Source organism: Dendrobates tinctorius, unplaced genomic scaffold, assembly GCF_039654945.1.
Source record: "Dendrobates tinctorius isolate UK_male_01 unplaced genomic scaffold, ASM3965494v1 ptg000116l, whole genome shotgun sequence".
NCBI classification, from domain to species: domain Eukaryota; kingdom Metazoa; phylum Chordata; class Amphibia; order Anura; family Dendrobatidae; genus Dendrobates; species Dendrobates tinctorius.
Genome location: NW_027361784.1, coordinates 2,109,663 through 2,181,751, shown reverse-complemented (window position 1 = coordinate 2,181,751; position 72,089 = coordinate 2,109,663). Strand labels below are relative to the sequence as shown.

Sequence of the window (72,089 nt, the reverse complement as noted above, 5' to 3'; positions counted from 1 at the left end):
GACTCAGTCAGAGAGGCTACCCGTCCAGGCTCATCAAACACCTTACGAAAGTTGTCCAAAAAAACAAGAATGTTAGAGACCATGGGATCATCCCTCTCCCAGAGAGGATTTAGCCAGGATAAGGCCTCCCCTTCCAGGTGGGACATGATAAAAGCTACCTTGGCCCTATCGGAGGGATACTGGCGAGGCTAAAGCTCGAAATGCAGGCCACACTGGTTTAAGAACCCTCTACACTGTTTGGGGTCACCACTGTACCGGGGTGGTTTGGCAAGGCGAGAAGAGGGAAATGAAGCGGGACCGGGGATGGTGGCCGAGGCTGCCGCGGCGGACTGGAGGTCCCCAAACGGTTGTCTACCGAAGCCATATATGACAGAATATAGGACTGGGCGTCACGCTGCTGGCCCAGTTCCTGCTGCAGGCTGGCCAGCTGGGCAGCATTCCCGGGGTCGGCAGCCTGAAGAGCAGACAGACGTGACTCCATGGACTTCATTACTGACATGAAGCGCCCCTGGTTCTCCCTCAAAAAGAGCAACTCTTTTTGGCCGGGAATGGAAATACCGGCGGGATCCTTGGCCTGATCATACTGTAAGCAAACACTAGGCAAGGCGGGATTCCCGGAGTGGAACCTCTGGACCGTGGCACCGAGGGGCCCTGGGCGAGCAACCAGGTGGACCCGACCCCTATACAGGGACCGTTAGGAGCAGGTCCAGGGGTTCGCATGCCACGGCAGCCGGAACCAAGAGGGGCGGCTCGGAATGGAATACAGAGATGGACACCGGAAAGCAGGACTGAAGTAGGACTGCCGGAGCAGACACGGGTAAACTGGACTGGAGTCAGATAGCAGGTGCGGACACAGGAGGACAGGACTGGAGTCAGGCAGCAGGTACGGACATGGGTAGGCAGGGCTGGAGTCAGACAGCAGGTGCGGACACAGGAGGGCAGAACTGGAGTAAGGCAGCAGGTACGGACACGGGTAGGCAGGACTGGAGTCAGACAGCTGGTACGGACACGGGTAGGCAGGCATGGAGAAAGATAGCAGGTGCGGACACAGGAAGGCAGGACTGGAAACAAACAGCAGACCTACAAGGAAACGCAAGGCAATAAGTGGCAGGCAGCCTAATGCAAGGCAAGACCGCAGGACCTAGAATGCTGTTAGTACAACAACGATCAGGCGCCTCCATATTGGGAGGGCGGCCTGATATACCCGTGGCTGTGCCCCTATTGGCCCGGCGGTGCTACCGAGTCAGGGCACCACCGGAGATGATATCAGAGACGGAGAGACAGGCGCGGCCTCCTGCGCCTGCGCAGGGCCTGTAATGACGTCACCGGCCGCAGGACGGTCAGAGGAGGACGCCGGGGCTGGAGGGAGTGAGGCTGTGGCGCGAGGTGAGTGTGAGCGCGCGCGACGGGAGGCCTGGGAGGTGCGCATCTGGAGGCACGGGAACCGTGACACTGTGATAGAAGCCTGTTCCAATAATCTGTGATAGAAGCCTGCTGCAATAATCTGTAGTAGAAGCCTGCTCCAATAATCTGTAGTAGAAGCCTGCTCCAATAATCTGTAGTAGAGGCCTGCTCGAATAATCTGTGATAGAAGCCTGCTCCAATATGGTAGAAGACTGCTCCAATAATCTGTGATAGAAGCCTGCTCCAATAATCTGGGTAGAAACCTGCACCAGTAATCTGTGATAGAATTCTGCTCCAATAATCTGTAGTAGAAGCCTGCTGCAATAATCTGTGGTAGAAGCCTGCTTCAATAATCTGTAGTAGAAGCCTGCTTCAATAATCTGTAGTAGAAGCCTGCTCCAATAATCTGTAGTAAAAGCCTGCTCCAATAATCTGTGATAGAAGCCTGCTCCAATAATCTGTGGTAGAAACCTGCGCCAGTAATCTGTGGTAGAAGCCTGGGCCAATAATCTGTGGTAGAAGCCTGGGCTAATAATCTGTGATAGAAGTATCCTCCAATAATCTGTGGTAGAAGTCTGCTCCAATAATCTGTGGTAGAAGCCTGCTCCAATCTGTGGTAGAAGCCAGGCTTGGTATTCATATTTTACACGTTCAGCCACTCAATTCATGTCTTCTGGTCACTAAAGGCCTCTATTGACAATAATCAGCCAACCTTCTGATGGGACCAACCAACTATTCTCGAGAGAAGGTGAAGGTGAAGGACAGGACATGTTGAATGCCAGAGGAGTATGGCAAGGGCTTACTCCACTTTGTCTTTGGAAAACAGATACAAGCTCCACTGAGCTGAACATGTCTATGAGGAGGGAAAATTAATGCTTCAGCAGAAATGTGATATCTTTTAAGCAGCCTTCACATATATGCAAGTATGAAATGGCCACAGGACTCCTGACCAGGACTGGACAGCATTGTATATGCCTGTAAGAGCTCATACTCACGTGCAATAAACTCGGACGAGTCTCGCACGTCAATACCCGGCACTGCCAGCGGCACTCAGGAGTGGAGCGTTCAGCTGCATGTATTTCTATGCAGCCGCACACTCTGCTCCCGAGTGCCGGTGGCAGTGCCGGGTATTGACGTGTGAGACTCGTCCGAGTTTCTCGCATGTATGAGCCCTAAGGCTGCTGAATGCGGTTTAGAAGGCTCACAGCTAGTCTGCAAATCATGGTTTGTAATAGGACTAAAGGACCTGAATTATTGGATATGTGAAGGATCTTTCTTTCACACTTAGCGATCGATGATATACTGTTAAAAGGAACCTGTATACACACTTTGGAATAAATAACTGCAATCAATCGCATCCTCTATTCATCAACAAGCTCCTTAAACCTCTCAACTGGAATTTTGGACCACTCTTCTTTTGCAATCTGCTACAGGTTTCTCATATTTGCAGGCACCTTCTCCCAACAGCAATTTTAAGATCTCTACAAAGGTATTCAATTGGATTTAGATCCAGACTTATTGCTGGCCGCTTAAGAATTCTCCACCTCTGTTTCCATTCATTTGTGGGAGCTTCTTGAATGTTTTGGGGTCATTGTCCTGCTGGAAGATCCATGATCTAGGATGCAAACCCAGCTTTCTGACACTGGGCACTACATTGCGACCCAAAATCCTTTGGTAATCTTCACATTTCATGATGCCTTGCACACAATCAAGACATCCAATGCTAGAGACAGCAAAACAACCCGAAAACATCTTTGAACCTCCACTATATTTGATTGTAGGTACAGTGTTCTTTTTTTGTAGGCCTCATTCCGTTTTCAGTAAAGAGTAGAATGATATGCTTTACCAAAAAGCTCTATCTCGGTTTCATCTGTTCACTAGACACTTTCCCAGAAGGAGTCTGGCTTACTCATGTACATTTTGGCAACCTGCAGTCTAGCTTTTTTATATCTGTGTCAGCAGTAGGGTCCTCCTGGATCTCGTGCCATAGCGTTTCATTTCATTAAAATGTCGATGGACAGATCGCGCTGACACTGATGCACCCTCAGACTACAGGACAGCTTAAATTTATTTGGCACTTGATTGGGGCTGCTTATCCACCATCCAGACTAACCTGCGTTGCAATCTTTCATCAATTTTTCTCTGCCATCCAAGTCCACGGAGATTAGCTACAGTGCCTTGGGTTGTAAAATTCTTGATTACTTGATTAGGTGGCACACAGAGGACAAAAGAACATCAAGATCTCTGGAGAGACCTTGAGATGTTGATATTTTTCAACAATTTTGCTTCTCTTGTCCCCAGACCATTTTCTTATCCTATTTCTGTTCTCCAAGCTTAGCGTGGCACACACAGACACACAAGACAACTTCTCTTTTTATTTGATTTCAGGTGCGATTTTCATATTACCCACACCTGTTACTTGCCACAAGTGAATTTGAATGAACATGATTGTTTGTATGAAACACTCCAGCCTTTTAAAGAAAACTTAGTTTGCAGAGCCAGCCAGGGACCACCTGGTCAAGGGTCACCTCCAGGCAGCGTCTCCCTGGTTTGGGCACCATGAGTCTAGTAACAGGTTCCCTTTACTTTTTCAAACTCTTTACAGTGCTCAGAGCTCCTGCATGGACATGAAGGTAAATTCTGGCTGCCAGTTGGCACCACTAGCTGGCTTCAGAAGGGGCGGTGGTCCTTGCATGAAGCACCATATTATCAACCACACGAGAGATTTTGAGCTTCTTCTGAACTCTACAAGTAGAGACAGCTTTGTAGATGGAACATGTAAAGCCCGAGATTGTCAGGCTTTCTGAGAGCTGTCAATCCCAAATTTCTGCCAAAAGTCTATATAACTTCTTAGAAGATGGTTTATGTCCCCTCCCCCCTTTAATAATAATTTTTGTACTTTGGTGAAGCCTAGGAAAATTCTCCCGGGCGTTAATGGATTTTTTTCGCAAAGCACCTTCCGATAGGTTAAACACCTGCATGTACGTCAAGCTGCTTGTCAGCAAGAAGCAACTTGATAAACCAGTAGAGCTTAACTGCAGTTAGCAAGCCCGGAGTACGTCATTAGTTCAGCTTTTATGGTGCTGTAGTGATTGAAGTGAGAGCAAAAAAAGGGCACGAAACGTCAGCTAGCTCCAGAAAATTAGACAGAGATTAAGAAGCATGGCAGATAAAATGTATTATTTAGCACAAGTATTATCATGCAGGAAAGCTATAAAACACTGCAATAAAATACAAACAAGACTATTTGTTAAAGGGAATCTGGCAGCAGATTTTTTTTTTGCTACGTAATCTGAGAGTAGCATGATGTAGGGGCAGAGACCCTGTTTCCAGTGATGTGTCACTTACTAGGCTGTGTGTTGTTGTTTCAATAAAATCAGTGTTTTATCAGCAGGAGCTTATCACTACAGGGACTGGGTGTCTCCTCCTTGTCAACTGCTGTGTGTAACCCTGCCCCCACCACTGATTGCCAGCTTTCTGCCTATGCACAGTGTACACAGAAAGCTGCTAATCAGTAGTGTGGGTGTGACTATACAGGGCTCAGCATTCTGAGCTCTGCAGCAGTGATTTTATCACAACTGCCGCACCAAGTAAACTAAGTGATCCATCACTGGAATCCAGGGACTCTGTCCGCTTCTGTTAAACTACATAGCAAAAATCTGCTGACAGACTCCCTTTAAGGACCCAAAATAGTTAGGGGATCTACTTCCTGTAGCGTCAATGACATCGCTTCATTGGGACATGTGACAGCTGCAGTCTTCATACAGCAGAAGACCAAGCAGCCCCATTGATTCTGCACCTAAGAATCCTTAAGAAAGGGGTTTGTTATTTTGAAGCTGTAAAATAGCCTCTCTTCTGTTTTGTTTCTCTATATTTTTAATGGTGCCTGACTTCTATCAGAGCTGACAGTCTCAGACAGCTGCACGGCCGTAGAGACGAGAGGAATGGTAGTGATCAATTCATTCATACATTTCCAGGAGGAATAAAGGAGCATCGGCACAACACAGAGTTAAGGAAGGATGCTTCAGAAATATTTCTAGTATTTAGTAAATCAGACATGTCAGTACTGCTGACAGATCCTCCTTAAGCCCTGCGCACACTGTGATCCTATCACACACTCCGGTATTAGGGTTTCCTCAGTAATGTGACATTTGTGTTGTACAGAAGCGTCTAGCATCACTCTGGATAAGTCATGGTCACAGAATGATCTGAACAGAACAATGCGAGCTTAGGTGGCCGAGCGGAACATGTGACTACCATGTGGCTTTAACAATAATACCGGCGACGAGAGAAAGGAACCAGTGACTTGTGCCGCAGCTAAGCCGGTAAGAACTAATTACAGCAGGCCAGAAAGTGCCAACTGTGAAAAAAATATAGTACGTGCGTAATTTTTATCACATCAGTACACCAAGCCGTAATGCAGGCATTCTGTAACTAAGGCCGGGGTCACACTCGCGAGTGCAATGCGAGAAACTTGTGTGAGTCTCTCACATCAATACCCGGCACTGCCGCCGGCACTCGGGACCGGAGTGTGCAGCTACATGTGCAGTGCCGGGAATTGAGGCGAGAGATTTGCGCAAGTTTCTCGCATTGCACTCGCGGGTGTGACCCCGGCCTAATTCTCCAATACTGGTGACCAGGTAATATCTGGTAACCAGCTTTTCCAATCTCTGCTCTGAATCCACTCCTGTGTCTCCATTCAATGTCAGCAAGCAGTTAATCCTGAATGCTATCTATGTGTTTTCAACTCTGCAAGCTTATATCTGGTATATATTTTTTCAACTTACTCTGCTTGTCCCCTTATGTTGTGAGGTCAAGAAACTTTTCAAAGTGCTTTATGATCCATGTAGTGCTGGACATGTGTTTATTTGACCACAACATTTTATTGGGTCCTGGTGTCTCAATTTAGTGTGATTGATTAACGAGCAGAGAGAGCCACAAAACAAAAAAAAATAAAAACTTAGCCTTAACCTCCTATATATTCAGACCTAGCTAGGGGGAGCATTTATGCACATGTAATCTAAGTACATGTATCAAAGTACTTCTGGCAGTTATAACATGGCAGTTAGACAGGGCAGGAGACAGATAAGACATTTATATACATCTACTCTCTGTACATTTGGAGTACAACAAATATATACCATATGCATTTGTGTAATTTTTATCCTGGCCGCTGCATTCACACACATCCACCGCCCTGGCATTAACTCTCCACACTCCATCCATATTGGCCCCTCGCTCCTTTCCTCTCCTATGTATAGCACTCATGCTCTTTTCACATTGTTAAATTGCACAGATCCAGCCAGTCCCACCATTCAACACCAGAGACGCTCTCACAAATCACTTAACCATCTGCTCACTCTTTCTATCCTCCTTCTCCTAGTTGAAGGAGACATTGCTCCCAACCCTGGTCCCCCATGTTATAGAAAGTCAAACCCCCCCACTGCTACACTCAGAAACCCCTCTAATCTTATTAATATTCCCTGCATGCCATCTGTCTCTCTTAATTGTGCACTTTGGAATTCTCGCTCAGTGTGTAACAAACTCTCCTTCATGCATGACTTCTTCCTTTCTAATTCTCTTAACCTTCTGGCTCTTACTGAAACCTGGATCCAGCAGTCAGATACTACCGCTGCTGCTGCTCTTTCATACGGGGGGCTACACTTCTCTCATACCCCAAGATCAGACAATAGAGCTGGTGGAGGCGTTGGTCTGCTCCTATCACCAAAATGTACCTTTCAGGTTATCCCTCAAGTACCCTCACTTGTCTTCCCTTCTTTTGAGGTCCATGCCGTCAGACTCTACACCCCCTTCTCCATGCGAGTGGCGGTGGTGTATCGTCCTCCCGGCCCCTCCCATCAGTTCCTGGATCATTTTGCCACTTGGCTTCCACATTTTCTCTCCTGTGACATCCCTACCCTCATCATGGGAGATTTCAACATCCCCATTGCTCTTCCCCTCTCCCCATCTGCTACTCACCTTTTATCTCTAACCTCCTCATTTGGCCTTTCGCAGCTTACTAATTCTCCAACGCATGAAGACGGAAACTCCCTCGACTTGGTCTTCTCTCGGCTTTGTGCAGTGGATGATTTTGCAAACTCCCCTCTCCCGCTCTCTGACCACAATCTTCTTTCATTCTCTATAAAGAACTGCCAGGCTGCTCAGGTCACCCCCACTGTCCAGACTTATAGAAACACACAGGCCATTAACACCCAGAAACTTCTGAAGAACTTGCAGTCTTCATTGGCCCCTATCTCCTCCCTCTCATGTCCTGATTCTGCATTGAAGCATTACAATGAAACACTTCAAAGTGCCCTGGATGAATTTGCACCCCCTATAAATAGAACACCACAACGCAGACGGCGACAACCCTGGCACACGGTGCAAACACGTTTCCTGCAGCGGTGCTCCAGGTGCGCCGAACGTCTGTGGAGAAAATCCAATCTACACGAAGATTTCATCCATTTTAAGTTTATGCTTAGAACATACAACACTGCCCTTCACCTCTCCAAACAAACCTATTTCAACACCCTCATCATCTCACTGTCCAATAACCCGAAACGTCTCTTTGACACTTTTCATTCTCTACTCAATCCAAGAGTACAGGCCCCAACCACTGAGCTCCGAGCTGACGATCTGGCCAATTACTTCAAAGAAAAAATTGACCAGATCCGACAGGAAATTATCTCCAAATCCCCTCATACCATGCACTGTCCTCCCTCCCCCACTACATCTAACTCACTCTCTGATTTTGAACCAGTCACAGAAGAAGAAGTAAGCAGGCTCCTTGCATCTTCTCGCCCAACTACTTGCACCAGTGACCCATTTCCGTCACATCTCCTCCAGTCCCTTTCCCCTGCTGTCACCCCTCACCTAACTAAAATATTTAACCTCTCTCTCTCTTCTGGTATTTTTCCCTCCTCATTTAAGCATGCCATCATACATCCACTACTTAAAAAACCATCCCTCGACCAAAACTGTGCCGCTAACTATAGACCTGTCTCTAATCTTCCCTTCATCTCTAAACTCCTGGAACGCCTGGTCCACTCCCGTCTTATCCGCTATCTCTCAGAAAACTCTGTTCTCGACCCTCTCCAATCCAGTTTCCGCTCTTTACACTCCACTGAAACTGCCCTCACTAAAGTCTCTAATGATCTGCTAACAGCTAAATCAAATGGTCATTACTCCATGCTAATTCTCTTGGATCTCTCTGCAGCATTCGACACTGTGGATCATCAGCTCCTCCTCACTATGCTCCATTCCATTGGCCTCAAGGACACCGTTCTCTCCTGGTTCTCCTCCTATCTCTCCGACCACTCCTTTACTGTTTCTTTTGCCGGTTCCTCCTCCTCTCACCTTCCCCTTACTGTTGGGGTTCCTCAAGGATCGGTTCTAGGCCCCCTCCTCTTCTCCTTGTACACTGCCCCTATTGGTCAAACAATCAGTAGATTTGGTTTCCAGTACCATCTCTATGCTGATGACACCCAATTATACGCTTCTTCTCCTGACATCACGCCAGCCTTTCTAGAAAACACTGGCGATTGTCTAAACGCTGTGTCTAATATCATGTCCTCACTATATCTGAAACTGAACCTGTCAAAGACTGAACTCCTTGTGTTTCCTCCCGCTACTAATGTACCTACACCCGACATTGCCATTTCCGTCTGTGGTTCCACTATTACTCCCCAGCAACATGCCCGCTGTCTTGGGGTCATACTTGATTCCGAGCTTTCCTTTGCCCCCCACATTCGATCACTGGCTCGCTCTTGTCATCTGCACCTCAAAAACATTTCTAGAATTCGACCTTTTCTTACTTTTGACTCTGCAAAAACTCTTACTGTTTCTCTTATTCATTCTCGTCTCGACTATTGTAACTCTCTTCTAATCGGTCTCCCTCTTACAAAACTCTCCCCTCTCCAATCTGTCTTGAATGCTGCAGCCAGGATCATATTCCTCACCAATCGTTACACCGATGCCTCTACCTTGTGCCAGTCATTACACTGGCTACCCATCCACTCCAGAATTCAGTATAAACTTATTACCCTCACCCACAAAGCCCTCCATGGCTCAGCACCACCCTACATCTCCTCCCTTGTTTCAGTATACCACCCTACCCGCGCCCTCCGTTCTGCTGATGACCTGAGGTTAGTATCCTCAATAGTCAGAACCTCCCACTCCCGTCTCCAAGACTTTACACGTGCCGCACCAATTCTTTGGAATGCACTTCCCAGGTCAATACGATTAGTCCCCAATCCCCACAATTTTAAGCGTGTCCTGAAAACGCATTTATTCAGACTGGCCTATCGCCTCAACACATTAACCTAACCTATCCCTGTGTGGCAGAGCCAAAAATTTTACCATAACCAGGTTCCCAGCATCATGTTCCCACATGCTTTATGCATCCATTAGCCCTCTGTGTCTGTACTGTTACACACTTAACATTATGGCTGGTCCATACAATCAGGGCAATTGTTACCACCCACCTTTCGTGTCTACCTCTTTCCTCATAGACTGTAAGCTTGCGAGCAGGGCCCTCACTCCTCTTGGTATTTGTTATAATCTACTGTATGTGATTATTGTTATGCTGTAATGTCTATTGTCTGTATAAATCCCCTCCGAAATGTAAAGTGCTGCGGAATATGTCGGCGCTATAAAAATAAAATTTATTATTATTATTATTATAATATACAGCGGGTGAAATAACTATTGAATAAGTCATCAATTTCCTAAGTGAATAGATTTCTAAAGATGCTGAAAATCTCCCCAGATGTTGGTAACAACCCAAGCAATCCACACAGGCAAAGGAATCAAACCATAGATGTTCGTAAATTAAGTTATGTGTAATAATGAGAAATTACACATGGAAAAAGTATTAAATATGCTTACTGAAATGTAAGTAATACTTGGTACAAAAGACTTTGTTGGTGATGAGAGATTTAAGACGCTTCCTTTATGGAGAAACTAGTCGCAGGCATTGCTCAGGTGTGATTTTGGCCATTCTTCCGTGGCTCCTGCTATGAATGCTAAGCTTTATTTCCTTCCGCACATTTTCTGACGGACTCAGGTCCAGTGATTGGCTTGGCCATTCTAGCAGCTATATTTTCTTTCTCTGAAACCAATTGAGAGTTTTCTTGGCTGCGTGTTTGGGATCTGTTGGTATGATATGATACTGTTGGTATAGAGTTTATAGCATGATATACAGTGCCTTTTGACCTCCAAACATGGTGTGTATTAAGGCATCCAAAGAGTTCAATTTTGGTCTCATCTGACCAGACTATATATTCCCAAAATTTCACTGGCTTGGCTAAATATTTGTTGACCAAACTTTAAACGAGCTTGAACATGCTTTCTGTTCAGCAATGAAGTCTTGTGTGGTGAGCATGCATAGTGGCCATGGAGGTTCTGTGCATTACTTATTGTTTTCTTTAAAATAATTGTACCTGCCGATTCCAAGTCTATCTATAGCTCACCATAGGTGATCCTTGGCTTGTGGATAATTCTCTTGATAATTCTTTTCACTCCTCTGTCTGGAATCTTGAGGTGAGCACCTGGCCAGTTTATGGTGAAATTATGTTCTTTCCACTTCCAGATTATGGTCTCAGCAGTGCTCATTTGTTTAAAAATGTTTCTGTAACCAATGCCGTCAGTAAGTTTTGCAACAATAAGGTTTCAAAGGTCTTGAAACAGCTCTCTAGTTTTACCCATCATGAGATGTTTCCTGTGAGACACCTTGGTAATTTGAAGCCTTTTTATAGGCCGCCATTTGAACCAGCTGATATTATTTTTCACAAAGTTGCAGGATTGCTTTCTAATTACTGATAGATTTCAGTTGGTGTCATGACTTTCTTTGGCTTTTTTGCACCTCTCGTTCTTCAAGTGTTCAATACTTTTTCCCTTTGACGTTTATCATTATTACACATAACTTAATTTATGGACATTTATGGCTTGATTTATTTTCCTGTGTGGATTGAATGGGTTGTTAGCAACATCTGGTGGGAATGTCATGTCAGTAGCACCTTTAGAAATATATTTACTTAGATAATTGGTGACAATGTGCAATTTACCGGGGACAGAAATAACATTAAACTTGATGAGACTGAAGTTGATCTTTTTTGCTATATATATGTAACAGTAAGTTTCTCTTATTGACGTTCACACTAAGCCAGGTTATATGTTAATTGGGACTTGTGTTTGCAGCATTTTCCTGGGTTGATCCTCCGCTCGCTGTCTGCACTTTGGCGGCTCGCTCACTTTAGCTACTCAAGTGTCGGAGCTGGAGCATTTCTCTGAAGATCCACACGTGACAGGTTATGTAAGTCATTACAACACACGGCTGAGTTTTCCCAATCGCTTGTAAACCAACCACCTGTTTCCTTCCCAGGAGAAAGAAAATTCTCTATTTTTGCATGGCTGCCTGTGGGGGATTCGGCGTCTATGACTTAATGTTCGCTTTGATGTCTTAATAATTGGCAGGATTTTTTATTTTTTTCTATCAACGATGTCAGAATAATCGAGAGGATGGCGTATGACTGAATGCGTAAGAGTGAAACCGCCGGACACCAATGCAATATCTGCATCAGGGACCCCCAAACCGCCAGACACCAATGCAATATCTGCATCAGGGACCCCCCATCTCCAGGGCTAATTTTTAATACTGGTTCCTAATGTTACAGATGAGCTTCCTTACGCAGGGAGAATGAAAACAATGGATAAGTTGCCAAAAGTCCCTTATAGCTGGACATACAGAGTACACCGAAAGCTTGATCTCTCACAACCTCCCATAGACATGCACGCTCAACTCGGACGAGCATGCATATGCCTTGGTAGGAAAAGAGGAGTGAAACGCTGCCAAACCCTCTCGCCAAAAAGAATAGAAATTCAGTAGCCTCTTTTTCTTCTGTCGAGGGTGAACCAGGAGAACGCTCAGATGAAACCATCTCATTCAGCCAATATATATATATATCTAATATGTATAGCCACGTTACGTGTAGACAGGATTGTGGGTATTTCATCTCACCACTTGATAGAGTACCAGTTTATATTGGCCAACCGGCGGCACGACACAACTGCCGATCAGTATGCTTTTACCGATCTGCGCTCGTTTGACCAGCATCATACTTAGTGTTGTCACTCTTCTAGGCTCTTGTCTTTTTGAATGTTTATCCATCGGAGATGTGGAATTTGGGTGTCCATGTTCCCCCATTGTCCATCCCACCATACACAATATGGACCATATTGGGAAACCTCCGCGTTACACCTCCAGGAGCTTCTATGACATCCGATTGAACATCCATAGGCATTTATATGGAGTCAGCCCTTTTGCAGCTATAACATGTTCCACTCCTCTGGAAAGATTTTCTACGAGATTTTGGAGGTGTCTGTGAGAATTTTGCCCCTTCATCCAGAAGACCATTAGTGAGGTAAGACGGGTTCACGATCTCCGTTCATTGAAAGTGTTCGAGGTCAGGACTCCAAGGGACCGATCATGTTCTTCCACACCAAACGTACCCAACCACGTCTTTATGGACCTTGCGCACTGGAAGCAGAAAAGAGCCTTCCCCAAACTGTTCCTACAAAGTTAGAAGCTACAATTGTCCAAAATGTATTTATGCTCAATCGTTAAGATTTCCCTTAACCAGAACTAAGAAACCGAGGCCAAACACTAAGAAACAAGCCCATAGCACTATTCCTCCTCCACCGAACCATACAACTGGCACAATGCAGTCAGACAAGTAACGGTCTCCTGGCAATCACCAAATCCACACTCGACCATTAGTCGCCAGATAGAGAAGTGTGATTCATCATTGCATCTGCTTTACACCACTGCATCTGATGCTTGGCATTGTGCTTGGTGCTGTATGGCTGCATGCAGCTGCTCGGTCACGAATCTCCCAGCAGGGATGCAGTTATTGTGCTGATGTTAATACCAGAGGTGGCTTGGAGTCTGCAGTTATGGAGACAGCAGGGTGTTGGCGACTTTTCAGCCCTCTGATCCTCACCACTCGGTCCCCCACTCTGTAATGTTATGGGGTCTTGACTTTGTGGCTGAGTTGATGCGGTTCCTTCAACTTACTAAATAATATCACTCTCAGGTTATGGGGGAAGATTTAGAAGGATAGAAATCTCATGACCTGACTTGTTTCACCGGTGGCTATTATAGGCTGTTATAAGCCAGGGGCGAGGGGCCGAATGCTGTACATCAAGGGGGGGGGGGGAGGGGCCGGATTTTATACACCGGGGAGCAAGATGTTATACACCGTGGGCGAGGGGCCGGATGTTATACACGGGGGGGGAGACTGAAGGTTATATTATACACCAGGGGTGCGAGGGGTCGGCCGGATGTTCTACATGGGGGGGCAAGGGCCCGGATGTTATACACTGAGAGCGCAATGGGCTGGATGTAATACACCGGGAGGGTGAGGGGCCAGATGTTATACACCAGGGGGGCGAAAGGCCAGATGTTGTACACCGGGGGGGGGGACTGGATGTTATACACCAGGGGTGCGAGGGGTCGGCTGGGTGTTATACAGCCAGATGTTATACACTGGGGGAGTGAGGCGTCAGAAGTTATACACTGGGGGAGTGAGGAGTCGGATGTAATACACCGGGAGGGTGAAGGGCCTGATGTTATACACTGGAGGGGTGAGGGGCTGGATGTTATACACTGGGGGGCCGGATGTAATACACCGGGAGGGTGAAGGGCTTGATGTTATCCACTGGGGAGTGAGGCGTCGGATGTTATACACTGGGGGAGTGAGGCGTTGGATGTTATACACTGGGGGGTGAGGCGTCGGATGTTATACAGAGGGGCCGGATGTAATACACCGGGAGGGTGAAGGGCCTGATGTTATACACTGGGGGGTGAGGGGCTGGATGTTATACACTGGGGGCGAGATGTTATACACTGGGGGGGTGAGGGGCCGGATGTTATACACTGGGGGGGTGAGGGGCCGGATGTTATACACTGGGGGGGTGAGGGGCCGGATGTTATACCCTGGGGGGGTGAGGGGCCGGATGTTATACCCTGGGGAGTGAGGGGCTGGATGTTATACACTGGGGAGTGAGGGGCTGGATGTTATACACTGGGGGCCGGATGTTATACACTGGGGAGTGAGGGGCTGGATGTTATACACTGGGGGCCGGATGTTATACACTGGGGAGGGGCTGGATGTTATACACTGGGGGCCGGATGTTATACACTGGGGAGTGAGGGGCTGGATGTTATACACTGGGGAGTGAGGGGCTGGATGTTATACACTGGGGGGGGTGAGGGGCCGGATGTTATACCCTGGGGAGTGAGGGGCTGGATGTTATACACTGGGGAGTGAGGGGCTGGATGTTATACACTGGGGGCCGGATGTTATACACTGGGGAGGGGCTGGATGTTATACACTGGGGGCCGGATGTTATACACTGGGGAGGGGCTGGATGTTATACACTGGGGGGTGAGGGGCCGGATGTTATACACTGGGGAGTGAGGGGCTGGATGTTATACACTGGGGAGTGAGGGGCTGGATGTTATACACTGGGGGCCGGATGTTATACACTGGGGAGTGAGGGGCTGGATGTTATACACTGGGGGCCGGATGTTATACACTGGGGAGTGAGGGGCTGGATGTTATACACTGGGGGCAGGATGTTATACACTGGGGGCCGGATGTTATACACTGGGGAGTGAGGGGCTGGATGTTATACACTGGGGGCCGGATGTTATACACTGGGGAGTGAGGGGCTGGATGTTATACACTGGGGGCCGGATGTTATACACTGGGGAGGGGCTGGATGTTATACACTGGGGAGTGAGGGGCTGGATGTTATACACTGGGGGGTGAGGGGCTGGATGTTATACACTGGGGGGTGAGGGGCTGGATGTTATACACTGGGGGGTGAGGGGCTGGATGTTATGCACTGGGGACATTTCACTGATGGTCGCACCCCTCCACCTCTTTTCATTCTCTACGCCTCTATAGCCCCATTTATTCATGTTTGAAACTGCATGCTCTAACACAAACTTTTAAGATCAGATGAGAATTGTTGCTCCTTTTAAACCTTTTGGGGGGGAATACTGTGTACATAATGTATCTTTTCTGCCCCGATCCCGCTGCTCTCCCGGTGAGGACGTCTCTCTCCACAGTGATGGCGCTCCGGTGGTGACACACGTGCTGCGCTGTCACTTTCCGTCTGCTCCCCGTCCTGCCCTCTCACACGCCAGCCGCTCTGCCCTTTCCATTGCCAGCTCCAAACATGGCGATCTTCAGTCTCCGCATGAGCACATCACTCGTCGCCTCAGCCAATCATCGCTGTAAGCTCCGCCCCACAGATGCAAACGTCGACGGAAACCCCGCCTCCCCCGCACGGACCCTATATAAGGCGCTCGCTCAGAGCCGGCCCCGGCTGGCTGGATCCTGTCTGACTTCTCCCTTACACGCAGGCACCGCGCGCGCGCACACACACGACCCTCCTCGGGCTTCTGTCTTCTCTGCATTGACGGATTAACCAGCGCCGCTGACCCGGTTCTCGCCCGTGCCTCCATTCGGGCTTATGGCAAGAGTCGCCAGTTGGATTTCTACCTTGTGTTCCCACACCACTCTTTAAAAATTCCGCCTAAAAAGAGAAGACGATTTCCCAAATCCTTCGAGCCGTTACCTCACGTAAGTAACATGGCTGTGCTGTGTCGTGATGTGTTTTGTATGGGGATAGCTGGTCTTTCTGCGGCCTCCGTGTATCGTGAACGGCTCATTGTAGTGGCGCCCTCTGGTGCCCGCTCCGGTAAGTTACCACCCCGGTGACGGGTGTATGTGGTGTGAGAGAACGCGGCGCGTCACCCGGATGTTTCTAAGCACGCGCACGGGGGAGAGTGGATGTCACGTGTGCTCAGCGCCAGTAGTTTAAGTGGGCGGGGCTTGTTATCGAGCGGGAGTTTCAAATTTCTCGGTGTCAGGTGGTTCTCAGGTCGTCGAGTTTATGGCGGATTTTTGAGGTGATGCTGGCAGCCTGAATGTCACTTTGTGCCGTATAGCTATGTATAGAAACATGTTTTAATGACTTTTGTGAGGTAAACTTATGGTAGAAATGTCATGCTATAGGTTATGTGCACACGTGCGCGGCTTCCATGGGAAATCCGCATGAGGAATTCCTGCAAAAAAACTAACGTTTTGCAAACGTAATTAGCGATCTGTAGCATCGCTTGGAAAACTGACAGGTTGGTCACACTCGTCAAGCATAGTGTTTGACAAGTGTGGCAAACTCTTTACTATTGAGGCCGCCTATGCGGCATCAGTAGTAAAAGATATAAAATATTAAAACACTTTAAAAAATGGTGATATTCTCATCCTCCGGCGTCCCCCGCAGCGTCCCCAGGCCTCAGCGATGCTCCCGGCAAGTCCCGTTCCCAGTGATGCCTTGCGACAATGACCCCAGATAACGTAGCATCACACGAGACCACTACATCATCTGAGGTCATTGTCGCAAGGCATCACTGGGAACAGTACTTGCCGGGAGCATCGCTGAGGCCTGGGGCCGCCAGAAGGTGAGAATATCACAGTTTTTTTATTTACCGTAAATTCTTTTTTTACATGGTACCCAGGGCTTGGAGGACAGTCTCCTCTCTTCCAGACCCTGGGTACCATCCGCACATTTTCTGCTTACTTTGAGCATGGTGGGCACAGCCACATGTGAAAAGTAAGCGGAACAATGCATTCCTATGTGTGCGGAATTCCCACGATTCCACACAAAGTACGAACATGCTGCGTATTTTTCCGCAATGCGATTTCGCCACATAAAAATACGCAGCATTAGCACAGTATGTGTGGAATGCCATTGAATACAATGGGTTGCGTTGGGCAAGCGTTTTCGCTGCGAAAAATGCTAAAAATCTAATGTGTGCACATAGCCTTAATTATCTCTTACATTTGGATGCAGATCCGTGACGCTTTGCACATCTACAGCGGGTCTGAAAATATGACCATGTTGGAAATCCGATGTGTGAACATGTATCAAGAGGAGGAGGTCCAGCTGATACAAAGGGCTATTTGTTGAAAACTCAGAATAAAATCAGCATCCCGCAGACAATGAGCGGTAACGTGAACATATATCGTCCCCCTCCAATTATGGCCTCCTGTAGTGCAGGCCCTAGTACATGCTGGGAGGTCGGAGCTGACGGGACGCTGCCCCTGGGGCATGCTGAGAAGTCAGAACTGACGGGACGCTGCGTCTGGGGCATGCTGGGGGGGCGGAGCTGACGGGATGCTGCCCATGGGGCATGCTGGGGGTGTCGGAGCTGATGGGATGCTGCCCCTGGGGCATGCTGGGGGTGTCGGAGCTGACGGGACGCTGTCCTGGGGCATGCTGGGGTGTCAGAGCTGACGGGACGCTGCCCTAATGCATGTTGAGGGGTTGGAGCTGACGGGACGTGCCATAATGCATGCTGGGAGGTTGGAGTTGACCAGAGTGACTAGAGCAGCTGCGTCTGACTAAAAACTATCCTGTCACCTTTAGAGTGAATGTCCAGGGTAAACAGGTTATCACTAGCGAAAGTGCTTAGATAATGTGTTATTCATACATGCTCGCGTGTTAGTGTCTTTGGCGTGCTCGAATATTGAGTCCCTGCTGCATGTCTTCCAACTCTTAAGGCCCCTTTTACATTTAGCGATGCACCAGCGATCCCGACCACGATGCGACCTGGTCAGGATTGCTGGTGCATCGCTAAATGGTAGCGAGTGAGCTGTCACACAGGCAGATCTCACAGCGATACAGCGGTCGTTACTTACTTTCAGACGAGGCGATCCTGTCGTCCTCCCGTCCACGCGTCGCTCGTCGGCGCCAGCTGGAAGCGCCCAACGAGAAATGGAGCTGCGCAATCAGCGACAGACAGCGGGGGAGCCGGTCAGAGGTAAGTATCACACATAACGATATCACTAGCATTATCGCTGCTGCGTCACAAAATCGTTGACGCTTTAGCGATATTGCTAGCAGGGCTGTGGAGTCGGTGAGCCAAACCTGCGACTCTGACTCTGTGACTCCAACATACATCGTTTATATTGAAGTGAAAAATTTATTGTAGTACAATGTGAGCATCAGACATTTATTCATTTTTATGATACAATAATCAAGACATTTACATAGAACATAATATATATTGGAATACAACTTTAGAACACAAAACTGTAATAAATTGTAAATATGTAATACACTATGTAATATCGAATATATATACACAGTGTGTATATATTCACTACGTAATAAACTATGTAAGTGGCAAAAACAGTTTTCAACAAAAACATACTAAATAACATTTGTGCAGTCTATGAATTTGTTCTAAGAAATAGAATTGCCTCCATCAGATCCTCCTTCATAGATGACCTAAAATCTGACCTAATAATTTTAAGGCCAGAGAACAACCTCTCTACACTAACTTGGGTTGGAGGCAAAGCCGTAACCACATGGGCAACATCTCTAACAATTTCCAAGTATAAAGGAATTGCCTCATGCACAGTCAGTTTTGATGAACGGTTGAATTTTTCTTTGAGAGCAAGTGAAACATTTTGCTGAAATATGGTCAATCTGCTTGCTATAGGAGATGTAGTGAAATCTTTTTCCTTGCCGCGCCCGCAATGCTTTGCCTGCTCCATATCCTCCAAATACTTGTCAAAGTCAAACTCCTCATCTGATGAGGATGAAGATATGGCAGCAGTAGCACTCTCAGGACCCAAGTCCTCTTGCGCCTGGCTGTCCTCCTGTAGGCCACTCATCCTGACTGCTACCTCAGTCAGAGCTTCTTTTCCTTTAGTAAGCTGTTGATCATCAAGCAATATACGATGACTTGGGTCCACAAACAGCTGCCAGAAAAATTACTTTCCAATAGCTGTGTCTCTCTCCGTTTCATTGAAGCAGAAATGCCATCTGCGATTAAATCTCTTTGGGACAGGCAAAATAGCAAGAAGTTCTACTCCCTTATGAAAATGCCAGGAGATAAATCCTCAGCTTGTAATTTTTTAGTCACGGTAAATCTATGATTAAGCAATTCCTTCAATTCAGCCACCTGTGTCCATTGACCTTCATTTAGGGTTACCTGAGGGTTCGCCATATCTATAAGAAACTGTTTTAGCCAGGATCAAAACTAGGGGGGGGGCAGAATCTCATACTGCACACCTCAGCTGCTGCAGAACCTTATACTGCACACCCCTACACTTGAAAATAAAGCCTGCACCTTAAGATGTGGTGAATGCAGTCTATTTATTCCAACTGTCAATTGATGATGTGTTACTGAAGACTAGCATTGCCTGTCCTGGGTTTCACGGCTCACACAGCCTCCATTTAAATCGATGGTACTGCAAAAACAGTAGCTTGTTTTTTAAGGGGTCGCTGTTTTTCCCTGCAATTTGTTACAGCAGGGAAAAACAGCAATCTGAGAAGGTTGTTTGCGGACCGGTTTTGCGGGGGCCCGCAAAAACGGGCCGCCAAAAAAACGGCATGTGTAAAAGTAGCCTAAGTCAGTTGTGCTGCTCAACTGAATACTGCAGTAGCTGCCATAGATTGGAGCAGAGTAAAACTAAAGGGGAAAGACTGCAATAGGGTCTTATCCAAGGGAGATAATGGGGTTTTATGCAAGGGAGATAAGGGTGTTGAATTTGGTTATACTACCCTGATTTAATTGTGTATGCACAACATTTCAATCACTTATAAATCCACCTTCTGTGAATCATCAGACCGGGAAACCGCAGATAAGGTGGATTTGTGGGTGATCTGTTTTGCTGGTAACCCATGTAATCCAGAAAAAAAAGTATATGCATTTTTTCTTCAATCAGCGTGTTTAGAGGTACCACAGACTTCTTGCTCTGTGTGGTACGTAGGAGCACTTCTGTGCTGTTGGCCTAAAAGCATGAGAGCGCTCCTACCTACCACACATCATTGCTAGACATCCATGGTACTTTGATACACATTGACTGAATAAAGAAAAAGCGCATGTACTTTGTCTTGATGTGGGTTTATTTTATGGGATACCGGCAGCACAGACTATCCACAAATCCTCCTTATCGATGGAAGTATGTAGAGTATAATCACTGGTATGACCTCAGTCCCACCACCAGCGAGTGGGCACCTCTCTCCATGCCTGGCACAGCCTTAATTGCAAATCTGCAGCAGCTTCCAGAACCATACAAAAGAATGAGATGTTAAACCTTTGTCAAATGTTTGCGAAGACAATTGCATCAAAATTAAGGTGGTTGACCAATACATTATATTTATGGCTTATCTTATGGAAAGGCCATCACTAAACAAAAAGGTGCCAACCCCTTTAAAGAATACTGGTGACTATAAAGTCTGCAACAGTCTCTTGAAGAAATTTTAAAGGGAATCTGTCGCCCCTTTATTCAAATATGAGCTGCTGGCACCAACATCAGGGGCTTATCTACAGCATTCTGTAATGCTGTAGATAAGCTCCCGATGTAACCTGAAAGATGAGAAAAGAGTTATATTATACTCACCGGGGGGAGGGGTGTCCAGCGCCTCCCATCTTCATACGATGCCGTCCTCTTCGTTCCTTCCTGTCGTGGCTGCGGTGCAGGCGCACTGCTCTGCCCTGTTGAGGGCAGAGCAGAATACTGCAGTGTGCTGGCGCCTCCCATCTTCTAGCGATGACGTCCTTTCTTCTGCCCCGGCGCAGGCGTACTTTATCTGCCCTGTTGAGGGCAGAGTAAAGTACTGCAGTGCGCAGGTGCAGGACCTCTCTGACCTTTCCTGGCACCTGCGCATTGCAGTACTTTACTCTGCCCTCAACAGGGCAGATAAAGTACACCTGAGCGCAGGAGCTGCGGCAGAAGGAGGAGGATGTTATCGCTAGAAGATGGGAGGCGCCGGACTGCGACATCCACCGTCCCCTTTAAGTGGCTCAATAAAATATACAAATACTCACAGCATGGGCACGAAAGGCACTAGAACAAAAACAGACTGCCTCCAGAATGAATTTGTCTGGTGTTGACAAGAATGAACTATGCAACTGATTCAATGTATATAATATTGAATTTTAAGCTACTGTATAGTGATAAAAATTTATGCAAAACCTATTTATACATAGTTTGATGGTGGAGGCCATATTTTGACTGTACTTTGGTCCTCCACTGTTTTGTGCATCCTTAGGGCATACAAATGTGTAGTCTGTTTCCTATGGCTTTCTCAGCAATTTTGCTCCTGATAGAAGCAGAGACATGTTCCAAAATTGGCGGAATCACCCCCCCCCCCCCCCCTTTGTTTTATTCTTACAGCATGTTAAAGTGAGATCCTTCTACCTGTTGGCCTCTGATAGGTCTCCCTCTCTTTCAGGCCAATCTGTCTTGGCTCTAGTTTTTTTCCTCAAATGCTGCAATGCTTGAGTTAATGTGTTGGTCTATCATGTGGACGTCCAGTTACCTTCTAATACAGGAAAGATGTATATCTTTGTTAGCCATTAAAAGGTATCAACTACTGAGGACTCTCAATCCTGAATATTTCTCAGTTACCTTCTAGGATCCTGTGGAACATGAAATGCTCTTATCCCATAGAAGCATTAAGATCTGGCAACTCCTTTGGTCTCGGTGATTCTGTGGTAGTAGTAGGCTACATTGGTCTATTTTTAGTGATAGTCTACGATGGGCATGAAATGTTGGTGTGATTCCTAAAAAAAAAATTGTATCTGAATAGCTAAAATATTAATAGATCACCGAGAGTTCTTCTGAGATGCACATTCCTGATGTAGGTGACTAGGAATTGCTTTTAACAGTGGTTTTTCATATATTGTAGTCTTTCCATAGTGGAGCACATTCACATTAGTGGTGGTTCTCTGGCCTACATAAATTGTCTAGACAGGAAGGTAATTGGTTTTACTCGTCGTTGACATAATAGAACAACATGTTTGTGATCAGCTTTGAGAAGCTAAGGAGAGTACGTGCAGTGTAACGCAGACTCGCCATCTTATGTGAGCGCAGTGTTGGAAATGGAATTATAGCAGAACTAGTTACATATCCAGACATGGGCTGTGGCTCGTAGCCCAGTCAGCTGTTATCACTTAGGGAATAGGCTGGCAAATACCGTATTTATTTACCAAAATTGCCAGATTAAAGATTGCACAACAATCGTGAGCAATTTATGTAATGCATGGACTAGAATGGTCCTCGGGAGGGAGAGCGGTGATATTTTTTGGGTCCATAATTGAGGTGTTTTACAAAAGATGTTGGTGTAAAGAATTTATTCTCATTGACTAGTTTATAGTTCACTTGGATATCATTGCATTTCTTCTACTGTATATATTTCTTCAGAGCTTCATTTAGAGGATCGGTCCGCTCCACTGACATCTGTTTTAGTAATGCTGAGTCATAATTTTCTCTGTCCCCTATGGTTTCTCGCAGGGCTGTGGAGTGGGTAAGCCAAACCTGCGACTCCGACTCCTCAATTTCCCTTACACCGACTCCCACATATATTGCTTATATTTGAGTGAAAAATTTATTATAGTACAATGTGAACTTCAGACATTTAATCATTTCTATGATCCAATAATCAAGATATTTAGAACATAATATCTATTTATTGGAATACAACTTTAGAACACAAAAAACTAATAAATTGTAAATATGTAATACACTGTATACATGTACATGTATACAGTACAGACCAAAGTTTGGACACCTTCTCATTCAAAGAGTTTTCTTTATTTTCATGACTATGAAAATTGTAGATTCATTCTGAAGGCATCAAAACAATGAATTAACACGTGGAATTATATAATTAAAGTGTGAAACAACTGAAAATATGTCTTATATTCTAGATTCTTCAAAGTAGCCACCTTTTGCTTTGATTACTGCTTTGCACACTCTTGGCATTCTCTTGATGAGCTTCAAGTGGTAGTCACCAGAAATGGTCTTCCAACAGTCTTGAAGGAGTTCCCAGAGATGCTTAGCACTTGTTGGTCCTTTTGCCTTCACTCTTCGGTCCAGCTCACCCCAAACCATCTCGATTGGGTTCAGGTCTGGTGACTGGAGGCCAGGTCATCTGGCGTAGCACCCCATCACTCTCCTTCTTGGTCAGATAGCCCTTACACAGCCTGGAGGTGTGTTTCAGGCCATTGTCCTGTTGAAAAATAAATGATGGTCCAACTAAACACAAATCGGATGGAATAGCATGCCGCTGCAAGATGCTGTGGTAGCCATGCTGGTTCAGTATGCCTTCAATTTAGAATAAATCCCCAACAGTGTCACCAGCAAAGCACCCCCACACCATCACACCTCCTCCATGCTTCACGGTGGGAACCAGGCATGTAGAGTCCATCCGTTCACCTTTTCTGCGTCGCACAAAGACATGGTGGTTGGAACCAAAGATCTCAAATTTGGACTCATCAGACCAAAGCACAGATTTCCACTGGTCTAATGTCCATTCCTTGTGTTCTCTAGCCCAAACAAGTCTCTTCTGCTTGTTGCCTGTCCTTAGCAGTGGTTTCCTAGCAGCTATTTTACAATGAAGGCCTGCTGCACAAAGTCTCCTCTTAACAGTTGTTGTAGAGATGTCTGCTGCTAGAACTGTGGCATTGACCTGGTCTCTAATCTGAGCTGCTGTTAACCTGCGATTTCTGAGGCTGGTGACTAGGATGAACTTATCCTCCGCAGCAGAGGTGACTTTTGGTCTTCCTTTCTTGGGGCGGTCCTCATGTCAGCCAGTTATTTGTAGCGCTTGGTTTTTGCCAATGCACTTGGGGACACTTTCAAAGTTTTCCCAATTTTTCGGACTGACTAACCTTCATTTCTTAAAGTAATGATGGCCACTCGTTTTTCTTTACTCAGCTGCTTTTTTTTCTTGCCATAATACAAATTCTAACAGTCTATTCAGTAGGACTATCACCTGTGTATCCACCAGACTTCTGCACAACACAACTGATGGTCCCAACCCCATTTATAAGGCAAGAAATCCCACTTATTAAACCTGACAGGGCACACCTGTGAAGTGAAAACCATTTCCGGTGACTACCTCTTGAAGCTCATCAAGAGAATGCCAAGAGGTGTGCAAAGCAGAAATCAAAGCAAAAGGTGGCTACTTTGAAGAACCTAGAATATAAGACATACAGGATTTTCAGTTGTTTCACACTTTTTTTAATTATATAATTCCACATGTGTTAATTCACAGTTTTGATGCCTTCAGAGTGAATCTACAATTTTCATAGTCATGAAAATAAAGAAAACGTTTTGAGAAGGTGTCCAAACTTTTGGTCTGTACTGTGTGTGTGTGTGTGTGTGTGTGTATACACACACTCACTATGACTCATCTCTACTAAGATAAAGCCTAGATCCTCAGGCTACATTCACACTATGGGCGTAGCCAGGATCAAACCGGGGGGGGGGGGCAGAATCTCATGCTGCACACCTCAGCTGCTGCAGAACCTCATACTTCACACCCCTACCCTTGAAAATAGAGCCTGCACCTTAAGGAGATGTGATGAATGCAGTCTATTTATTCCAACTATCAGTTGATGTTACTGAAGACGAGCAATGCCTGTCCTGGACGTCCTTTTGGGCAGCTATGTGGTGTACCTGACTGGTGCTAAAAAAAAAAAAAAAAAGGAGTGTTAGTCTGTGTGCTATCCGGCTTTCATTCTTTTTGGTACAGATATGATATGGATAGACAGATATGGATAAATGGATATATAGAGCAGATTTCTAATCTGCTTTTGCTATTGAAAATCTTATCTACGAGCTCAAAAACCTTTCAGGTGATGCGGTTTTTTAAAAAGCTGATCTGCTTTTGCAGCTGAAAAACGTATCCTCAAAAAAAACCAGGGCTGTGGAGTCGGAGTTAGTTTTGGTTGGAGTCGGTAGAAATGTACCGACTCCAGCTTTAAAAAAAAATGTATTAATATTTCATAATTGAACTTTCATATGAATTTTATAAATGTTACTCAAATATATATGTTCTATCAAACTATGAACAACAGTGATAAGCAGTTCTGCTGGAGATAGAGACATTTCTTACTTCTTGTGTGTCACTGTTCTCCACTGCCCTTATCTAATCTTATACTTGGTTAACCTCATGCTGCCCCAACCCCCCTACTTACAATGTATGAAAGTGAAAATGTGTTGCAAATTCTTAGTAGTAAAGCTCCTCCTCTAGACTAGATCATACTAGGTGTGCGTCTTCCAAGCATCTCACAGCTGCCTGCTACTCAGAAGAGGAAGACTGTAAGAAGTACTATCCTTTCAACAAACTTTGCATCAGTTAACTGTGAGTACATGAGGAATAATAACAGTATTACTGACCACTATATCAGTTGTACGACCTGGCAATAATTTTGTACAATTGTTTTTAGGAAAAACAATTGTCATTTGGATTGTGAATGCAGAATTAAAAACCTGAGAATGTCAAAGAAGCATCACATTAAATCGGCCGTATTTGAACATTTCACCATCACTCAAGATAGAAAACATTGTCTGTCAGTGTATGACAAATGATCCAGATGAAAACAAATGCTGTGAAGCCAAGATGAGTGCATATTCAGGCAAAGATAAAAATGCTCCTACCAAAGCTTCTAATCTAAAGAGACATTTACAGCGCTTTCATCCAGAAGTACTGAAAGCAGTGGATGAGAGAGACTGCATCCAAACCAATGAACCAGTGCCCAGCTCTTCCAGCCAAACAAAGGAGCAGAGAACTTTGCAGCCATCAGTTGCAAGATATTTTGTCAGTGACAAAGTTATTGTGACAATGACAGTAGATACATTTAAAAAACAGATCATAGAGCTTGTTGTAAAGGATAGTGTGCCTATTTCATTATTTTCACGACCAGCTTTTATGTGTCTGAATGGGGAAATGGCCCGCAAGCTTGGTGTTTCTCTGGAGAAAGAGTATTAGAAAATTAGTAATCAAAGAAGCTTTTAAACAAAAGGAAGAACTTAAAAAAACTCTCAAGGGACGCTTTCTGTTTCTTAAAATGGATGCCTGCACACGTCACAGAGTGAACTATTTTGCCTTCAATGTCCGATTTGTTTGTGACAAAAATGAAAGTTACCAAGACATTGGCAGTAAAAGACACCAAAGCTCATCACACCAGTGAGTTTCTCCTAGTCTTGGTGGAAAAGGTTCTGCAAGACTATGAACTTAAAAAAGAGCAAGTTCTTTCTGTCGTAACTGACAATGCTTCAAATATGATAAGTACTATTAAGCTAATGAATGAGAGTAATGATGGTGACCAGCAGCTAGAAGAACATTCTGGGTCCACAGACACAGAAATGTTTGAAATAGAGGAACACAGTATTGTAACTGAGGAGCAAACTGAAGTTGCTTCAGATGAACAGCAACATGATAGTTTAGATGATCTTGTTGAAAATGTGTCAATGTTCTTTCATTCATCACATGCGCTGTGTTGTGCATACGCTACAGCTGGCTATAAGACAGTCTGCAAGAAGGACATGCTGCTGCACTGATTGGCAAGGTGAGAAAATTGGCTACTGTTGCCAGAACCCCTAAAGTTGACTCAATTTTGAAGAGACGTGCTGGAAAAGGGGCAATTATTGATCAAGCCACACGATGGGGCAGTACTTAATGATTCAGCGCTTGGTTGAACTGAAAACCTTTCTTGTAGACATGGCTAACCCTCAACTGACGCTAAATGAAAGTCAGTGGAATCAGGTGACTGAGCTGGAAAAATTGCTAGAGCACCCATTTACAGTGACTAAAAAATTACAAGCAGAGGACTTAACTCCAGGTATTTTCTTAAAGGAGTGGAAGAACCTGATGTTTCGCCTGTCCCAAAGAGGAGGGTTAATTGCAATTGGCATTGCTACATCAATGAAACGGAGAGAGGAGCTACTATTACAAAATAACATTCTTTTGGCAGCTGTTTATGTAGACCCAATGCATCGGATTCTTCTAGATGATCAACAGCTAAGTAAAGGAAAAGAAGCTCTGTTTGAAATAGCCGTAAGGATGAAAGGGTTGCAGAACAGTCAGGAGGAACAAGAAAAATTTGGTCGTCCTGCCACATCTTCACCCTCATCAACTGATGAAGAATTTAATTTCGAAAAATATTTGGATCACAAGGACCGTGCAAAGCGTTCCCGCATAGAAGTCATCCCCATCAAGGAACACAGCCAGTACATTTCAGCAGAATTTTTCATGTGCACTAAAAGAAATTGAGAAATTTGACCGTTCATCAAAAATAACAGTGCAACAAGCGATTCCTCTGTATCCTGACATTGTCAGAGATGTTGCCCGAGTGGTTACTGCTTTGCCACCAACACAAGTTAGTGTAGAGACTCTGCTCTCAAAATAATTAGATCAGATTTGAGGGCATCCATGAAGGAGGATCTGACAGAGGCAATACTTTTTCTGAGGACAAATTTATAGATTTCTTCTTATTAACTGCATAAAAGTGTTTATTGCATATTTACTTAGTTTAGAAAAGTTTATAAAAGTTATTTGCTATATTCTAATTGTATTCTAATAAATGTAGTTTTTGCTCTAAGTGGTCTGATTACTTATATGATGGTGAGAAACTGAATAAGCACGATGTTTAATATTTTACAACAGTAAATTTGTTGTTATGAATTGGCCATTTATGAAGGAGTCTGAGTCGGAGCCTGATAAAATCCAGGAGTCGGAGTTGGAGTCGCAACTGTGGCTTACCGACTCCACAGCCCTGAAAAAAACGCAGCAAAAACGCTGTGTGAATGTAGCCTTAGATCAGGAATAGAACAGTCATTTATAGGACATTTCATAACTTTCCCAAATTCCTATGAAAAAATATTCAGCATATTCTGCATTGAACTACTGTACCCAATTTATTATATATTTTAGGAGTCGGTCCATTTTATACCGACTCCACCAAAATGAGCACCGACTCCACGACTCCGACTCCACAGCCCTGGTTTCTCGCCTCCCATTTTGAATGACTGCTTCATATTGTGTGTTTAGGGGGAGCCCTCAGTCAAGAGAGCAGCGTCGGAGGAAGCATCATACTAGTCATAGTGGCGGTTTTGTCTGAATTTTAAGTGTTTCCTCCTAAATGCTGCTGCAATAACAGATCTACTCAAGAAGTCATGCTGCCTGTGGTTATAATCACTGCAGTGTCCTCAAGAGCTGCTCTCACTGTTTTTTAAACGTAGCTAACACAAATGGCCCCTTTGGGAGTGGCTCTTAATGGCTCCCAACATATCAAGGTCACAGCAGTTTTGATTTACCATGGTCCACAAATGATGAGCTATTTTTTATTAAGGTTTTTGATCTACTGGATACAGGAGCAGGGCTGAGTTGTACAGTTGTTAAGATGTTGTGTACACCCAACTTTGTACACGCATTTTTTTTTTTTTTTTTTTTAGTGAATCAAGGGTTATTAGCCAGAGATGCTAAAACAATTAACTAAAGTCATGCCCTGATGTGGCGCCAGCTTTCCCTGTCAGTCTATTCTTACATCTTTTTTGAGTTGGTGTGCATGCCGCCAGTGTTGGTGGCAACAGTGAAAATAGAGGGAATGCAGGGTGGGGTGAGGGATTTCTTTCCGGTCTGGACCAGCCCAATCTAGTTTTCTTTTTCCTGTCATTAAATTAACAATGTAGAACGGCTCTTATATAGTTTCATTCTCCGTCTGATGGACCAGGAGTGCACAATTACATCCATACATCTCATTTTGTGCAGCATGGCAGCTGATGGGCATTGTAAATGTCTGAGGTAACGCCACCACGTTGGTTATTGGCAGGGAAGCAGATTTCTAACCTCTGGTAATCGCATTCTTTCCACTCTGTCACCGGTTTCCCTCATGTTCGGCATCTTCCTCAACTTGATTAACAGTTCCTGACTTGCTTGATGTAACCCTGATCTACTGGCCATCTGTCTTATAGATTTGTAGTAAATCTGCAAACAATGGATTTATTTTGCTTCTATTTGAGTTGTGGAACTGGTTTCCTAGTGTCATCTGTTATGGCAGAGGGAAACCCACTATGCCACTTTCACTTTTTTTTTTTTTTTTTTTTTTTTTTTTTAGGTGTTTTATAAAGCACTAAGATCCATCCCTCTGCTCTTGCATTCAGGAGATATTGCCTAGGCAGCGTTCTCTGAATGAATGGTATGTCTGTAATAGCAGCTTGTGTAACCTCCCAGTCACGGCGCTTTTTTGTCGACTCACCACTTCATACCAAGTGCCCTGTCAGAAGTTTATTTTAGCTAACGTGTCTTCTATATATAACTCTTAAGCACTTGGATGATTTAAGAAGGATTTCTGGCACTTTCTGCAGAGCAAAATCTGTGTACTGTTTTGAATGTCACCAGGTACAGTTCAGTCTGCATGTGGCGCAGGGTCCGAGCCCTGAGATTTGGGCAGACTAACCTTTGTAATTCAGTTTATCAATTGGTCTAGGGGTAGATTTGCTCTTTTCTGTATACAAGGCATTAAATTGCCGCCAGACAGGACTCTTGATAAATGTAATTTTTTTTGTCCCTTCATTCTGCAATTAAAATAGTGTTTTATTACTGCTTTGTATTTTTGGTGTATTAAAGTTGCTAGTGAGGCGAAAGCTTGGGCTACAGGAGTGATTATATGGAGTGGATATGATGTTCATTTAGACTTTAAGTGTACATAGTCTATGTATTGTGTAGTTCCCCAGAGCGTCATTTAAGTGTTATTGTAATGTGTGGGCTTCTGTATGAAACTTTACAACAGAAGTATTTTGTTTTTATACTGATGTTTTGAACCGGTCATCCAAAGTAGTGTCTTGTCAGTCATGTATAAACTTAAGAGTAACAAGTGATTGGGCATTGGTTCAGCCTATATCCCACTATATAGTTTTATGTACACCTATAAGCTTCCTTTGACTAAAGTCGTGTTTTTTTTTTTTTGTTTTTTTAAACTGTTGCTTGAAGTAGCTTCATCTTAAAACACTGATCTATACTGGCCCAACAGGACATAAAATAAAAACAAATTTTTGACCCCTGTCAGGTGAATAGTGCCCCATGGACATGTTTTGCTTATATGCCTGGAGCTCTTTCCAGTTTATACTCCAAACATGAGTGAAGATGACAATCAGATGTGTGCAGATCTTTCCTCCTAGGATTTCCATGGCAGGCATAGCATGCTGAGAAGCCCATGATATAGGCTTAAGGCCCCATCACACTAAGCAAGATCGCTAGCGATATCACTTAAGCGTCACCGATTTTGTGACGCAGCAGCGATATTGCTGGCGATATCGCTACGTCCGATACTTGCCTCCGACCGGCTCCCCTGCTGTCTATCGCTGATCGCGCGAGAATGTCCTGGGCCGTTTCTCGTCGGCTGGCGCCGACAAGCAACGCAGGTGGGAGGACGTCTTCATCGCCGTGTCTGACAGGTAAGTAGCGACCGCCGGTGAGATCTGCCTGTTTGGTAGCCTACTAGCGACCATTTAGCGATGCACCAGTGATCCTGACCGGGTCGTGTCCGGATCGCTGGTGCATCGCTAAATGTGACTGTACCCTTATCCTATAGAAATTCAGCTGGGTGCTTTACGTCATAGCTAGGTCTTGGAAATAACACCTGACACTGCAGAATAGAAAAATCAACTGTGGACTAACTTTCCAAATGAGCTCTTTAATTACTCAATCTCATTCTTATTTACAATCAGCGAGACTAGTGAATTAAATGGTGACAATCACCTCCTGTTGTATATCAAATTTGTGTTACTCACTTTTCCTCCTTTTTGAAAGGTGTCTAGAAAACGTGTTGTAATGAAGAGTAATCTTAAAAGCGCCCCTCTCTCCTATATAAATCACTTGTGTAAAGTAAACCAGCCTAGAGGTAGCAGAAGAAAAATAACATAAAACAGTTAATAAATTTGCATAGAATCCTGAAAGCAAGCTAGGGGGGCATGAGCACAAATTCAGGATTTGCGTTATAAAACTGCTGCAAATCCTAATGTTTTGCATGAAAAACACTGCATAAAATACTCATCTGTTTGTTGCATATGTTTTCCCATGTTAATGAGTGAAATCTGCTGCAAGTCTCTAAAGAATATATCAGCAACGTGTGCATGAGAGTTCAGTAATCTCATTCACTTTGCTGGTACTAAGAAATGCTTCAGTCTTTGTGCTGAAACTGCATGCGGTCAAAAGCAACTTGTACATATATCCTTAGAGTGTAGAAAATGTTTTTCAGAATTATTATACATTAAGGACCTATTCTGAATGCGTTTAGGATGTCTTGTATATAACACAGTGGGGTGTCTATTAGATGTTCTGTACAGTTTGGCTTGTTGGTGCTAATGCTGCTTGAATTCTCACCAAATTCACAAGAAAGCAGTCGTGGAGTGGGTTATGTGATAACTTTTATATATGGTCTTCAAGCTTTTGTTTTCTCTTGCAGGGCGGATTTTCAGTCAAGGCATACAACTATCCAGAGGGACTAGGAAAAGCGCTCTATAGAGAGCCGTTCGACTTCAACGCAGAGCCACCTTGGCAGCCTAGCTGATGATAGGAGGTTCCATCTCCTAACTTGTCCATGTAAGTGTCCTGCTATGCCCTTTGGTTCTGCCCCATCCAGCAGTGTCCTTATCAAAGCTTCTCCTTTAATTATAATCTGGGACTGGCCGATGGGAATAATCCACTTAATTTTTCAGTTTCGGGCACATTCCTGTCTATACAGTAAACGCTGTCATTGCATTGTTTGAGTGACTGCGCATTAAATCATACATCTGACATTCTCTCTAAAAATAGTCAATAGATCTGCTGCTATCTTTATTCAGTTGGTCATTTTCCTGTTTGAGCAAATAAAGTGTGTGATTTAGACAGTCATTGTTTCGGCTTTATGCAGACTAGTCACAATACAGACAGCGATTGCGAACAACGCGCTTGTGTTAATTGCTGATGTATCCGGTGTGCTGCACATGCCATTGGGAGTGAGTAAAGTTGTGGCATGTTTAAAATAGAACCCCGCTGGGTGTGCCTATTCACAATTGTGTAGGGGCGACGTGCAGACTTGATGGTTTTTGTATGATAGCATCTAGTAAAGGTTTTTTTTTGCTACACAATCGACGGTATGCTAGAAATATTTCTTTGTGCAGGCGGCTACTTTAGAAACCCTTACTGCTTCGGTGGAACTCGAACTCTATAATAAGACTTTGTGCCATGTGTACTAAAGCAGTGTCTAATGGTTATATTTAAACACATTGTTGGCAGTTACACCAGCAGTAGTTGTGTCCACTAGATAGTTCTCATGTGAGCAGATTCTTCTGCCTTTGCCACGTTGGACGAACCTGATTTTCTTGTATCGACCCTCCAGTTTCGTTCAGGGTTCTCATATTAGTATTGTAAACTGTGCTACTTTTGCTGTCCAGCACAAAACCTGTGACTCAAAGTATGACGAAGAGCTAAGAGGCTAAAAGAAACCCCTAAAACAAAGGTGACGGTAAAATCTGAGCTAAAATCACATGGCAATCTACCTTGTGCTGATATTTTGGTGCACTATGTATTGTGTAAGATGCCTGTATATACCATGACTGTTGTGGCACAAACTAATCCATGTTTTTTTGTTTGTTTGTTTTTTTTCTCCTTAGTTTGTTGCATATATTTAGGACCCAAAAAGACTTGTAGACCCTTTTTTAACGTTCCTTGGTTTATGATTGTCGGCTTTGCGGAATACGGCTGAGATGAAAGGATTTAACGAAGATGCAAATTACTCTGTTGGCCTACTGGATGATGCAGCAACTCCTACAGATGTCATTAATAACTATATCTATGAGCATACCCTGGTAAGTTTAGTCTGTCTCTTAAGGTATCACTGAAGAGATCTTTTCAAAGTTTAAGCAGGAGTCACACATTGCAATCTTGCTAGCGAGATCGCTGGTGAGTCACAACTTTTGTGACACCACAGCGATCTCACCAGCGAGATCGCTGTGTGTGACAGCGATCAGCGACCGCCCCCCCTGCCAGTATCGCTGATCGCTGCAAGAAACCTCTGGAGATATTATTCGTGGCTGGTCTCCCGCTGGCCAGCACGCATCGCTGCGTGCGACAGGCGGGAGACCAGCGATCAGCTGTAAAAGAGTAAAAAAAAAATATAGTTATTCTCACCTTCCGACATCCCGTGCAGCCATCCTGCCTCTCTCCACGCTCCTGGTCACAGTGACCCTTTGCACGAATGACCGAGACTTTGTGATCCCGTGAGACCGTGACATTCTCGCGGTCATTCTCGCAAAGGATTACTGGGACCGGAGCGTGGAGAGAGGCGGGAATGCTGCACGGGACGTCGGAAGGTGAGAATAACAATATTTTTTATTTTAACTCTTATTTTTTTATTTTTTTTTACAGGGATATGGCATCAGCGCTAACGAACACAGCGATGCCGGGCGCTCGGAATCACTGTGCTGATAGCTGGTGAAGCTGTCTGACAGCTCACCAGCGATCACATAGCGACTTACCAGCGATCCTGACACGTTGATATCGTTGTCGGGATCGCTGGTAAGTCGCTATGTGTGACTCCAGCTTTAGTCTGTCTCAAGGTATCCTTGAACAGATCTTTCCAAACAAACTCTTAAAAGGAATCTAAAAATGTTGCAGGGAGAATTGCAATGAAATTCAAAGTGCAGTGTTATAGTTGAAAAAATGCTGTCTAATGTTAATATCGCATAAATGTTCTTCTGTTATGTTATTGGACATTATATGTATACTTTGTATTACTCAATAAAGACGGTTTAAAAAAAAATTCAAAGTGCAAGTCTTGACTGGAACTTAAGTTTCTCAGTAGCATAGTGCAATAAGTGAATGTCAACTTTAGAGAAAAGAATTGTGGTCTTTTTTCCTTTCTAGTATCATGGCTTAATTACAAAGTAGGAATGATGTGGGTTTTTTTTTTTCTCCCAACAGACAGGAAAAAATGCTTTCTTTGTTGCTGACCTGGGGAAGATTGTCAAGAAGCACATTGAATGGCAAAATACCATGGGGCACATAAAGCCATTTTATAGTGTGAAGTGTAACTCCTCCCCAGCCGTTCTGGAGATATTATCAGCCCTTGGAATTGGATTTATTTGTGCCAATAAAGTGAGTAAATTCTGCTTTTAGTTTGAAAAGACCATGCCTTTACTGGTCCTTGGAAGAGTAACTAACTAAAACTTTTTAAATTAGTTAAACAGGACTATTTTTTTTTTTTTTTTTTTTTTTTTTTTTTTTTTTTTTTTTTACTACTGGCCTAAGAACTAAGGCAGGTAGCTGCTCTGTACCTACCTGTTGTGCCAGCACAGAGCTGTCACAGAATGCTCCTGCCAGCGATTCAGCTGCTTCTGCTCAAGTCACGTCAACAGAGCAGCAGCCTCTCTTCCATTCTACTGTGCTCTGTCAACGGGGTGTGACTGCCAGACTCATGCTGATTGACATCTGGATACCCTCTGGCTTATTGCAGGAAGCCAGTTGCCAATCAGCATGACTTCTGGAGTCCCTTCAACAGCAGAACGGAAGAGGAAGATCTGCTCTGACGTGGAGCAGCTGAATCTCTGGCAGACGTTGACCGCTCTAAGCCGGCAGTGGATAAAATATGCAGGTAGTTATCTAAAAGCCCATTGAAAAAAATGTCTTTAACAGCAAAGGTTTAAGGGTTTTTAATTGTAAGCAGATTAAAGGGGGTCTATTGCATAAATAAATGCAGAGATGAAGTGGGGTGTTACTACTGAAGCTGCCCTTAAGTATAGGAACGGATCAGTCTGATATTTCCAAATGTAATGCATGTTGGATCAGCCTAGGACTAGATAAATTCCAATCTTTATGCAGATAAGGGAAAAATTACATGTAATCCGTAATGTCTGAAAAGTAAAAATACTAGATTTTACATTTGCATAACAGTTAAAGTATGGAAAGATGCAAGTAACGGTGTACTGACAATGTAAGATTCCTGAACTGTAACATCTCATTGCAGCATGAAATGACAATGGTCTATGACTTGGGCATCTCTATGGAAAATGTAATATATAATAATCCATGCAAACAAATTGCTCAAATCAAACATGCAGCCAAGCTTGGAGTAAATATCATGTCTTGTGACAATGAAGCAGAATTGAAGAAAATAGCGCGCAGCCATCCTAATGCCAAGTAAGTGTTCAAGCTGCTTCGGTGTCTTAAAGCTGTGCTTTTATACTTGGTTTCCTAGAACTTCAAACCTGGTAATGGGATGTGAAGTCCAGTCTTGGGTAGCTGGCATTCTGCTTTTTTCTGCATGATTTATACATAACCTTAATGTCCACAGTTTATTGTAACAGTCTTTTGCAGGATCAGCTAGCAGACCAGTGCATGGTGGCCATGTTCACCTGCCTTTACAGATATTTTATTTCCAACCCCTTCCCCATACGTCAAATGTTTGCGATCTACAAATATATGAAATTGTACATAGACATGGTTGCTGTCTATAAAAAATAAAAAGCGGCATGATTACAGTATGGCATTTTACCATCTGCATTCACAACACACATTAACCCTATATAGTTCATTAGATCATAGGCTTCAATCCAGCAACCATGAGCAGATTTGAGGATGGTGTTGAGTAATTTTACATGACATGATACCTGTGCATAATAAAATGCTACAAGGGCAGACACAAAGCAGTCACCATATGTTACTATAAGTTGTGAAGTGGGTAGAGTAATATCACCAGCTATGGAGGCCATTGTCAGTGTGGCTTTGTATCTTCACTGGCCCTGATAAGTGCACGAATATACAGATTGCACTGAAGCATTTTTTGTAGGAGATCACAATACTAAAGAAATATAAAACTTGGGTTTAAGTTATTCCAGTTGTATGTGGTATGACTGTACAGTGAAAGATATTCTGACTGGATTGTAGGGCCATACAGCTGTGGAGGAAAGTCTTGGTCTTGAAATTGCAGATTGCTAGACTTAGTTCTGTTTAAACATCAGGGTATGTAGTAATGCCTTTACATCTTGCTTGAAATTTAAGAATGTAAACTGATTATTTTAATAGTTGCCCTTTAAGGTGAATTAGGAGCTGCTTATAGGAAGATTTTGCAGTTAGGATTAGTATGTGAATACTGTCCTGTAAGTCCTTGGCCAGTGAACTGGAGTATAAAAGGAAACTTTGTTTTCAAACTCATCCTGAATTTTATTTTGTATATATTTTATTTACAGCAACAACCCACGATTAGGTACTGAAATATGGTTTGCTGTAATTCCATGTGTCCCACTCGCAGCTCCCAGTCTTGGGCCCTAATTGCTAGTTTTCTTTCTATACAGGAATATTTCTCACTAAGTTCTTGACTCTTCCAAGGATGACGCTCGAGCTGTGGCACGCTTGTCGACATACTACAAAACATCATGTGCTGATGTAAACCAACTGTGCCCCAATCATCTTCCCCTTCTCTTAGGCTCTTACTTCATGTTGCAACAGAAGGCATCAGTGGAGATGAAGAGATGAACATGGTGTTTGGTAGCACGCTGAAGAACTGCAGACACCTCCTTGAATGTGCTAAGGAAAATGGTGTCCAAGTAATTGGTGTAAAGTAAGTTCACTTTACTGTTGACTCCTACCACCAGAACCTAGACACTATATGATCGCTGGCTTTAGGCAATGGACAGTTACCAAGATGAATAATGTGCATGTGTAGATCTGTCCTGAGATCTCAAAAGGCCTTCTTGGGAGTCCTAGCTTCATGAATTTCCATATGCCATAAATTTGTACTTGACCTCACCCTTGAACACCCACTAATACATGTAATGGCACATGTTCATATTCCATCAAACCTTTAGTGGTTTTGAATACTAATTCATACTATTATGTAACTATTGTAATCCAGAGCTGCAGGCTGGGACCTGTTTTGGTTATTTGCATTTTGTAAAGTATTGTATATTCAAGTGTGTGGAAAAAAAAAAATCTTAACTTAGAATTAAGAATGTCACTGTCATGTGTTACAAAATGCTGTTTATTGTAAAGGAGAGATTAAAAATGCTCACGTTTGGATGTTACATTCAATATAGTCTTCAATTCCTTCTGTTTTTAAATATAAAACTTCCTAAAATTAATCATCAAACCATCTTGTCTTTACGGTACGTTCCCAATTTGTGGCCATGACTCAATCTCCATATAGTTTTTCTGCAACCTCTACAAACCTTCATGTTCTGACATCTCATAGACCTCTCTAAATGTGGTTTGCTTTTGGATCGGTGGCAATTTCATTATTAGACTTTCTGCTAATAATGCATTTGTATAAAGTGTGTGGTGCCCTATAGTTTAGTAAGTAGCTGGTGTACTTCATTGCATATTATGAACATACTGTCTTATTTCATCAGGTTCCATGTGTCCAACTCTTCCAGAGACCCACAAGCATATACTCATGCTTTATCTGATGCCCGCTGTGTATGTGATATGGGAGTAAGTGTTTTATTCCTCTGGAAACACTTATGTTTTAGTTTAAGACCAGACCGTTCCTGATGAGACAAATTTCTACGAATTTTTCGTACTTGTTTAGAGCTGTAAATTTAATCTTAAAATTTTTTTTGTATTATACTTTTTTGTACCTGCAGTCCTCTTTGTACTGTCACACACTACACCGCTGGTCGTTTTCTGTGTCAAGGTTTGAGCTCATTGCACATAAGGTCACAATGTCATCAAAACATTGGGACTCACAGTAAACGGTCAGGAAGTACTAGCATTTAGTAAGGAGGACAGTACCTGCAGTATTAGGTTTTTATTTGTGTCCCTGTAGCAACTTGCATAGATATCCAGGTTACGAATGGTTACAGAACAGATCTAGTTCATTGACTGGGGACTTGCCTGTTGGTGGGTAAAAGTTCTATACAAGAAAAACTATGCTAAAATTTATAAGTGGAAAAACTGACCGCTGAATTAGCCCCAACACTGTCCAATCGGCACTGACAAAGCCAGTCTAGTGACACAACCTTTTGACTAGGAGAATGCCACCACCTAGTTCTAATTTTCATTGAAAGGTTTTATTTTTTATTCTTATTTATTTATTTTTTTTGGTGGAATTAGAGTAATTGTATAGCATATTTGTAAGAAACCGGTCAGGGAGATGTATCCAGTCCTAATCAGACACTATTATAACACTTTCTGCTTTTTTCCTTTTTGTAGGAAGAGCTTGGTTTTAAGATGAGTATATTGGATATTGGTGGAGGATTTTCAGGGAGTGTATTTCATTTAGAAGAGGTGAGCCATCTGATGCTGCATGTGATCCTAAATCTGCCTGATTTCTGCTTTGGTGTAAGGTGTGGACTAAGCCTGAGCTGCTTGTCTTGTAGGTTTCTCATGCAATCAGCCCTCTGCTAGACGCTTATTTTCCTGAGGAATCTGGAGTTAGAGTCATAGCAGAGCCTGGAAGCTATTACATTTCATCTGCATTTACTCTCGTAGTGAATATCATTGCAAAGAAAGTTGTTGAATATGATCAACACCTTCCTGGAGGTAATATTAGTCTACTTCTAATATACAATTTGAGATGTGAATATGCTAAGTCTGCCCTGTTCCCATAACTAAAGCTTGTCTCTAAAATTGAGTCTTTTGGATTTGTAAAATGCTTTTGTATTTCTCCAGTTAACATAAATCCTAAAAGCCCATTCAGACAGGTTGACTGCACTCTGATGTGCACAGAACAATTCTGTGCACTTAAGAATATTTTCTCTATCGATCGCTTCATTGAGGGACACAGGAACCATGGGTGTATGCTGCTGACACTATGCAAATAAGTTAGCTCCTCCTCTGCAGTATACACCCCACCGACTGGCGCTCGATTAATCAGTTTAGCTTAGTGTCAGTAGGAGGTGGACACGGGTCTTTCATTGGACCCTTATCTACCTCAGTGTGCGTCGTTTCTTTACAGGTTCAGGAGAGATACAGAGTGAATAGTCACATCTGTATTCCCACAAAGAGACTGAGTACAGCAAGAACTGCCACCCCGTATCCTCATATGTCTACCGGGCAGGAACACGGATGCGTGTTCGGGCTTCCCATCTGTCTCTCAACCACTCTCCTACCAGAGCCTGTTGGTCGATCGAGACACGGTCTGCATAATTTCCCACTGGATAATGAGGCAGGTCAGGACTGCAGAAGGTAAGTATCGGCAGTCTGAGCCCCTCTCCCTTCCTCCTGGCAGTAGCATTCTCTCCCTGGGCGGTGGGGAACGGGCATCAGTACCTCACCATTAGGACGTTACCTAATTTCACCGCATATCAGGCTGCTAGCGCACGGAACTGCATTCCTTGTAAGGCCTCGGCGGCCGCAGTTTCTAATCCAGGCCCCGGCTTCTGTTCTTTTTTGGGTGGGTTTTTCTTCCGAGGGACATTCCTGCCTGTCTTGCGCCGCCCACCGCTTCATTAAGGGCTAGAGAAGAAGCATGGCCCCGCCCACTCCTCCCAGTTGTCCTATAGGCAGGGAGTAGCGCCATCTTTGTGCTCCTGAGTGGTTAGCTCCGCCCCCTCTCTTGAGCTAATTACCGCCCACCGTTTTCAGGAACGTGCGCTTTTCTCTCACAGCTCCATTCCCCTCAGCCTGTCAGCTGCTTCTCTTCTCTTCAGTCTGCGTTTCCAGCATGCTGTGCAGTCCCTTACTGGAAGTCGCTTCAGGACACCAGTTCCATGAGTAGCTCTGCACTGCAGACTGACACCCTCCTCAGCTCTCCGTCCCCTAACCGTCTGGGCATTGTTAGTGGGTTAGCTCACAATGTCAAATTCTAAACCACTTCGCTCTGCTTCTTCCTCCGTGGTAGTCAGTCATTTTGCATGTTCTTCATGCAAATTTCCATCAGGTCAGTCCTCTCCCCTCTGTCAGGACTGCAACAAGCCCATTGAACCCATCGCCCAGGAGCCCCCGGTCGTCCCGAGTGAGGTTGAGGCCCCTATCCCAGGGTGGACTTCCTCTGTCACAATCTGTGGTGGACCTCACCAAGGTGTCTCAGACCTTAGTGTCCGTACTGAATAAGTTGCCACTGCAGTCTTCGGCAGAACCCAGCAGCTCACAGGAAGCTCCGGTCGAGCCTGCTAATATTAGCTGCAAAAGAGCCAGACGGGAGCACCGGTCCGGTTCCTCTTCCCATTCCGCATCGTCCCATAGTCCATCCCAGCGGCCTCCCTTATCACTATCTTCCTTCCCTGAGCCAGGCGAGGCTTTCTCGGATGTGTGCGCCCTCTGAAGATGTTCTGGAGTTGGATTCGGACCAAATCGCTGATATGAGGGATATGGTTCAGAGCCTCATTGCAGCGATTAACCAGTCCTTCAATATCAAAGATTTGCCTGCGGACCAGGAGGTTTCCTTCAGACTGCCTAAACCACCTTCCAAGGTCTAAGCTTATCATTCGGAGTTCCAGAACATTCTTTCCAGAGAGAAAATTCGACCAAGTGCTTCCAAAGAGGAAAATGCCTTGGTGTGTTATATCCTTTCTCGCCGTAACTCATTGCAGACTGGTCAGCTTCACCGGCCGTGGACCCGCCGGTTTCAAGACTATCTAACAACACGGTCTTTCTGATTTCTGAGGGAGCATTTCTAGGAGACCCTAATGACTGAGTCATAGAATCTTTTGCAAGGTCAGCTTTCGAAGCGGCGGCATCTGTTCTAAGCCCCGCCTTCGCTTCTACTTGGGCTTCTAAGGCCATAGCAAAATGGGCTAAGGACCTCCGCCAAGGCATTCTAGCTGGAGACCAGCCAGAGCAGCTGGCAGACCTCGCCAACCAAATTTCGCACGCAGTCGAATATTTGATCTCTGCCTCCCTGGATGCCGCATCTTGCGCAGCTCAGGCATCGATCAACTTGGTGGCTATTAGGCGCACAGTTTCGCTTAAAGCTTGGCAAGCGGATTTATCGTCAAAGTCCCTCATCAGCTTACCGTTTTAGGAATTGCGCCTCTTCGGCGATAGGCTGGACCAGATTATTGACGCCACCGGGGGCACAAGCTCCATTCTTCCCCAGTCAAAACCTCGTCGGCCTCCTCCAAAACGTCATTTTCGAGCCTCTCGTCGCTTCACGACAGCCGGAAACGTCTTCCCACCAGCAGAGGCCTCAAGCGTGCTAAGATAGGAAAAGTCTCCTTTAGGCCCACTTCTTCCTGGCGATCTCATTCTTTCCAGGGTAGATCTACCAGGGCCAGACCTGGAAGGTCTTCCTCCGCATGACTGGCATCAAAACACCGGCGCATCCCTCCCAGGTGGGCAGCCGTTTTCTTGCCTTCAGGGACATCTGGCTTGCCTCTGTGGAAGACGCTTGGGTCAGGGAACTTGTATCTTCGGGATACAAAATAGAATTTTTCTCGTCCTCGGGATAGATTCTTCGAATCCTGGCCCCCGAAAGACCCCGTCTTGGTTCCATGTTTCTTTACAGCCATCGCCTCTCTTCTCAGGTCGGGAGTGATTGTTCACGTACCAGAAAGTGCTTCACAGGTTTCTATTCAAACCTGTTTGTAGTACCGATAAAAGGTGGCACGGATCAGCCCATTCTGGATTTAAAATTACTGAACAAAAGGGTCTGTCTGCGACATTTCAGGATGGAGTCCCTTTGTTCAGTAATCTCTTCCATGGTGGCACAAGAATTCCTGTGCTCCATAGACATTCAGGACGCCTATCTACATGTCCCAATGTTCTTGAGTAATCAGAAATTCCTGCGTTTCGCGATACATCAGGATCACTTCCAGTTTGTCGCATTGCCGTTCGGTCTCGCCACCGCCCCCAGGGTTTTTACAAAAATCATGGCAGCGTTGATGGCCATTTTAAGGATCAGAGGTCTCGTGCTCTTTCCGTACCTCAACAACATCCTCCTCAAAGCTCCATCCTTACCCCAGGCTCTCGAAAGTCTGACCATTGTCTGCGACACTCTCGCCCGATTCGGGTGGATCATCAACACAAAGTCCTGCCTGGTTCCAACACAATGCCTTGTGTTTCTAGGCATACTTTTCGACACCTGTCAGGCAAAGATCTTCCTTCCCGAGGACAAGAGTAACTCTTCGGGATGTTCGCTTGCTTCAGGGCCCCTGACTCTCTTCTCTCCAATCAGCCATGAGAGTCCTAAGGAGGATGGTTGCAATGTCGGAGGTGATTCCCTTTGCCCAATTCCACTCAAGACCGCATCAGCGGGCCATTCTGTCTCAGTGGAACAGGTCTGTCTCCTCCCTGGATCGTCCGATTCGACTCATTTCCGGTCAAAATGTCCCTCAATTGGTGGCTAACATCTCCTCTCATCACCCAGGGCCAGTCGTTCCTTCCGGTATATTGGCAAGTGGTGACAGATGCCAGCCTTCTCTGCTGGGGCGCAGTGTTTCGCCATCTCACAGTACAGGGCCGTTGGTTGACGCAAGAAGCAACTCTTCCGATCAACTTCCTAGAGATACGGGCTATTTTCCTGTCCCTGATTCATTGGGACAAGCTGCTCAAGGGTCTGCCAATTCGGATTCAGACAGACAATGCCACATCGGTGGCATGTGTCAACCACCAGGGAGGGACTCTTGAGTTCCTTGGCGTTGGCTGAGGTATCCAAGATACTTCATGTGGCAGAAATGTCAGTCCCAGCGATATCTGCCGTACACATTCTTGGCGTGGAAAACGAGGCCGCCGATTTTCTCAGCCGCAAGGGCCTCGCAGCAGGGGAATGGTCTCTGCATCAGGAAGTCTTCCATCAGATTTGCCTTCGATGGGGTACTCCGGACGTGGATCTGATGGCGTCCCGTGTGAACAGGAAAGTTCCACGGTTCGTATCCAGGGCCCGCGACCCCCCCCTCGCGGTGGGCGCCGATGCTCTGACCATTCCTTAGTCACAGTTCGTGCTCCCCTCTGTTCCCTCCCCTTCCTCTTCTCCCCAAGCTGTTGAAGATCAAGGCAGAAGGGGTACCAGTCATCCTCATCGTGCCGGATTGGCCCAGAAGGTCTTGGTTCGGACAGTCAACCTTCTCGCGTACGCTCCTTGGACACTTCAAGACAGACCAGATCTGCTGTCTCAGGGTCCAATTTACCACCCCAATTCTCGGTCGCTCAATTTGACAGCGTGGCCATTGAGACCGTGGTGCTGAAGTCAGGTTTTTCAGATCGGGTAATTCACAAAATGATCCGGGCTAGGAAGCCTTCGTCTTCCAGAATATACTATCGAACATGGAAGGCCTATTTTCGTTGGTGCGGGTCCAATCGCATTCTGCTGATGTCTCTCGCTCCCTTCAATTTTAGCATTCCTCCAGGTAGGCCTGGACGCTGGTCTGGCCCTTAGGTCTCTAAAGGGTCAAGTTTCGGCACTTTCAATTCTTTTCCAGAAGACGCTATCCTCTCGGCCGCAGGTCAAAACCTTTTTGCAAGGGGCAGCCCATGCAGTTCTGCCGTATCGGGCTCCAGTGGATCCCCGGGATCTCAATCTAGTCCTAGAGGCTCTGCAAGGTTCCCCCTTTGAGCCTCTCAAGAATGTTTCTCTATCCTTTCTCTCTTGGAAAGTGGCCTTTCTCGTGGCCATTACTTCCATCCAGCGTGTCTCAGAGTTGGCGGCTTTCTTGTCGACCTCCTTTTTTGGTGATTCACCAAGATAGTGGTTCTACGGCCTCCACCGTCCTTCCTCCCCAAGGTGGTATCTGCTTTCCACCTGAATGAAGACATCGTTCTGCCCGGCTCCAGTTCATCCCCAGGAACGCTCCTTGAACAGACTAGGTCCTGGTCAGGGTGACGACTGTCTATTTGGCTAGAATTGATGCGTTCCGGAAGACAGACTCCCTTTTCGTCATCCCAGATGGTGCATGAAAAGGCTTGCCGGCCTCCAAGGCGACTATTGCTCGCTGGATTAGATCAGCAATCTTAGAGGCTTACTGGATCAAGACCAGAGTGCCCCCTTCTGGGATTAAGGCTCACTCCACCTGGGCAGTGGGTGCGTCCTGGGTGGTGCGCTTTGTAAGGCTGCAACCTGGTCCTCTGTTCACACGTTTGCAAAATTTTACAAGGTCCACACCTATGCTTTGGCGGATGCCTGCCTAGGAAGGATCTTGCAGGTGGCGGTGGCGAGTCCGCTGACCTAATGGAAGTTTGTTTCCCACCCCAGGGACTGCTTTAGTATGTCCCATGGTTCCTGTGTACCCCAATGAAGCGATAGAGAAAACAGGATTTTTGGTTGCTTTACTGTAAAATCTGTTTCTTGGAGCCTTCATTGGGGGACACAGCACCCTCCCATGTTTCAACTTCCGTACTTTGTTCTGTGTAATATAGTTCTAGTTGAGTTGCCTGTTCTCTATTCTATTGCTTCTCCTACTGCTTTCTCACTAACTGATTAATAAAAGCGCCAGTCAGTGGGGTGTATACTGCAGAGGAGGAGCTAACTTTTTTTTATTTGCATAGTGTCAGCCTCCTAGTGGCAGTATCATACACCCATGGTTCCTGTGTCCCCCAATGAAGGCTCTGAGAAACATTTTACGGTAAGCAACCAAAAATCCTGTTCTCTGCAGCACAAAGGTGTATATATACTCCTGATGGCAAGCTTAACAAGCACTTTGCCGATTTGTTGGGCCATTGCCTGTCTTAAAGAAATCAAAAGGCAAGCGATTCTAGGGATGCTTTATAATGGAGAGTCTAAATGGGTGCATGGGTTATTTTGTCATTGCTGCAGCTTCTAATTTTATTTTGGAAAGATGGGTATCATAGGGAAGTTCACTTGTTTTTTGGAGACTTCAAATAGCATACATTTTATCATTTAGGGATGTATCACATATTTGTATAACTTGTCAGAACAAATCAGGCTAAAACTAAAGTTTCAAACCACTATTTTTAAAAACTCCTCCCTCTGACCACCAAACCCTTCACCGGCCAAACACATGGCTACGGCAGCCTGTGATTGGCTGGATCAATAAGAGATTATGTAAACAAACGGATGGGTCACCAGAGTTAGAGAAATTATAAATGCAAATATATTGAAGTTTCAGGTTAAATGCAATTAGAATATATATATTTTCTGCCATCCTGATCTTCCTTATTCCATTTCAGGAAAGCAAACCAGTAACGGACCAGCTTTTATTTATTGCATGAATGATGGAGTTTATGGTTCTTTTGCAAGTAAACTATCTGAAAGCTTGAATACTGCCCCCAGAGTACATAAGGTGAGCCGCCACATTCCTCAGTCTTAATCCAGATTGTCTGACCCTCAGTTTTATCATTAATAACCTGTCATTGTTTCAGACGTGCAAGGAAGACGAGCCGGTGTTTGTCAGCAGCCTCCTGGGTCCATCTTACGATGAACTTGACATAATTGTGGACCACTGTCTCCTGCCAGAGCTGCATGTCGGAGACTGGATTGTGTTTGAGAACATGGGATCTGGTACAATTAACGAACAGTCAGTGTTTTCAGATGTTGAAAGGCCGTCTTTGTACAACGTCATGTCATTCAGTGACTGGTAAGATTGGGGCATTATTAGCAGTCAAAGGAGAATTCATCAAGGACATTATACCAGACAGCTATTAAGTTGCTCATTTTTACACAGTTGTGCAAAACAATAGCGTGACAACATTGTTTACAGCTCCACCAACTTTTTAAAGCTTGGTAAAAAAAAACAGTACAATGTGACAGGTTGGCATAAGTACACTAATCTAAGTTTATCTTCTTGTGCACAGGCAGCTAACAAATGAATCAAATTCATGAAGCTTATTAATGAATTTACATTTTTAGTGGCTGCAATTAAAACAAGCTGTATGTGCCAGAACACTGCATTTTGCACTAAAATGTTTTCTTGACTTCTACAAGATTGTGACAGAAATTTGCACATGCCCTTAAAGTACACTTATATTTAAACAGTCTAGATGAATATTTAGTTAAAAAAAATTGGCTTATCACCTGTTGTATCCTTTTAGTATTGATCCAAAAATCATTGATCTGCACAAAGTTTACACGCTTCAAGGAGGCAATTAGGTCCATACTGGATCTGACACTAGCAACCCTGGGATTTTATAGGCTTTTAGCTTGGCTGATAAAGTTGGCCACTACTTTAGCATAAATAACCTATCTGTAGGATAGCTCATTAGCCTGATGAGTTAGTCCTGCACCCCCACCGATCAGCTGGATCAGCTGTTATCTGTCGGCGTCGTGAATTACTTGTAGAGCTGGCTGGGCGTTTTCAAGACCACTCATCACTGACACAGCGGAGTGCATATCACAGGATATACTGGTACACCTTGGTCTGGACAGAATCAGACCACTGTCTAGTCATCTGCCATGTCACCACTAGTTACGTAAAGATAAAACTTAAAGTGTTTTCATGGTAATTTTGTTATGAATTCCAAAGCTAGAATTTTGCACCTTCCTGTTTGAATCATCCTGTATAGACCTATGGATATATGGGTGCCATGTTATGGATAACTAGAGTACTTTTCTGTGGATGTTTGCTAGATGCCTTGTATTTGCATGTCCCTGTTAGTCACGGTGGTGTCACTTTAATGAGACACTATCTGCTTTACTTCTAGGTATGAAATCCAAGATGCTGGGATAACATCAGACACCTTGCTGAGGAGCCTGTGTGTGCCTTGTTTTCAGTATGGCGATGAGAACTTCTCCACAGCAGCTTAGTAATAAACGGACTAGAAATCTACAGGTACAAGTCTTCAGCTTTGCCAGGTCAACATTCCAGACTGGAAAAGACAAATCGTCGCAAATTAACCTCAATTCAAAACTTGAAGTTCAATAACACGAAAAAAAATGGGACCAGGCAAAAGCAGCTAAATGATACTGGGGCGAGCATTAGTTTTGTCTTCATATACATGTGCCAGCTTTCTCCATCCCCTGCAGTCTAAATAAAATATGCAACAAAATGGATGACTTAGTTGAGATGGAAACCATGACCTTGGGTTCCTTGTAAGTTTACATAAGTACACAGTTTTTATACTAGGGATTCCTGTTAGTCTTGTAAATTTATTGTCTCCTCCAGTGAAACCTGTCAGTGAAAGACCAGTGTGACACAGATCCTGTCTAGTGTGTAGAATGTGTAAATTTGTGCTTTGACCATTAGTTTAATAAATGTAAATCACATATTTTTATTTCATTTTTTCTGTTTTTGTTCAACGTTGACAGTAACATGATCGCAATAAACTTTTGTGTAGAACTCACCGTTTGTTTATGGATGCTTGCGAGGACTTTAGCGGCTCATCTCAATGAATGTAATGAAATTGCTGCTATTTACTTTATACTTTGATATGAAGTATTCATCTTATTACTGCAGAACAATGCTGGATGTTATAAAGGGTTCACTGGACTAAAAAATATGGCTGCTGTGAGGGATTTTTTTTTCTTCCCAAAACAGCACCTCCTCTGTGCCAGATGTATTTGGTATTACAACTCAGTATGATGCTGTATGTAGTAATGTGACTATAGGTTGGAAGAAAGCGGCAATGATTTTCCAATCCTACAGAATCCTTTCTCCTCTTGTACATTTTGTAAAATCTGTGTAAAAAGTGCAGAGTTGCTAAACTTTAAGCAGTACGGATCCCCAACGCTATTCACAATTGTTCAGGCTTTAGAGCAGAAGTCTCCCTGCAGACTACTTTGCCTCTTTGTAAAAAGTTGGAAGATCTGGGAAATATAGCCTAACTGCATGATTTCTGGTATAATGGCATTTTAGGCAGAGCATCTTCGTGCTAAGGTAATATGGACTTTTGGCACTTTCAAAAACTGCCACTTTTTTCAAAAAAATTCTTTCCCAGAAAGTGTATTCGTACCTTAGGCACATTTACATGGGCCAATATTGTCAAATTCTAACATGGAACGACCATCGTTCATGATAATTGTGTAATGTGAGTGGGTTGAGCGACTGATCCATGTAAAACACTCATTCATTGTGCGTGACATAATTTAGGAGAGAAAAAAAAAAACTCAAATGTAAATGCAGATTGTCTGCTCATTCAACTCTCTGACCGACAGTGGAAATTCAAGTCCCAAATGGATGTGTGAACATGATGCAACAGCCAACCATTAAGCATGAAGCTCAAAGGTCATGTCTGTGGTGGTCACCCCTCAGCCTTTGATTTGCCATGGACTAGTTTGGTACAGAAATCCCATCAGGAGTCATTTCACAAGTCATATGCACTTGCTTATTCCAGGTTTTCATCAAAACCTTTTCAGAGGAAAAAAAGCTACAGCAAATGTGGATCCCATAGCAACGACTACTTATTCCCCATTGCCTTTGGAGCATGTACTCAAGTCTTCACATGCAACTATAAAACAATTGCTTTACCACTAGATGTCACTGTTCTGCTGTTCAATGAAATGTGCAATCTGTAACATTGTAAAGCTTTATTAAAAGGGCAGGGATGGGTAAAACAGGTAAATGGTTAATAACTTATCTGTCTGAAAGCTCTTTGTATATCAAAGGCGATTATCCAGGACTATGTGTTTGCATGTTTTGACATTATTGTACAGTATGTGTACTATGACAACTGTTAAGAAAATGAGTGATTACAATTACTAGACCATTTCAACCAGCAATAACCTAATTAAGGGATGATAAATGTGTGGTCTCTGAGGGATTGATCGCTGTGTACCCCACCTTTCCTGGGGGGTAGTAATTCTTAGCAGCCACCACTTGCATACACACCCTTGTGGTGTACATAAATGCCAGTCATCTGATGTTTTAAGTTTGTTTTTTTTTGTTTTTTTTCCTTTTACATTGAACACTAAATATACTCTATAATTGTACCAACCTGAAGAACAAAGCTGTTATCTGGTTTACTGTAGAGTGGTGTATGAACAGAATTGAGGAAAAAAAGCAATGCAATTAGGGAATTTGTTTTTTTTTTTCCTTCAGAAAAATAAGTTACAGCTCTCAAAGCGATGCCAAAACTTTACAGTTTTTAAGCCAATTCAGTAAATTAGTCAAATGTCAGATATTTTCATAAATGGATGCAAACCATATTGACTTAAACTTATTAACATAAAATCACAAAGGCCCTGATTGTTATTGCTTTTGCACCTGTTTTTGTCAGGTTTTTTCTTTTTCCACCCAATTTATATAACTATTTTTCTCTAGTCACCTTCCACGACAGCTACATCGGAGGAGGTCTACCCTGCTGTAATAGGGGACAGGAAGAGGTTAAATATCCCTCCCCTTCCTGCAACCACCAGTGTTTTCCTGTCCTCTATGGGGCATGAAGAGGTCCACGATGGTGCTGGCGAGCGGGAGCACCCCATGCCCAGTATCAGCTAGGATACCTGTCAGATGCCGGGCAGCCGAGGTCGGGGGCCTTGCGCTCCGCCTCCGATGGTTGCTCCCGTCTCCGCCTGCATGGTGGGACTCGGGACTCTCCCACCTTTCCTGCGCCTCCTTTTGGGGGTAAAGCAAGGCGGTGATGTGCACGCCGGGGTCCTCCAGATAGCTCCCCGGCTTCCTCCTCCATGTTGCCGGTTCCTGGGGGTTCACGCTGGCCGGGGGTGGCGTTCCTCCATTTCAGGTGTTACTGGGCTTTCCACTGGGTCGCGCGTCACTTCCGGTCTGTCACTGTGTTCCACGGGGGGGGAGCGTTACTCCTGGGACCGGCGGTCACATTCTGGGGCGTCCTCATGTGGTTGCCCCCAGTGGCCAAAGGGAAGAGGTGGTGCACAAACAATGCTGGACCCTCAATCTTTCAAGGTCCGGGTGAGGAGATCACCAGGTAAGACCTGTCTGACATTGACTGTAGACGGCATGGACGGTGACAAGCCCGCTCTCTGCGTCTGCAGAGCCCAGCATACCCCCTCCTACTGTAAGTAGCAGGTGTCGGGCCTGGCTATCCAGCATTATTTACTAAAATGGTGTAGCGTACCTCTCTCTAATATGGGGAGAAAATGTCTCTGACCCTATGAGAACCAGCCACAAGTGTAAAATGTGTGCTGCCAGACTCCCTAGACATACGGGGAAAACTCTGCCCGTCCTGTACAGAGAGGTCCTTCGCGCTGAGCAGCCCTCTCTCCTGGATAGTATCAAATCCCTCATAATACAGGAGGTTCACTCCTCCATGGCTCCCTTCTCCCAGGCCGCCTCCCTCTAGGAGGAGGAAGAAAGCTCTGATAGACTCGGACGAAATTCAGTCCTCGGATTCATAGGACGCTCGGGAGATTGAGGGTTCCTCTTCCACGTCCACCCCTAAAACCAGGGAACAAGAAATATCACTTGGTTCCGGGAATGTGGGTGAGCTAATCAGTATGGTTAAGAGCTCCATAGGGGTGGAGGAGGAAGAAGTTAAATACACGGTACAGGACGACATGTTGGGCTGAAGCCCAAAGGAGGTGTCCTGTACACGAGAACGTACAGAATCTGATCCTCCATAAAAGGAGGCCCCCATATATAAAAATGAGGGTTCCCAGCTCAAAGATCCAATGGATCGAGGAAAAATATATATATATTTGAGAGCTTATCAAGGAAGTCCTGGGACACCTCAACAAATCTGCTACAAAGCTAATATGGCTTTCACATGCCCTGTCTCTGTGATTACGCACAGACTCCGGACACCTTAGGGGGAAAGATACCGGACGCCCTACCTGTACTGCAGAAAGCAACGAGGTTCCTAGCCGATTCTTCCTCTGGCGGTCGCTAACAACTTTGGACCAGGAAGACCAGCCTGTAATTCGCAGGTCTCGGGTAATTGTTTAATGCATCGGCTCTTCTAGGCTGAGCATGACTGCTCTCACCAGGTCCGGGTAGCCGCAAAAGCTGCCGTCCTTTCTAACTCCTCTAGAGGAGTGCCCTGGTTAAAATCCTAAGGGAGGCGACTTATCTCCAAATGGTGCGCCATCCCCTTCCAGGGCCACTATGGGTTCAAGCCTGTCCTGGATAACATTCTGGACACAGCTTCGGACAAAAGCATCTCTTCCGAAACATAGAAATCCTAGGAGACGGATTTTTCATCCTTCCCGTGACCAAACCTCTGTCAACAGCTAATCTAAGCTGAATTTGCTTGCCCTCATCAGATCACAGCCGCTAAGCAGCTTGAGGCTGGGCCAGTACCGGCATGAGATACTGGCTGAGATTCCCTGGTCCTGTTGACATACTCAGGAAGAGTATAGGGAGACAAGGGCAGGAGCATCCTTGTCCCTAACCATCACCAGACCCCAGATAAGCAATGACGCCCGGTTGGGGGTCGTCTCGCTCTTTTTTACCCGCTGGCAGTCCATCTCCACAAATCAGTGGGTCCATCGTACCATATGAGATGGACTAAAAAAAAAAAATTGGGTTCAAGAGTCCTTCCCCGTAATGCTTAGGGGTAACCTCCCTACAGCCTCCACTCCTTCAGGGCTCCTTACCAAAGATCTGCTCCGGTAGAACGCGAGGGTGCCAAAGCGGGAGAAGGACACGGCCATTATGCACGTCCCTTCCTGATGAGGAAGCCATCAGAGAAGAACCGAATCATCATAAAGCTGAAGCCATTAAACGAATCGGTCCGGTACAGGCAATTCAAAATGGAGTCAATCAGGGGCAGTCTCGCTCATCGGACTGAGCTCGGTAATGGCAACGGTAGTGCTGAAGGGTGCATATTACCATGTGCCAATCCATCCGACCACGTATCTCTAAGATCATGGCGGAAGCAGTGATTTTCATCAGGTGCCAGAGGATAGGCATTATCCCATATCTGGACGACTTCCTCTTCTCTAAACCATCTATCTCATGTCAGAAGATGGACGTAGGAAAGACCCGGGGATATTAAGATCCCTGGGTTGGATACCAAGCCTGGTCTATCCCTCCACGAGAGGGAAGCTTCTGGGAGTTCTCTCTGACTCAAGGGGAAAGACATCCTTCCTACCTATGGCTTGTCAGGTCAACCTTGTCCACCAATGACCTGTTTCAGGACTAGCGGGCACTGACCCTCAGAGTCAATGTATGCTCTAGGATCTCAGACCGCATGCACCCAGGCGGTTTCTTGGGCTCAGGCCCACAAAGCCACGTGCTTTTACATTCCAGGATCCGCCTGGCCTACGCGGCTACAAATTCCATTGTCCTGAAGGATTCCCCCTCCCTGGTCAGGTTAAACCGGCCCTGAGGTGGTGGTTGAACTACCGAAATCTTCAGAAGGGAGTCAGCCGGATTCAGCTTCCCCTGAAAACACTCTTCTCAAATGCCAGCCAACGAGGCGGGGGCGCAGTAGTAGAGAGATCCTATTTTCAGGGGCAATGGCTGCCGAGCATCAGCACCAGTTCCTCAAATCTGAGAGAACTGAAGGCGGTAGGAAAAGCGGTAAAAGACGTCATCATCACTAATCCAAAATCGCCACGTCTGCACCTACTCGGACAACATGACCACAGTGGCCTATCTCCAGCCAAGGGTGTACGAAGTACGCCGGCCTGAAAGCAATAGCAACAAGGATCTTCTCCTGGTCAGTGCGTCTGAAAGGATCAGACAACACCCAGGCAGATTTCCTCAGTCGAGAAGACGTTCATCCGGAGGAGTGGCGCCTGGACCATGCGGTATTTGTGTCCCTAGCCTCAAGATGGGGTGGAGGTGGACCTAGCCGCCAACAGGCAAAATGCGAAGACGGGTATTCGTCTCCCTCAACCACATGGACGGAGTGCAAGGAATAGGTGCCCTTCACCCAATGGTGGGATTCCAACCTCGCATATACCTGCCCACCCACACCGATGCGGGCAAAAAACATCTCATGAAATCCAGACGGACCGAGTTCCCACAATACTAATCGGCCCGCGGTGGCCCGGAAGAAGTGGTACAATGCCCTACCTACCATGGCCCAGGAAGGTCCTGGCTTCTGCCCCAAAAAGGGCGACCTCCTTCACCAAGGTCCTCTGCTATACCCAGACGTAGGCAAAGGGAACCTGGCAGCATGGTTATTGAGGCCGAATTCCTAAGAGCCAAATAGCTCTAGGATAGGGTAATCCAAACCCTTCAGGAAAGCCAATGACCAAGGCCATCTATGCCAAGGTCTGAGAAAGGTTTACACCCTGGTGCTCTCCAGGCACCCCTGATCCCTTCCGTCTCAGTGCAGCACAGACCCTAGATGTTTACAAAAGGTCTGGAACAGAGCCTTATCCCCAGCACTAAAGGTATAAATATCAGCTCTTAGCACCTTTTTTGATCTTGACCTGGCCAGCCACCGCTGGATCCTACGGTTTATGGCTTCGGCAGCCGGGATTCGTCCTATTCTCCGCAGTCAGGGGCCTCCTTGGGATCTCAACACCGTGCTCAAACCTAAGATCCATTTGAGCCTCTAGATTCCTTGACCATGGAAACCTAACCCTTTAACCGTCCTCTTAGTCGCAATTACTGAGGCTAGACGTATGGGAGAATTGCAGGCCCTGTCAATTCAAGAAGCTTACCTTGCAATCATTACAGATATTATATTGAGATTAGATCATGCCTGTCTTCTCAAAATTTCATAGGAATCAGGACATTGTACTGTCCTCATTCGGCCCAAGGCCCAAACTCTTCCAACCCTAAGGAAGAGACCTTCCACACTCTCGACATTTGCAGAGTGTTTCTGTCTACCGACAATAGAGTGATGTCTAGCGGATTCACCAGAATCTATTCATCCAGTTCTCAGGACGAAATAAGGCAAGAAGGAGTCAAAGAACACGATCGCGAATTGGATCACACAATCTATCTGCCTGACTTACGCATCACAGAAGCTGGCTCCACCCGCCTCACTGAGGCACATTCTACCCATGCCATAGCAATGTCATGAGCAAAAAAAAAAAGGGGGAATGCTTCGTCAGAGCGGATATGCAGAACCGCCCCTGGTCGTCCATCCACACGTTCACCAGGCGTTACAGGCTAAATTTCAATGGAGATTTAACATTTGGCAGACGAGTGCTGCAGGCCGTGATTCCCCCCCTAAAGAAATTGGCTGTTGGTATTACTCCCATCTAGCTACCGTGGAAGGTGACTAGAGAAAATAGAATTAGACTTACCGGTAATTCGGTTTCTAGGAACCTTCCACGACAGCACTAATTTCCCTCCCTATCTGATATTCTTATTGGATGATTCCTGCACTTTGGTGGTAACTATTCATACTGGTGTCCAGGAAAACACTGGTGGTTGCAGGAAGGGGAGGGATATTTAACCTCTTCCTGTTCCTGTCCCCTATTAGGGCGTGGTAGACATCCTCCGATGTAGCTGTCGTGGAAGGTTCCTAGAAACCGAATTACCGGTAAGTCTAATTCTATTTTATATATGCTTACCTGGTTTCTATTCTGCTTTCTTGGTGGAGTTAAGTGATTCCAGATGTTCTTGACTATGTGCATCTTTTTTTTAATCTCTTTTTTTTACTCTTCGCCACAACAGTACCCACTTGGAGAGAGGGATCCGCCCATAGGAACAGGAAACCTACAGAGATAAAAGAGGGCGGTCCGCTTGGTATCCTGTTCCTATAGGAACCGCAGGATTTCTACAGGAGACATACCTGGGCCAGAGAACCGTCTGTGCAGTATCTGTGCGAACGGCAGGGGTTCCGGTCCAGAAGCAGCGACGGGGGAGTGATGGAATCCGGCTCCCTCCTCGACTGGGTCAGCGGCAGCGCAATAAGAAACGCCAGTACCGGGTGAGGCCGACCGGGCGTTTTCTGATCAGACACGCCACCGGGATTTTGGGGAAAAGAGCCATCCCGGTCCGTGTGGGAGTGCAGAACCGAGGGCGGTAAATCTCCGGCGTTCCTGGGACTTCAGCGTCTAGGAGGACGCACATGCAGCGCTGACAGGAGGTAAGGAGGAACTTCCGGGTTACCGGAGGTTGCTCAGAGACTAGGCATGAAGGACCACTCCCCGCCCCCTCCAGGAAGAGAGAAAAAAAAAAAAAGTTGGTTTAATGTTTGCTGCGCCGGCGGCTGTAATCCAGACCGGTCGCATGATAATTAGCCGCGCCCGCAGGCAGGCGCACCTGGGGGGGGGGGAGGTACCCGGTAATGAAGGGGGCTATAAGAAGACTGGGGATTTGGATAGAGCTTGCAAGCATGTCTTCCCCAAGACAGGACATGCATCCCCAGGCAGGTGATACAGCGGCAGCCAAGGATCACTCACGTCGAGGCTCCTCGGATAGAAGCCACGCCAACAAGCCTCCTAAGCCGGTACCTATAGCTTCTCTGGGTGAGTGGACAACTCTATGCCTATCTGTCACGTCCGCCATGTCTGTTTGTCTCAAGAACTCCTGGAGCGATGTGCATGCGCATGTTTTGTCTGCTGTCCTGCATGTTCGCTAGAGCTGTGTGCAGACTCACCTCATGTCTGAGCTGCAGGATCCCTGCGTTTCTGCTCTGCCTTCTGTGATCTTCTCGTCATGTCTGGAGTCCTTGATCATGTGATGTTTCTTAAGATCCTGCACTGTCTGGTTCTGCAATCATCTCGTCATGTCTAGAATCCCGGATCATGTGTTCTTCCTAGGATCTTGCACTGGTTGGTTCGGTGATCATCTCGTCATGTCTGAAACCCTGATCATGTGACGTTTCCTAAGATCCTGCACTGTCTGGTTCTGCTATCATCTCGTCATGTCTAGAATCCCGGAAGTTCTCCCCTGGTCCTGACCTGGAGGAGGAGGTGCTATGCCCTATATCAGGCCGCCTCTTCCTATGCTCAGGGCCTGATTATTGTGTTGCTTCCCTGCAAGGCTCTGGGTCTGTGGGGTTGCTCCCTCTATTCTGTGCCCTTGCACTTTGCTCTGTAGTGCGTCTCTGCACACGCTCCGTGCTCGTATTCCACCTCTTGTCTTGTGCCATGTCTTGTGTTGTCTCTCGTGCCATGTTTGTCTTTTCCTTGCTTTGCCTTGTAGTCCTTCTGCTGTTCTTTGTCTTAGTCTGTTTTGCTATGTCTCGCCTTAGCTATGCTTTGACTTGTAGTCCTTCCTTTGTTCTCTGCCTCGCCTGTTTTGCCATGTCTTGCTTTTGCTATGCTTTGACTTGTAGTCCTCCCTGTGTTCTCTGCCTTGCTATTCCTTGCTTTGTGTTCCTCCCTATGGTCTCAGTCTTTGCTTGCTCTGCCTCGCTCTCTCCTATGGTGCTCTGTATCGCTCTCTCCTATGGTGCTCTGTAGTGCTCCCTGGCACACGCACCATTTCTACTCTCCTTAGTGCTCGTTTCTTTGTCTAGTCCCAAGGTCTTCCCTTGGCCCGGCTCTGGGCTTCTGCCTACGCTCCGCTGCTAGACTCTGTCCTCTCTCTGACCTGGCTCTGTTTCTGCCTGTATTCCTTGCCTTGTTCCCTGCCTTGTCCTTGCATTGAACCCCGGCGTGGGTTCCCCTTGGCCGTCTCCTGTGCCGTGGTAAGTGCCACGTGTTTGTGTACAGCCGTGTGTACTGGCCAGTGTGGCGTGCCCCCTGCGTGGCTCCTAGCATGCAGCCCTTCCTTGTGCCCTGGCGTGGCTCCTAGCACGCACCCTGCCTTGAACCCTGGCGTGGCTACTAGCACGCACCCTGCCCTGAACCTGGCGTGGCTCCTAGCACGAAGGTTCCTTTGCCCCCTCCTGTGCCTTAGTCGTGCCTCGTGCTGGCGTTACAGCCGTGTGCATTGGCCAGTGAGGTGTGCGTCCCTGCGTGGCTCCTAGCACGCAGCCCTTCCTTGTGCCCTGGCGTGGCTCCTAGCACGCACCCTGCACTGAACCCTGGCGTGTCTCTACACGCACCCTGTCTTGTGCCTTGGCATGTCTCTACACGCACTCTGTCTTGTGCCTTGGCGTGTCTCTACACGCACTCTGTCTTGTGCCTTGGCGTGTCTCTACACGCACTCTGTCTTGTGCCTTGGCGTGTCTCTACACGCACTCTGTCTTGTGCCTTGGCGTGTCTCTACACGCACTCTGTCTTGTGCCTTGGCGTGTCTCTACACGCACTCTGTCTTGTGCCTTGGCGTGTCTCTACACGCACTCTGTCTTGTGCCTTGGCGTGTCTCTACACGCACTCTGTCTTGTGCCTTGGCGTGTCCCCTACACACGCACCTAGCCTTGGACCCTGGCGTGTCCCCTACACACGCACCTAGCCTTGGACCCTGGCGTGTCCCCTACACACGCACCTAGCCTTGGACCCTGGCATGTCCCCTACACACGCACCTAGCCTTGGACCTTGGCGTGTTCCCTAAACACGCACCCTGCTTGGATATCTGTCGTGCCTCCTTGCCTGAACCCTGGTTTGCCTGCCGGATGCCCGGAACCTGCCGACCGTTGCCAGAGGTCCGGAACCAGATGACTGCGGCCTGATGTCCGGAGCTGACGTCCGCAGCCTGATCCCTGGACCCTGTCGGTTTGCCAGCAGTCCGGAGTCCGATGCCATCATGCCATTACCTGTGCCTAGGCGTGCCATCTGGCACGTACCATGTTATGGACCTTGGCGTGCCCACGCGCGCACCTTGCACGTTTTGCTTGTTTTCTCTGTATGTGATCTTGTGTTATTCTAATGAAGATACCTTGCACCTACGTCTAGTCTCGTCTTGCTTCCTGCTCGTCCTTGTTGTCAGACACTCGTCTAGTGTCCCCTGAGCCGGCCGTCTGGTCCCAGCAGTCGTGGTGGCTCACCCCCTTGGTCTTGCCCCTGACACTCCCTGTATAGGGGGTGGATTCTCACAAGGTCAGCTCGCCCTCGGTGGGTGGGTGCCACGACCCAGAGGGTCCACTCAAAAAATCGGCTCAGCAGGAGCTGAGTCCGTCACACTATCAAGCTGATAAATATCTCTGTCTCTCTCCTCCGCCATGTCCACCATAGGCTAAGATGGAAGAAAAATCCAAAAATAAGGAATGTGCCCTCTGTACACGTCCTCTACCGGACTCTTATACAAAGAGGCTATGCAAAAAGTGCATTAACGAAACCGCAAAGCAGGCTTCAACATCAGCCACAGATATAAGGGCTATAATAAGGGAGGAATTACAAGCCCTAACCCAGTCTAGCAGCATACCTAAAAAATCTAAGACTAACAAGCCGACTGCAGTAAGCTTAGATACGGATGAGGATGAGGCAATAGTCTCGGACAGTTCCGACACATCCACATCATCATCTTCCTCTGATATTGAGGGGCGTTCATGTTTTCCATTAGATAACATGGACAACTTGGTTAAATCGGTGAGGAACACCATGGGATGCACAGAGGCTAAGGAGCCGCAAACGACACAGGAAATTATGTTTGCAGGGCTAACAGATAGGAAGAGGAGAGCTTTTCCCGTTATACCAGCTATAAAGGCCTTGGTGAAAAAGGAATGGGAGAAGCAGGACCAGCGAGGTTATCTTCCCTCAGCGTAAAAAAGAAGGTACTCCTTCAGCGACGAGGAGTTGTCATCATGGTCTAAGGTCCAGAAAGTCGACGCGGTAGCAGCCTCAAAACAGTCGGCCTTACCAGTGGAAGACGTAGGGATTCTAAAAGACCCACTGGACCGGAAAGCGGATGCCTCACTAAAGAGGGCATGGGAGGCAGCTACGGGCACATTTAAACCGGCAATAGCCAGTACGTGCACAGCTCGCTCTATGCTGGTCTGGATTGATCAACTAGACCAGCAAATAGAGCAAAAAATCTCCAGAGACAAGCTACGAGCTGCTATACCACTAATTCGTGGCGCAGCGGCATATATAGCGGATGCTTCAGCAGATTCGCTACGCATGGCAGCCAGAACAGCAGGCTTGCTTTTAAGCCTGCGGCTTAAAAGATGGAAAAGTGACACCCAATTCAAGGCAAAGCTCTGTGCCATACCTTGTGAGGGTGAGTTTTTGTTTGGGAAAGCTTTAGATGAAATCCTTACCAAAGCAAAAGAAAGGAAAAAAGGGTTCCCTAACCCCTCTCTCCCATTTTATAGGAGGGCGTTTAGGAGACGACCATTTGGCAGGGGAAGACCAGCAGAGAATGAAAATCGCTGGACCCCGAAGGAAGAAAAAGGCAAAGGTGCCATGTTTAGAGGATCCTCCTTATGCAGAGATAGGAGCTAAGGAGCCAGTCCCTCCAGTGGGAGGGAAACTAACATTTTTCCTCCAAGAATGGGAAAAAATTACCGCCAGCCCTTGGGTTTTGGGCATTATTAGGGAAGGATAAAAATTAGAGTTCCATCACGTACCCCGTAACTCAGTCATCGTAACATCCCTCAGCTCACCAGTCCAACAGCAAGCTTTAGAGACTGAAATTTTCAGTCTGCTGGACAAAAAAGTTTTGGTCCGAGTACCTGAAGGACAGGAAGGGAGAGGATTTTATTCCCCTCTTTTTCTGATACCTAAGCCAGATGGCTCATTCAGGACTATAATTAGCCTGAGGAAACTAAATTCATTTATAATAAATCATAGATTTAAAATGGAGTCCATTAGATCTGCAATTAAGCTCCTTTTCCCCAATTGTATGATGGCAGGCCTGGATCTGAAGGATGCCTATTATCATCTTCCCATCCATTACAGGTTCCAGAAATACCTCAGAGTGGCGGTCTTCCTCAAAGGTACCATACAACACCTCCAGTTCACAGCCATGCCATTCGGCCTTTCCATCGCACCAAGAGTCTTTACAAAGGTGATGCTGGAAGTAATGGCTTTCTTACAACAGAAGGACACACTGATAGTTCCCTATTTGGATGATTTTTTTTATAATAGGGAACTCAACTAGACAATGTAATAAACGAGTTGCTGATGCAATCTTTTCCCTACAGGCTCTGGGGTGGATAATAAACTTCAAGAAGTCCAGAATCGAGCCACAGTCACTTCAGTCCTTCCTGGGTCTCCAACTAGATTCCATAAGCCAAAAATGTCTGCTACCACAGGTAAAGATTACAGCAATTAAAACAAAGGTCAGGGTAGCAATAGACAAACCACACATATCCTTAAGGGAAGCAATGTCCCTCCTAGGGTCCCTTACTTCCTGCATCCCGGCGGTTCGGTGGGCTCAATTCCACACGAGAGAATTACAGCATCAAATTCTCTTAGAGGAAACTCAGGACCGTGGAAATTTGAGGAAAAAAATCACTTTATCTCAGACGGTCCTAACCTCCCTAGCATGGTGGCTAGAGGAGGATAACCTATCGGGAGGAGTACCATGGGTGATAACACCCTCCCGTATAATTACTACTGATGCCAGCCCCACAGGATGGGGAGCTCATATGGGAAGCACCTTCGCCCAAGGCCTATGGGATATAAGTAAGGAGCAGGATTCATCAAATTTGAAAGAGCTGAAGGCGGTTAGTCATGCATTATATAATTTTCTTCCACAGTTACAAGAAGAAAATGTGAGGATCCTGTCAGACAACACTACAGTGGTCGCATATCTGAACAGGCAAGGCGGGACTCGATCAGTCGCATTAATGTCTTCCGCAAGAAAGATCTTGTCCTTGGCCGAAAAACATTTTTTGTCTCTCTCAGCCCTCCACATAAGAGGGAAAGACAATTCGGAAGCAGACTTTCTAAGCCGCCATACACTACGGCAAGGAGAGTGGTGCCTCAGCTGGCAAATATTCACACATTGTGTCATTATGGGGTCTTCCCCAGATAGATCTCTTCGCCACCAGGGAGAACAGGCAGGTGCGAAGATTCGCCTCTTTAAAAATGGCAGACAGTCCGGAAATTCTGGATGCCCTCCAAGCCCCATGGCGGTTCAAGCTGGCATATGCATTTCCCCCAATCATACTACTACCGCAGGTGATCAGGAAGATTAGGGCAGAGAAGGCCAAATAATCTTGTTAGCGCCATTCTGGCCCAGGAGGCCATGGTTCTCTTGTCTCCAGGCAATGTCAGTGACAGACCCTTGGGTGCTTCCTTCAATCCCCAAGCTCCTCTCTCAGGGGCCATTCTTCCATCCTCAAGTGGACAACCTCCACTTGACGGCTTGGAACTTGAAAGGGAAATGTTGAGAGCAAGAGGATTCTCGGAGGGGTTGGTCAATACTCTCCTGCAGAGTAGAAAGTTAACTACAACAAAAATTTACACCAGAATATGGAGAAAATTCCTAGAATTCCATAAGGCTCCCGACTCTAGAGAAATTCCGATAACATCAATCCTAGAGTTTCTACAGAAAGGGAAAGAGTTAGGACTATCTGTTAACACACTAAAAGTCCAAGTCTCTGCGCTAGGAGCCCTTTATAGTTATAACGTGGCAGGCAATAGATGGATAGCCAGGTTCATCTCGGCCTGTGAGAGGAGCGAACCAGTACACATACCTAGAGTTCCTCCTTGGGACTTGAATCTGGTACTAGAGGCCCTTACATGTCCTCCCTTTGAACCACTAGACTCAATATCCCTTAAGCACCTATCTCTCAAGACAGTACTACTAGTGGCACTAACCTCTGCCAGAAGAGTTAGCGACATACATGCATTCTCGATAGAACCCCCTTTTTTGTTGACATTCCAGGATCAACTAGTATTAAAACCAGACCCTTCATACTTGCCAAAAGTGGCCGGGAAGTTTTATAGGTCACAAGAAATTCACCTCCCCTCATTTTTTAGTAACCCTTCTACTCCGGAGGAAGAAAAGTTCCATACTCTAGATGTTAGAAGGGCAGGATTACAATACATTGAGAGGTCTAGTAGTTGGAGGAAGAGTAGGGCTCCATTTGTTTCCTTCCAGGGCCAAAAAAAGGGATATGAGGTCACAAGGGGTACTCTGTCTCGGTGGATCAGAGATGCGATCAGTCTGGCATACGCAGAGAGCAATGAAGATCCTCCGGAAGGTATCAGGGCACACTCCGCCAGAGCTATGGCTTCCTCATGGGCAGAAAGGGAGACATCGCAATCGAGTCTATATGTAAGGCTGCAACTTGGTCTTCGCCCTCTACCTTTTATAACTACTATAAGCTTGATTTATCATGTTCGTCTGACCTAGCCTTTGGTAGAGCGGTGCTCGGCACGGTGGTCCCTCCCAGGTGAAGGTCTCTGAAAGTCTCTCCAAGCGGGTGCTGTTGTGGCGAAGAGTAAAAAGCTGGATTACTTACCGGTAATGCTCTTTTAATGAGTCCACAACAGCACCCGTTCACTAACCCTCCCTAGAAGTTAACATAATGTATATACACCTTCTTAGATGTAAAATTAATCAAATTTAAGTATTGAATAAATGGCCTAATAATTGACGGTCCTCCGGGCACTCTGAAATCCAACTGAGGAGAGGCGGACCGCCCTCTTTTATCTCTGCAGGTTTCCTGTTCCTATGGGCGGATCCCTCTCTCCAAGTGGGTGGTGTTGTGGACTCTTTAAAAGAGCATTACCGGTAAGTAATCCGGCTTATATAGTGCCAACATATTCTGCAGCGCTTTACAGTTTTTGCACACATTATCATTGCTGTCCCCCAATGGGGCTCACAATCTAAATTCCCCATCAGTATGTCTTTAGAAACTGGGAGGAAACCGGAGTATCTGGAGGGAACACAGGGAGAACATACAAATTCCTTGCAGATGTCCTTGGTGGGATTTGAACCCAGGACCCCAGTGCTGCAGTGCTAACCACTGAGCCACCGTTTTTTTTTTTTGTTTTTTTTAAGGAAAAAGGCATGTTTGGTACATTTTTTGCAACATTTTGGGAAAAGTGCACTTTCTTGCACTAAAGTTTGAAGTAAAATAAAAGTTTCTTTTTTTTTTTTTGCACCAAATTCATGAGTCACGTGTGCCGTTTTGAAGAATTTGACGTAAATAAAAAATGGAAACTAACATAGAAGCATAGAATGGTAGAGTTGGAAGGGACCTCCTGGGTCATCTGGTCCAACCCCTTGTTCAAAGCAGGATTCACTAAATCATCCCAGACAGGTGTCTGTCCAGTCTCTGTTTGAAGACTTCCATTGAAGGAGAACTCACCACTTCTCGTGGCAGCCTGTTCCACTCATTGATCACTCTATCTGTCAAAGTTTTTTCTAATATCTAATCTGTGCCTCCTCTCATTCAGTTTCATCCCATTGCTTCTAGTCTTTCCTTGTGCAAGTGAGAATAAAGATGATCCTTCTACAATGTGACAGCCCTTTAGATATTTGTAGACAGCTATTAAGTCTCCTCTCAGTCTTCTCTTCTGCAAGCTAAACATTCCCAAATCCTGCAACCTTTCCTCATAAGACAGGGTTTGCAGACCGGTCACCATTCTGGTCGCTCTTCTCTGATCTTGCTCCAGTTTGTTGATGTCTTTTTTAAAATGTGGCGCCCCAAACTGGACACAATATTCCAGATGAGGTCTGACCAAAGAGGAGTAGAGGGCAATAATGACTTCACGTGATCTAGACTGTATGCTTCTGTTAATACATCCCAGACATCACAAGACAAAACAGGAAAAGTGGCTAGCAAAAAAATGTAAATGATGAATTGGGCAAAAAAGTCTCAATTACAGGGAAATGTTGAATCATTCCAAAGTTGTTATTGCAAAGTGAAAAATGGACCTTGGTCACGAAAGACAAAACTGATTCAGTCACTAAGGGGTTCAGATATTGATTTTCATTAAATGTAGAAGCACAATAACCCAAATCTGCACAGTAAATGCAGTTTCTTTTGATTGATTGATGCATCTCTAATTGCATAGCTGTATTATATATATAACAGGAAAAAAAACACTTGCCTGGTGGTCAGTCTTTGGATGTGTTCAGGCTTTGTTTTTGCTGCTTTTTTTTTTTAAGAAAACTTTCAGCTGCGTTTCGCAGTACCAGCAAAGGCGATGAGATTTCAGAAATCTCATGCACATGTCTTGTTTTTTCTTTTCCTGACTCTTTAGTCAGCTTGTTTTTTTGCCAACTGCAGCAGGTCACTTGTTTCTATGTTTTTCATTGTTTTTTCACCCATTGAAAGTAATCTGTGGTGCAAAAATCGTAAGTATCAGGTTTTGGTGTTTTTTTTTGGTGTCAAAACCTGGTGAAGTTGAAACTATAAAGGGTACTCTTCCACGTGGCGTAATTCATATGGATTTGCTGCGGATTGAATGTTTAATCCGCAGTATTCAGATGTTACAGCATAGTGGAGGGGGATTTTGTGAAATCCCGTCTCCACTATGCGTGCAGGGACGCGAGTGACACACCCGAAATTACAGACATGCGGCGCGTCTTTTTAGACCGCAGCATGTCTATTTGTCTTGCGGAGACGCTCAGTCAGTGCAAGATATATAACCCATTCTATGTATATGATGCGGTTATTCCACATGTGTTCAATGAACACATGTGGTATCACCGCACGTAGAAAGGGGGAGCGGCACGTTGGGCTAAGCGGGGTTTCTGCAGCGTCCAAAGCGCCGGCAATACGAAAAAAAAATCGAAGCAAAAACTAAGCAAAATCTGCTTTTTGTAAGTAACTTAAACTTGGCGTAAAAAAAGCAGGAAAAATGCAAAATGTGAACATAACCTTAATCTTCCAGGACAGCTGGGGACTTTCCTAACTTGGTTTTCCCCATGTTTCAGCTAAGTTTTTTGTGGCCTATGTCACCTCAGGCTCTGCCTAATGTCTTCTAACAGTGCAAACTTCCAAGTTGGATGCAAAGAGTGAAATAAGTCTTTTATGTTTTCATTAAAGGCATTAAGGGTGTGTGCACACGCTGCGGATTCTGCTGTGGTTCCGCAGCGGATTTGGCCGCTGCGGATCCGCAGCAGCTTTTGCTGTGGTGTACAGTACCATAATATCCTATGGATATTAAAACCCGCACTGCAGACGGTGCATGTCAATTCTTTCTGCGGATTCCGCTGCGGTTTGCCATCTCCATTGTGGAGATGAAAAACCGCAGGTCTTTTGACCTGCAGATTTACCTGCGGATTTTACAAAATCCGCGCGGCCAAATCCGCACCCCAATCCACAGCGTGTGCACGTACCCTTAAACTACAAAAGGTGTTAATTATGAAGAGCATTCTTTAAAGATTTCCCCTGAACCACTTCCTGTGGACTGGGAGCAATGAAACTTTGCACAGTTATTAGTCCTTCTCTACATGGGTGCCTCCTAGGGACACGCAATTCTCCCATCTCTTTAAGCAACTGTAAACACCTCACTTGTAGAAGTCGACAGGTTGCTCCAAAATCCACGTTGTGACTTTGTAAACCAGAGTCTCATCATCTGGAAAATGCTTGTCCTTCAAAAATAACTTCATTGTTGGAAAGAGATGGACGTTCGATGGTGCGAGGTCAGGTGAATAAGGGAGGAGGTTGCGGTAGAATTTCACAGCCACAGGAGCATGCTTCCATTTGGGCAACATGTGAGTTGTCAACTGGTGAATTGTCTTGCAGAAGGCAAACACCTTTGGTGAGCATACCATGCCTCTTTGTTTTGATGGCCTCCCGCAATTTCCACAGCGGTGAAGCATAGTATGCCCCAGTGATCATGGTACCCTTTGCTAGGAAATCCATCAATACTACTTCGTGCTGGTCCCAAAATACTGTGAGCATGAACTTGCCTGCCAAGGGTTGGGAAAGTGCCTTTGGAGATGGTGAGTCATGATGCTTCCATTGTATCGACTGGATTTCAGGATCAAAGTGATGGACCCAGATTTTGTCTTGTGTGATCAGTCTGTTGAAAAAGTCCTCCTGGTTTCCATGGCACATCGTCAATAGAGCCTAAGAGCATTGGACTCGTTCCTGCTTCTGGAAAGGTGTGAGCAGCCGAGGAACTCAGCGAGCGGATACCTTATGCATGTGAAGATGGTCTTGGATGATTTTTTCCACGGACCCCACACTAATCTTGACATTTTGGGCTAAGTGACAAATGGTTACGCGGCTATTTTCAAAAATGGTGACCTTGACTTGCTGGATGGTGCATTCATCAATAGTGGGGTCGCTTTGGAATGGTAGCTGTTTGCACCAAAGTCCGACCAAATTTGAACTAACGATGCCAGTTCATATGATGGGGAATCCTCACCATAAACCTCTTTCATCTCATCGAACGTCTCCTTTGATGTGCGGCCTTTCAAGTAAAGGAACTTGATGACTGCTCTGTATTCCACTGGGTCCATTATCATACCTCACACCACTTCAGCTCCTGTAAAATCAAGAATGTTATCACTTCTGAGTTGCAAATTGGCATGTAACCTATAGAGACTTAAGGTACTGTCACATGCGGTCAGGATCACTGGTGCATCGCTAAGTGATCGCTAGTGAGCTGCCACACAGGCAGATCTCACCAGCGACATCGCAGGGGGTCGGGGGTCGCTACTTACCTGTCAGACGCGGCGATCCTGACGTCCTCCCGCCCGCGTCCACGCGTCACTCGTCTCCACAGCAGGAAGCCCAGCAGGAAGCTGACGACGAGAAACGGTCCAGGACATTCTCGCGTGATCAGCGATAACCAGCGGGGAGCGGTCGGAGGTAAGTATCACACATAGCGATATCGCTAGCAATATCGCTATAACGTCACAAAAACCAGTGACGGTATAGCGATATTGCTAGCGATATCGCTTAGTGTGACAGGCCCTTTATGTATGTGCAGTTTCAGCGTCCTGGGATAAATAGAAGTAGGTCAGGGGAAATCTTTAATGAATGCAACTCGCAGTTTTCCACATGCTCCTGCCTGGTGCTACAAATATCTGTAATCTAGCCATACACATTAGTGACTTGTCTGCGAAACAATCACTTTTCCGCCTCATCCACACACATGCTTTGACTTACCTGCCTGCAGAGCAAAAGGAATGGAAGATGCTCGTTATCTTCCCAAACACCAGGGGTACGTCGTCCTTAGCGGCAGCCGTTATAGGCCTGTGAGTCAGGGGAAGGACCCGTTCTTCGCCAATAAACACAATGATGTGATTGTAGGGACCATCATACTAAATAGGGGGGTGTAGGGGGTAATCATAGTGAATGGGGGCATTATACTGTGCGTGGGGCTGGTGGGGACATAATACTGTGTAGGCGACTGTCAAGAGGCCCCCATATTGAGTTAGGGACTGTGTGGGCCTTCATACTGTGTGGGGGCCATGGTGGACCTCATCCTGAGTAGGGGACTTGGAGGGATCATTGACAGGTCATCCTTACTGTATAGGGGCCATGATAGTGTGTGAGAGAGAGACTATGGGGATATCATACTATAGGGTGGCACTTTAGGCCCATGATGCTGAGGGGGTATTTTACTGTATTGGTGTCACTGTGGAGTTATCATGTTCTATACTGTGCGTGTGGGGTAAAACTGGGGTGGGGGAGAAATTCACTGTGGGGTACCATACTCTGTGGGTGGGGGTGCTTTCAGGAGCATTATACTCTACAATGGCCATAAAAGGGGTATCAATATGGACATAATTACTGTGGAAGGGACACAGCATGTCCTTCTCCTGGTTCATTAAAGCTGGGAGATATGACCCCGCCAAATATATATGTATATTACACACACATCTTTTTTTCGGTAGGTGTGAGGCAATTAGAACTTTTGCAATGGAGCCCTGTGATTTCTATATACACCACTACCAAACACAATATATCAGGAGGTGGAGGATTTGGGAGATTCCCCCCACCCATTAGACGGGGAAATGTTATATATTTGGGGCATTATTATTCGACACTAATTGGAAATTAAGTAAAACTTGTGACCTGTCCACTTGGTTATGTGGTTGGAGTGTGTGCTCGGTTTGTGCCCATATTAAACTCATAAAAGAACGTGACTCATTTTTTTCTTTTTTTAGCTCACAGACCATCGATTCTTCTCTACACAGAATTCTGCCCTTTAGCCTAGTTTCCCAAACTTGTTCACGTCATGTGCTTCGGAGCAGCAATGAGCAATGTTGTTTTGGTCATATTAACTAGCAGTGGATTCTGCGTGTGCCATCATGTGATGATCCTGGCAGCAGCATATTAATGGGAATGTGTCGTGAAAACATAAAAGTAAAACATTTTGTTCAAACTAATTAAAAATAAATGTTTTAGACCACATAATTTTTTTGAGACTTTGTATTTGTCAATTTAGATGAAAAAACGTCCTAACAAATTGTGATTTCTCTATCGCTTCATTGGGGGACACATGGGTGTATGCTGCTGCCACTAGGAGGCTGACACTATGCACAAAAAAAGGTTAGCTCCTCCTCCGCAGTGTACACCCCACCGACCGGCAGGAAATTCTTCAGTTTAGCTTAGTGTCAGTAGGAGGTGGACACGGGTCTTTCATTAGACCCCTATCTACCTCGATGTGCGTCGTTTCTTTTCAGGTTTCCGGAGGGATACAGTGTGAATGGTCACAACTGTACTCCCACAAAGAGACTATGAGTACGGCGTGTACTGCCACCCTGTATCCTCATAGCTCTCCGTAGCAGGACCACAGCTTAGCACGGGTGCGTGCCAGCGATCCGGAGAGTCCTCGCCCCCCGCCTTCCACCCACTCGCCTACCAGAGCCTGTCGGTCGGATGAGGCGCGGATACCACAAAAGACGCAGACAGCGTGGGATATATCAGGTACCTTTATTGCAAACGGATCACAGGGTGAGTATGCAGTCCATGTCGCGGCCCCCTGGCGGCTACAGGAATCTTGGGAGCGGTCGCCAAGGGAGCACTGTAGGGTCTCTGCGCCGCCCGCACCTCCCGACGGCCGCCGCATCCGTACAGGCCGCGGCTGTTGCGCGGGCCTTGTTCTACGTTTCCCCACCTCCTTCTTTCTTTGGCGTTCGGCAGGGGTAGCGCAGGAATCGAGCGGTGATAGGTAGGGAGGTGGCCGTGGCGATGCTGAGAGACCTCCGCGCCAACCCGCGCTGACAGGCGGCCGCCGCCATTAATTTAGTCCCCGGCTTCATTTCGGGCCTTCTCTGACGTCGCAGCCATGCCCCCCGCTCTCTCTCATAGGCGGGCTTCTCTCCCGCCCGTTCTAGGACCACCCACCGCCTCTCAGAGCCTGCGGTGGGCAGTGGGCAGTACCTTCTTTGGCTCAGCGGCTAGCTCCACCCATCTTCGTGTGAAGGTGCGCGTTTATCCTCAGGCTGCCGCCATTTTCTCAGCCTGTCAGCCGGACACGGAGGGATCCCACGTTCTCCTCTACTGGGGCCCTGCATCTTCAGACGAGCTGTGTATCAGCACTTTTGGGGACAGCGGATCGTGAGTAAGTCTGCAACTGCAGACTGACACCCTCCTCTGCCTTCTGTCCCCCAACCTTCCGGCATTTCTTCAGGGTCCTTCTTTTCTTCCTTCATTATGCCTAACTCTAAAGCTGAGCGTGGCCGCCCGCCGGCCGCCACGGGCTCTCTAGTCCAGTTCTTCACTTGCTCCTCTTGCAATCACAAACTTCCCTCAGGTCAGCCTACTCCCCTCTGCCTGGACTGCAGCAATCCCATTCAGCATGATCCCGTCCAGGAGCCATCTAATGCGCCACGTGAAAGCGAACCCCCCATTCCTGGTTGGGCCTCGTCTCTTTCACAATCTGTGGCAGACCTCACCAGGGTGTCTCAGTCCCTAGTAGCCGTCCTTGATAAGTTGCCCCTGGACACTTCTGCAGGGTCCAGCAGGTCACATGAAGCTCCATCTGAGCCAGCCAGCAGAAGCCGCAAAAGGCCCAGACAGGATCTCCGGCCGGGATCCCCTCCTGGCCTCACATCCCCACATAGTCTATCCCAGCAGTCGCCTTCCCGTGCCTCCTCACCCGAGTCAGGTGAAGCGTTCTCGGATGTGTCATCCGAAGAGATCTTAGAGCTGGATTCGGACCAGGACGCGGACATGAAGGTTACGGTACAGAACCTCATTGCTGCGATTAACCACACCTTCGAAATCTCAGACTCCCCTGCGAAATCCTGAGAACAGGAGGTTTCGTTCAGACAGTTAGAAACACCTTCCAGGGTCTTTGCCTCCCACTCTGAGTTTGGCAAGATCCTTACCAGGGAAAGAGAATATGCGACCAGGCGATTTCAAAGAGGGAAGCGCCTCGGCATGCTGTACCCGTTTGTCAAAGAGTTCACCGACAACTGGTCTGCTTCCCCCTTGGTAGACGCACCTGTGTCCAGACTGTCTAACAACATGGTCCTCCCAATTTCAGGTGTGGCGTCACTAAAGGATTCTAATGATAGAATTATAGAATCTTTAGCAAAGTCAACATTCGAAGCGGCTGTAGCGGTGCTAAGCCCAGCCTTCGCTTCATCTTGGGTAGCGAAGGCCATAGCCACTTGGGCAGAGGATCTCCGCAAGGGCATCCTAGATAAGGCCCAACCAGAGCAATTGGCCAAACTAGCCAACCAGATCTCCCATGCAGGGGATTATCTGCTCTCTGCCTCCTTGGATGCCGCGTCTTGCGCAGTCCAGGCATCAAGCAACGTGGTGGCAATCTGACATACAATTTGGCTCAAGGCTTGGCATTCGGATTAGTCTTTGAAAAAGTCCCTTACCAATCTGCCTTTTCAGGGAGCGCGTCTCTTCGGATCCCAGCTGTACCAGATTATTAAAGACGCCACTGGAGGCACGAGTTCCCTCCTCCCTCAGTCCAAGCCTTGCAGACCTCCGCTAAGACGTCAGTTTCGGCCCTTTCGGACTTTCCGCCGTTTCAATACGGCAGACAATTTCTCTAACCAACAGAGAGCGCAGGCACGCCAGGATAGAAAAAAGGTGTCCTTCAGACCCACTCCCTCCTGGCGATCTCACTCCTCCCAGGGCAGATCCTCCAGATCCAGATCTGGACGGTCCACATCAGCATGACTATCCACGAACTCCCGAGGGTCCTTCCCAATTGGGAGGTCGACTCCTTTTCTTCAGAGACATCTGGTTTGCCTCAGTAGAGGACGCTTGGGTCAGGGAAGCTGTATCATCAGGATACAAGATAGAGTTAGTTTCTCGTCCCCGGGATCGTTTCTTCGAGTCCTGACCTCCAAAAGATCCTGCCTTAGTTCCGGGGTTCTTTGCGTCCATCGCCTCTCTCCTCAGTTCCGGAGTGATTGTGCCCATTCCCGAATCAGAACGTTTCACAGGGTTTTATTCAAACCTGTTTGTGGTGCCGAAAAAAGGTGGTACAGTTCGCCCTATCTTGGACCTCAAGTTACTCAACAAGAGAGTCTGACTGCGTCATTTCCGAATGGAGTCTCTTCGGTCGGTAATCGCTTCCATGGAGACGCAGGAGTTCATGTGTTCAATAGACATTCAAGATGCCTATCTACATGTTCCCATATTCTCAGGCCATCAGAAATTCCTGCGTTTCACGATTCGCCAGGAACATTACCAGTTCGTTGCACTGCCGTTCGGTCTCGCCACCGCACCCAGAGTATTTACTAAGATCATGGCGGCGTCGATGGCCTTGCTAAGAATCAGAGGTCTCGTTCTTTTTCCGTACCTCGACGACATTCTGATCAAAGCTCCATCCTTTCATCAAGCTCACCAAAGTCTTACCATCGTCCTCGACACCCTGTCCAATTTCGGGTGGCTCATCAACAAAAAGAAGTCCTGCCTTGTTCCGACACAGCGTCTTGTGTTTCTGGGTCTATTGTTCGACACTCGTCGATCGAGGGTTTTTCTCCCACAAGAAAAGATTTGCTCCCTGCAGCGGGATGTACGATCGCTGCAGATCATACGACTTCCATCTCTCCGGACAACCATGAAAGTCCTGGGAAAGATGGTGGCGGCGACAGAGGCGGTTCCCTTTGCCCAATTTCACTCCAGACCTCTCCAACATGCCATCCTGTCCCGGTGGAACAGGTCTGTTCTTTCCCCGGACCGCCCATTTCGTCTTTCATACCGGGTCAAGCAGTCCCTCAATTGGTGGCTGACGTCTCCTCTCTTCTCCCTAGGACAGTCATTCCTTCCCATTCACTGGCAGATTGTGACAACAGATGCCAGCCTCCTCGGCTGGGGGGCAGTGTTCCGCAATCACACTGTTCAGGGTCGATGGTCGACTCAGGCATCAGTTCTGCCGATCAACGTCCTCGAGATATGAGCGATTTATCTGTCGCTCGTTCACTGGGAAAGTCTTCTCAGGGGCCTGCCTATCTGGATTCAGACAGACAATGCCACAGCGGTGGCATATGTCAACCGCCAGGGGGCGACAC

At 46.1% G+C, this 72,089-nt stretch overlaps 1 protein-coding gene across 1 annotated transcript; it reads left to right on the top strand.

Annotated features, from left to right (window-relative positions):
* The first annotated feature begins 15,788 nt into the window (after positions 1–15,788).
* Positions 15,789–47,427, top strand: AZIN1 (antizyme inhibitor 1). Its single transcript, XM_073590100.1, has 12 exons — positions 15,789–16,055; positions 31,745–31,881; positions 32,934–33,128; positions 34,243–34,416; positions 35,285–35,457; positions 36,743–36,877; positions 37,665–37,746; positions 38,467–38,541; positions 38,634–38,796; positions 45,319–45,431; positions 45,511–45,725; positions 46,789–47,427. Exons 3-12 carry the CDS (start codon positions 33,027–33,029, stop codon positions 46,889–46,891), a joined length of 1,335 nt encoding a protein of 444 aa, XP_073446201.1. The 5' UTR covers positions 15,789–16,055; positions 31,745–31,881; positions 32,934–33,026; the 3' UTR covers positions 46,892–47,427.
* Positions 47,428–72,089: the final 24,662 nt, after the last annotated feature.

Coding starts and splice junctions, on each gene's coding strand:
- AZIN1 (XM_073590100.1), top strand. CDS start 33,027: ATGAAAGGATTTAACGAAGATGCAAATTACTCTGTTGGCCTACTGGAT. Junction 33,129..34,242: donor ATATCTATGAGCATACCCTG/GTAAGTTTAGTC, acceptor TTCTCCCAACAG/ACAGGAAAAAATGCTTTCTT. Junction 37,747..38,466: donor GCTGTGTATGTGATATGGGA/GTAAGTGTTTTA, acceptor TCCTTTTTGTAG/GAAGAGCTTGGTTTTAAGAT.